The 72,089-nt window shown below is 37.1% G+C and overlaps 3 protein-coding genes across 3 annotated transcripts; 1 reads left to right on the forward strand and 2 right to left on the reverse strand.

Annotated features, from left to right (window-relative positions):
• Positions 1–13,036: 13,036 nt before the first annotated feature.
• Positions 13,037–17,509, reverse strand: LOC132184839 (enolase 1, chloroplastic). Its single transcript, XM_059598615.1, has 7 exons — positions 16,832–17,509; positions 15,423–15,730; positions 14,959–15,113; positions 14,532–14,849; positions 14,105–14,251; positions 13,955–14,005; positions 13,037–13,392 (listed from the first exon to the last, which is right to left on the reverse strand). The coding sequence occupies exons 1-7, from the start codon at positions 17,260–17,262 to the stop codon at positions 13,327–13,329; spliced, it is 1,476 nt and encodes a 491-aa protein (XP_059454598.1). The 5' UTR covers positions 17,263–17,509; the 3' UTR covers positions 13,037–13,326.
• A 1,835-nt stretch (positions 17,510–19,344) lies between these two features.
• LOC132185254 (tetraspanin-11-like) lies at positions 19,345–20,778 on the forward strand. The gene is made up of 2 exons (XM_059599051.1): positions 19,345–19,848; positions 20,461–20,778. Exons 1-2 carry the CDS (start codon positions 19,345–19,347, stop codon positions 20,776–20,778), a joined length of 822 nt encoding a protein of 273 aa, XP_059455034.1.
• A 2,568-nt stretch (positions 20,779–23,346) lies between these two features.
• On the reverse strand, positions 23,347–36,552 carry LOC132185775 (probable acyl-activating enzyme 17, peroxisomal). The gene is made up of 14 exons (XM_059599560.1): positions 36,224–36,552; positions 35,699–35,828; positions 35,253–35,521; positions 33,953–34,157; positions 33,567–33,607; positions 33,343–33,468; positions 32,203–32,276; positions 28,501–28,721; positions 25,942–26,036; positions 25,557–25,773; positions 25,155–25,280; positions 24,977–25,075; positions 23,746–23,958; positions 23,347–23,651 (listed from the first exon to the last, which is right to left on the reverse strand). Exons 1-14 carry the CDS (start codon positions 36,475–36,477, stop codon positions 23,541–23,543), a joined length of 2,181 nt encoding a protein of 726 aa, XP_059455543.1. The 5' UTR covers positions 36,478–36,552; the 3' UTR covers positions 23,347–23,540.
• Positions 36,553–72,089: the final 35,537 nt, after the last annotated feature.

Below are 72,089 nucleotides of genomic sequence, written 5' to 3' on the forward strand. Positions count from 1 at the left end.
TTCAACAATATATGAATAAAGAAATGTTGCCTATTTGTGCTCTGTTGGGTTGAACAAACATACGCACACAAAAATTAGTATGCTTCTGATTTATGTCACGAGCACTAGTGTCAATTGTAATTAGCACAGCGTGATCCTACAGGGGTTATTATTGTAATTTATTTGCTTCTGGCCCACAGTTGCTTCAAGTATGTTTTTAGTCCATAGTATAAGACTAAAAGTATTGGAGTGAAAAGAAAGGAAAAGAAAAAAGAAGATTAAAAAAGTTGAAAGACTTCTTCATAATGATATGTAATGAAATTGTTGTATTGCAACCTTTTTCATTTAATTTTAATATTTTGGTCTTGTGGCTTTAGTTGGTGGTAGTGTGGATAGTTTATGTGGAGTTTTTTTGAAGCGATTGTGTGTGGTTTGTTTGCTAGCTTTGTGATGAATACTGGTACGAGGTGTCTGTCTTTTATGAGCCTCTTACTTATTTTTTTTTTACATGTATATTAGATTCCCTTTTGTGTTTCTTTCTCAGCCAAAGATTTCTCTCAACTTCTGTAGAGGTTGTAGAGATGTTCCACCGTTATGTGAGTTGCTCTTCTCTTTATAAGAATTTGCAAGCATGTAAATAGCAAATACTAGAAGCATTTGAATAAAAGATAGTGTGATGCCTTTGCTTGATGAGATGAAGTCCTTTATTTTTTTTTTAGACATAGTTTGTGCTCATAGGTGAGGACTTAAATCCTTCAATATATGTAAGGTTTGTTGCACTTATGGTCCACAATTCAAGGCAAGCCTTGGATTGGGTGGGTTAGTTTGATTGACTTGGCATGAGTTTACTTTTGATTACATACCTTATTGTCCGGACATCCCCAACATGTCATTATTTTGTGTTATTGTTTCCTTCTTTCACTTTTTGTTCCATGATAAGAAGTGAATCCTTGAATCCACTTGTCCTTCCATATGCAATGCTTGCACCAACTTGTTTTAATGGTTTAGCTATCTCTAGCGATTTGACTATAAATAGGCACGATGTAGTTCCCATAACTGCTATATAACACCATCTATTATAAGCAGTTTTTTTTTTTTTTTTGGTTATAATTAAATAGCGGCAACCAAAATGTTGCTGTTACTGACCATCATTAGCGGTGACAAAAATGTTTGTCGCCGCTACTAACCATTATCAGCGGTGACACACGGCCCATTTCAACCTTTTCTGCGGCAACAAAAAAATGTCTTAGTCACCACTAATGAGGGGTCATTAGCGGCAACCCCGTAGGTCGCCGCTATTCAGGATCAATATCGGATTAGTACCGGCAACTGAGTAGCGGCCAAGGGTCGCCGCTATTGATAAATAGCGGCGACATTTTACTTGTAGTGATTTATCATAAAAATTTATTAAACTGAAATTTTTAGTTAATATTATAATAATAAAAACATATTACAAGAGAAAAATTAAAAAAATTAAAAATTAAAAATTTAATAAATAAAATTAAAAATTTGTAAGTATAATTTTTTTTTTTTTTTAAAAAAAAAAAATACCCCAAACAGTGGTGACATATTGGGTCGCTGCTATTTGAGCTCATTAGGGGCAACTGTAGTCGCCGCTATTGAGTGCGCAAAATAAATTAGCGCCATCTATTAGCGCGGTTTCTAAAATTTTTAAACCATAATTTTTGAACAAAATCCCTAATCACTAATGTCTCACTCCCTCATCACTTTCTCACTCACACACTCTCTCTTTCTCTCTCTCTCACTCACTTCGGCACATGTTTCTCTCTCTTTCTCTCTCTCTCTCCGGCAGCTCTTTTTCCGGCGCACCTCTCTCTCTTTGGTGCACTCAACTCTCTCCGGCAGCTCTCTCTCCAGCGCACCTCTTTCTCTCTCTGGTAGCTCTCTCTCCGGCGTACCTCTCTCCGGTATGAACCCTGATTTGGTTTCTTGTTAATATACTTTCTAGTAGCTAGTTAGTGTTTTTATTTTTCGAAATTTGAATGAAGAGTGTTGAATCCATAAAGCTACGTTCCTTTTGTAATTTGTGGAGATATTGAAAGAAAAGGAAAGAACATACAATTTTCTAGATGTTGAATAAATGTAGAAAAAAATAAAAGAATGGAAAGTTTTGAGTATTTGACTTTGATGCCCAAGTGCTATGTCGGATTTTGATGCCCAAGTGCTCCAGCTTTCAGGGAGAGGGGTACGGGGTTCCTAATTTGGGTTTCTATTTCATGAGTTATGATTAATTTTGTAATAGAGGCAGATCTGCAATTTTTTACTAAGTGATTCAAATTAAGGACATTTTGATCATTGAGTCAAGTCTATAACTCCTATAAAAAAAATTAATTGTCCTCAATAGCGTCCACTTTAGCTCTTGTACAAAAATAAAAAAACAAATTAAACTAAAACCTCAACAGCGTTCACTAAAAGTAGACATTGATGGTATATCATTAGTGTCCACTATGACATTGGACACTAATAATGGAGCATTAACGTCCACTCTTGTACAAAAATAAAAAAATAAACAAATTAAACTAAAAGCTCAACAGCGTCCACTAAAAGTGGACGCTAAAGTACTAGTACAAAAGTAAAAAAATAAAAAACAATTTAAACTAAAAGCTCAACAACGTCCACTGAAAGTGGATGCTGATGATATATCATTAGTGTCCACTATGACAGCGTCCACTAAAGAGGACGCTAAAGCACTAATACAAAAATTAAAAAATTAAAAACAATTTAAACTAAAAGCTGAATAGCGTTGATATATAACGGACGCTAATGATGGATCATTAGCGTCCACTTTTATTGTGGACGCTGAAGACATGTCATTAGCGTCCAATTTAGTGGACGCTAATGGTCTTCTAGAAAAATAAAAAACAAATAAAACTACAAGATTAACAACGTCCAGACATAGTGGATGCTTATGACATATCAATAGTGTCCACTCCTAAAGTGGACGCTAAAGACATATCATTAGCGTCCAATTTAGTGGACGCTAATGGTATTATTGAAGTTTTCTATTTCTTATTCTTATTTAAATGTTTGATCGAAAAACCGATCGATCTTGGTGAATTAGTTCGATTGATTGTGATAGGATCAAATGATCGATCGAACATCCGATTGATCCCACTGAATTAATTCGACTGATCATGATATGAGCAAATGATCAATCAAACATCGATCGCTCCTAATGAATTAGTTAGATTGATCGTGATAGGATCAAATGATCGATCAAACATCCGATCGATCAAGGTTAATTAGTTCGATTGATCGTGATAGGATCAAATGATTGATTAAACATCCGATCGATCCTAATGAATTAGTTCGATTGAGTGCGCAAAATAAATTAGCACCATCTATTGGCACGGTTTCTAAAATTTTCAGACCAGATGTTTTGACCAAAATCCCTAATCACCAAAATCCCACCTCCCTTATCACTCTCTCACTCTCTCAGTCTCTCTCCGGCAGCTCTCTTTCCGGCGCCGCTCTCTCTCTCTGGCGCACTCAACTCTCTCCTACAGCTCTCTCTCCGGTGCACCTCTCTCTCTCCAACGCACTCAACTCTCCTCAGCATGAACCCTGATTTGGTTTCTTGTTAATATACTTTCTAGTAGCTAGTTAGTGTTTTTATTTTTCGAAATTTGATTGGAGAGTGTTGAATCCATAAAGCTACGTTCCCTTTGTTATTTGTCGAGATATTGAAAGAAAACGAAAGAACATACAATTTTCTCGATGTCGAATATATGTAGAAAAAGTACGAAGAGAATGGAAAGTTTTTAGCATTTGATTTTGATGCCCAAGTGCTATGTTAGATTTGAAGGCCCAAGTGCTCCAGCTTTCGGGGAGAGGGGTACGGGGTTCCTAATTTGGGTTTCTATTTCATGAGTTATGATTAATTTTGTAATAGAGGCAGATCTGCAATTTTTTACTAAGCCATTCAAATTAAGGGCATTTTGATCATTGAGTCAAGTCTATAACTTCTATAGATGTCTAAGTGTCTTGGGTTTATTTTCTTTGTGTCCTTGTTAGTCTTTATTGGGATTTTATTAGGTCCTTAGTTTACCAGTCAAATTAAGAGTTTCCCCTAAACCCTTGAAAACCTTAAATGCCTCTCAATCACTCAAATAGTATCCATAAATTGTGATTTGAAGAAATTAAAAAATGCATAGATAAATGATAACATGTGCCAACCTCCCCAATGCAAAAGTTGACATTTCCCTAAGCTGTACCTTAGGAGATTGAAGCATCTCAATCAAAGGTCGGACAGCACCCCTCAGTACGATATGAACCTGTAGAATTTTCAGTTTTTCAATAAAAGAGATAAGCAAAAAGGAAACCAAATGGGCCAATAATAATTAACAACAATGGATGCATCATCAGGGAAGGTATGGAGCAAAGAAGGAAAATAATAAGCCATAATTAATCAACAAGGAAAGATTGATGCTCTGCTTATCAACTAAGAATACAGAGGAGAAGGGAACAAAAAGTTTGGAGTTATAAAACAACCATCTAAACTAGAAAAATTCAGTAGCCCATCATTTAGTTCCCCTGTCTTCTTGGCAAAAAAAAAAAAAAAAAAAAAACAAAGGAACGAACTCTAAACATGAAAATCAAGCAAAATGCAAATATAAAATCCACCTTGCAATTAGAATCAGTGGCATCGATTATGTTCGTTAGTGGAGATGTATGCTCGATTTATCCATTCCTATGTTGCTTGTAATTATTTTTTGTTCTGTGTTCTGGTTCTTTGCTAACGAATGATTTTAATTATACCAGGCATTAAGCAAGACGACTAAGGCTTCTGCTTGTATTGTCCCTCTACTAAGTGGTCTTTCAAAAGGTAATAAGATTTAAATATGTTGCCCTAAGTAATGGTGAAAGCAGCGGTATTATTAATTCATTTACATATGACTAAACTATGGGTGTGTACATGGATATGAGTTATTGCTAGAAATGTCTAATTGTTGTGTCATTGGCTTAAATTATTTGGAAAGAGCTAGTACAAATTTAGTTGGATTTTATATACTAAAGTTATAACCTATGAAACACCAATATGGATGTGAGATTTGGATTACAATATCTTTTGGACATGGTGACATGGTGATATTGTCACTTCTTTTTCTTTTTCTTATTTCTTTCCACAATTTTTTTTTTTTTTTTAAAAAAAAAATTATGCCCTTTTTACCACTAGCTTGAAGCTTCTTACGAGATGGTCTAATTTTTAGACCTGCTTGTTTATATTTCATGTGAAAAAAATCCATTCATGACTTTGAATATTTATTGATTCAGTTCAATTTAGGTGAGGAGAGGAAGATAAGTATCGAACTTGTGAGATGACCAACATGAGCTAAATGCCAACACCTTTGTCTACTCCCTAAATAGATGTACAATACCTAGAAAAAAGGGATCGGAAATTCCCTTCTAGCTTACAATTGAACTCAATGGCTAAGAGTATCCTCAATGAGCTCTCTAAAACCTACTTTTAGCCAAAATTTCAATCAAGCTCTATATTACCCTCTCTATTTTAGGGCTTGTCAAACCTCTCCCCACATTTAGAGAACAAAATCCTTTCTCTACTCTATTTTTATGTTTTTATATTTTCCCTCACACTTTCTCTCTCCCTCACCTTTATGGGTTTGTAACTTTGTGGGATGCTTTTGAAAATAAAACATGAATGAAGACTGAATAAAATTTATATTTAAATAGAATAGAGTAAAATTTAAAGAGTTTATTATTTGGTACTTTTGTTTAGCACCTAGTTAAACTAGAAAAAAAAAAATGAGTTAAAGAATAGAAAGTTCATTTTTTGGTTTTTGAGTTGTTAGCAAATTGATCATAACAATGACAACAATACGATGCAAACATGTTCCAGCAGTACAAGGCTGAGGCCAAGGTCAAGGCCGGGGCCTTATTGACAAGCATGAGAGTCCCACTCCGAATTCTGGCTTTGGTGTACGATATGGCAAATGCATCAGCCTCCCATGAGTCGCTGATGGGCATCCTTCGCACGAGTCTTAGAATCCTATTCACTCAGTGGCAGGATTAGATTCACAGGGAGTCGCCTCTACTGCATCTTGTAAGTTCATATAAATTATATGTTTATGAAATGTTATTTTTGTATTATTTTGGTTTGTTATATACATTTGACAGTATACTTTTCCAAATATAACTTATTACGTTACCATGTTTTGTGGAACAGCTAGCACATCTGTCATAAATGTAAGGGGTAAGGCCAAGTGTAAGAAGTTGAGTGACCACGTACTTAAGAATGGTCCCTTAGTGCTAAACATCCCAAATAGACACCGGGCACCTGTAGGCGAGAATGCAGCATGGTTTGCGAGCAAGATTGGGGAGATTGTTCATAACATGTGCGAACTCCATCATGGTGAATGGAAAAAGGTCCCAGCTGAGGAAAATAGCAAGCTGTTATTCCATGTTCAGGTATGAATATCAATGTAATGTTTAAGAATATGTTTCGAATGAAAAAATAATGTGACACATTTTTTACCATTGTTTTCCTATCTATTATGTATCAGTCAAACTTCACACTGAATATAGGACAATACGAGCACATCAAAGCTGTTGAAAATAAAATGGGTCGTGCATATACTAGGCTTCGTTTAAACTTATATAGGGACCACAACAAGAAATATTTTGAAGGCGTTCATGAACGCAATGCTGAGGGGATTGCTAGGGCTAAGGCTGTTGGGAGGGAAACAGTGCCAGAAGGGTATGGTCCTGAACAGTGGAAACTAATATGTGACTCATTTGATGAGGATGAATGGAAGGTAAATGTATATTATTATACTGATTAGAAAATTCAGATTGATATAATTTGCATGCACTTGAAGACATTTTATGAATAATTGTGTTTTTTTTTTTTTCTTCAAATTTCATAGAAAAAGTCTGAACGAAATACAAAAAATAGAAGCCACTTGGAAACAAATAATACATCAGGGACTTGTTCATTTGTCAATGTCATTTACAAAAAGGTAAGTATCTCGTAGCATAATTTAATGAAAGTAACATTATTTAGTGTAAACTTTAATTATATGTATTATGTGTAGGAACAAGAAACAAAAGTCAAGCCCAATCTTGTTGAACTATATGAGTGTACCCATACAAGAAAAAAAGATAGAGAGTTTGTGAACGCCAAATGTAAAAGTCTATATGTGACTAAATGTTTACGCTCTGATCATTAATTTGATTAGTGAAGAACATGAATAATAAACTTGCATGAAGTACATATTAAACTAAGGCCAAGTATGACTTGTGCAGCTTGAGATGCAAGAATTAACAAGCAATGAGGCAATAGAGGAAGGCAATGTGGAGGGAAGAAGTGTGGAGGACCGAATGGAAGAAATAGTCACAAAAGTGCTAGGGGCTGACGATCTGGGCACGATAGAGGAATAGGATGCGGTCTTATGCCTACCCCTTTAAGTACTTCATCTCAAGCGCAATCATTCACCCACTCCGACAACCATGACGAGTGTAGGAAAGACAAGAAGATACTCAAAGTGAACTTCAACAAACTAGAATCGAACTTCAACAAACAAGGGACACTTTACAAGCCACTGTTGAGTTTTTAATGTCATGTATTGGAGGGTTAGTGAAACTTTACCTATGCATTAATTTTACAAAAACACACATATTAAGTAATAGTTAAAAAGCTTAATGATCATTATATGAAATTCCATTCTTCTTAGGTCTGGAGGGAGCTTGATTGGAGGTGAATCAAGTCCAGCCAACAATTGAGGGAGCTTTGGAATAACCATCTATTTAGGATGTACTTTTTGATACCATCTCTTTGGGATATATTTTTTGATACTGTGTATTTGGATAGTTGTTGGTACTTTCTATTTGCTATTATGTATTTGAGTATTTTTTGGAACTTTCTGTTTGGTAATGTATATTTGTTGGTACTTTTTATTTGGTTTATATTATGTTAAGATATTCACAAAATTTTTGGTTCAAGAACTTTTGAGTTAGTAAATCTCCCTTGACATGTTTATCAAGGTTAAAGAACTTTGAGTAAACAATGCAATGGAGTAATAATATCTTTCTAAATTTTATTTTTAAGTGTATACAGGATGACAAGAGTATAAGAAAATTAAACCACCCAAGCAGGTTCTCACTTTAATATGTTTAATAAAGAAAAACATTTTTAGTATCTCTTTCTCTATCATGTTGGGTTTCATTCTTATTGTCTCTAATACTATATATTGGTTCATTGTGGTAGATTACTCAAATTGCTTATGAGGATGAATTGGCAAGGAAGAGGATGCAGAAAAGTACTTTATTTTGGGTTCTGGAATTTTGCTGGCCATGGATTATAAAACATATATTTAATAGTTTTCTCCCTTGGCAGGTTTGGTTCATAGGCAGTTCTCACATATTTTTGATGGTTTTGATGAGGTTAGTCATTTTGAGTTACGTTTCTTGTGGGCATTTAGATTAGTTTAAAGATTGTTGTCTAATGTGGTGAAGTAGTGTTAATGCATAGTAGTCTTCTTCAAGAGGTGTTAAACTTTTAAACTTTGCCAGTATTTATGGTTTTCGGCTTGTGTTTGCAATGATAGGTGTCATTTTGTAGTTTTAAGCCATTATTCGTAAAATGTTTGGCAAGTCTCAACATTTAATTTACTTTAAGATTTTGATATGAAGCTTTTGGGATGTGGTTGTGGGGATGGAATGGGGTTTGCATAATCTCCCATCTCTTAGAAATTTGTATGTTGATGACAAATCTGAAGATGTGGTGTCTTTTCTCTCCTTATAGAGAGAATCGTCACCAACTCTCTCTCTCTCTCTCTCTCTCTCTCTGTGGTTATCGATCTCTCCATCGATCTCTATTTTCTCCCCATTTTTCCATTGCTTCAAAGCTATGGATAAGCGTCGCAGAAAGCAAGCCAATTCTTGTAGTTGTTACTCTGAGGGTGAGTTCCGTTCAATTTCCCTTGTCATTTTCTGTACCAAGTCCTCTTCTTTTTTCCTTCCTTCAATTTTTTGTCATTTCCATTTATGTTACACAAAAATACTGTCCGACTTCTTCTCTTTTTGGTTAAATCTCTTTATGGATTTCATTCCCTTCCTTTTTTTTGCTGCATATTTCAATATGGATTCCTTCATTCTTTTCGTCTTTTTTTTTTTCCTTCATTTTATTTTCTTATATCACCATTTTTATTTCAAAGTTAAATATCTAACGCTTCTGTCTCTTTCTCTCTCTTTCTCTCTCTCGTTTTGGCAGAGGTGAGTAGCATAGAGTGGGAGTTCATTAAGATGTAGGAACAAGAAGAAGATCTCATCCATAGAATGTATTAAGCTGGTTGGCGACAGCTAAAATTCATTTTTTTATTTAAATAAAAAAAAAACATTTCATTTGTCTCCGGGAAAAAAAATAAACATTTTTTTTTTATACAAATTCTGTCCCATTCTGAATTCTGACGATGGAGACAGATATATTTCTTTTCCCATCTCTTAAAAATTGTAATATATTGATCTGATTTAGTTATTGTAGCCACATGTTTATTCTAGTATGTGCACGAACGTGTGAAATTTGTATTTAACATGTTCTTGGTACAATCTTTTTATCTTAGTGTTTTTTGGTATGTGCCTTTACTGTAGACTAACTGAATAAGCTTCCAGCTCTTAGAGCCCTTCAAACATTAAAAAGTTTGTGCATCTCATGGATAAGTATATATGGTTTTGAGGAATTGGATTATGGGCTAATAGTAACATTAAGAATATTGTTCATCCCAGGGACAGTGGAGTTTTCAATTGGATTAAGGGGGCTCATTTTAAATAAAATTAATCTTTTGATGAGACAAAGTGCTTGCTTGTTCATTCATTGAAGGTATTATTTACCTCTCCTTCTGCTCATAACATGTATTGGTGGGACTGTTACTGATATATGTTTGAAATATTGTGGTCATCTCCAACATATTATGTATGAATGTATATTGTGGTCACTCACATTTGAACCTTATTTTTATATATTCACCCATTTCCCTGCATCTCATCCATGGCATTGTATTGGCCACTTGAATAAAACATGTTTATAACTGGACTAATCATGTAGGCTAGCTTACTTTCATGAGGCACTGTAACCCAAAGTTGTTCACCATGATATAAAAATTGAGTAAAATTTCAATTGACAAACTAATTATCCTATGTAAATATTATGTGGCCATGGATTCACCATTTGGACTATTGCATTATTGTATTGCTAACTATATTTGTTCTTTTGCTTATTTCTCTTGCATTTGTTCACTTTTATATGTACTCTTACAACTTTGACATGGTTGATTTGAAAGAGTTATCCTTGATCAGTGGAAAAGCAACTTGGTAATGGCGTTATTGCGTGCATCTTCATATTTATCCTTTACAAATTAGAAAATCTTCCTTTTGGTGTTTTGAGCATGTTCTTTTGGACATTGTGAATTGTAATGTTCATATTTCTCTTATCGGCGGACTGAATTTTTGTACTTGTAATCATTTCACTTTAGATTTTTCAATTTGATAAGCAATATGCATGGCTAGAAACTTTTGGCTGCCTTTTCGGTATTCTTTTGTCATGACTTTTTTATTGTTTCTTTTCATTATGATCATTTATATATCTTTTGAATATGACCTTATCTTTTAAAATTGCTTTTAAATAATAATAATAAAACATTATTAGGGTCGAATTGACCCTAATAATGTTTTATTTTTTTTAGAATGTCAGACCCATTGTGGACGCTAATAGTGCAACCATCAGCGTCCACTTTAGTTTGGATGCTGATGGTTATTTTTTTAATTTTTTTGGATCATTATCGTCCACCTTAATGGACGCTAATAGTTCACCATCAGTGTCCACTCCAGTTTGGACGCTGATGGTTGATTTTTTTTTAATTTTTTTGGGATCATTAGCGTCCACCTTAGTGGACGCTAATGGTTCACCATCAACGTCCACTCCAGTTTGAATGTTGATGGTTGATTTTTTTTTTTTTTTTTTTTTTAATTTTTTTGAGATCATTAGCGTCCACAGTAGCTGACGCTAATAGTTCACTATCAGCGTCCACTTCAGTTTGGACGCTGATGGTTGTTTTTTTTTTTAAAAAAAAAAATTTGGGATCATTAGCGTCCACTAAAAGTGGACGCTAATAGTTCACCATCAGCGTCCACTATAGTTTGGACGCTGATAGTTGCTATATTTTTAAGTTTTTTTAGGACCATTAGCGTCCACAAAAGTGGATGCTAATAGTTACCTATGGAGTGGACGCTAATAGGTCCATGTGGATGCTAATAGTCCACCATCAGCGTCCACTTTGAGTGGACGCTCATAGTAGAGCACTAGTGTCGACTCTGCCTTCAGTTGACTCCAGCTTCAGCGACAAAAATACATGACTTTTAGCGTCAACAATGTGGACTTTAAAAGTGATCATTAGGGTCCACTTATAAGTTGACGCTAATGATCACATAGTTGATCATTATGGTCGGACGATTAGCGTCCAAAAGTCAGTGCTGATGTCAACAGCGTCCACTTTAAGATTTTTAGCGTTCAAATAATTTTGCCCATAAAGACTTAAATTCTTGTAGTGCCTTAATTGGTCTTATTCTTGATTTTACTTTATGTTGTGAGGCACAATGGAATATGCCAACCGCCAAAGACGATGAAGGGACAATTTGCTTATAAAATGAAAGAAAAAAAAAGAGAAATATTAGACACGCTCAAATCCTAAACCTCAATGCAACCAAAGCTTCACACATACAGCCATATTTCAAGCCCCCAAAAGCTTAAAATATTCTACGGACCATAAAGTCACAAACACTTTAGAAGTAATTCTTATTTATTGGCTCTTTAATTTTTTATTGGCTCTTTCATGCAAAGAGATGTCAAAGATTGATTTAATTTTCCCATCAAACTTAGGTTCCTTCGCAAAATCCTAAATAAAGAAAACACCCATACAAAAACCTATTGAAATTACTAAAAATACCTACAAATCTAAATGAAGAACCCACGCTGAAATATCTTTCACAAATTCACGAGCGTCACACATATAGCCACTATTAATTAAATGATTAAATTTAGAGTTAAATACTAAATACCCTCTGGGAATTTTGTTGCTTTATTTTTTCTCTCATAGGATTTGATTTTTATCACAGGAGGTCCATGTGGTTTTGATAATAGATCAAATTAGTTAGTCTGTCAGTTGACCGTTAGTTGACTTAATAGAAGTTTACGTAGACCAATCAAATGTTGACATGTGGTACCTACTAAAACTTTTTTTATTTTTTTAAATTAAAAAAAAAAGTATTTTTTTTTTTTAAAAAAAAAAAAATTCCCACTGGGGGTGGTTTTGGCCACCCCCTTGGGCACCAAGGGGGTGGCTCGGCCACTCCCATCCAGCCACATGGCCACCCCAAATTTTTTTTTTTTTTTTTTTAATTTTTAAAAAAATTTATGTAAGTATCACGTGTAAATATTTGATTGGTCCACGTAGACTTTCATTAAGTCAACTAACGGTCAACTGACAAAAGACTAATTTGGTCTATTATCAAAACCACAGGGACCTCCTGTGATAAAAATCAAACTCTAAGAGAAAAAAAATAAAGTAACTAAACCCCATGGAGGTATTTAGTATTTAACCTTTAAATTTATTTATTCTTTTTAGCTTACGCTTTATAAACAAATGATGATTTAACAATGAATCATAGTATAAATCTCAAGTTCGAACGGTGTCTCTTTATTATTCATCTTATATTTCAATTAATATTTTATATATTAGGTCTCACATTTTAAAGAAAAGTTTTATGGTAACAAAGTACATAATGCCACAATCCGGTTCCCACATGTGAGGGAATGAGTATTAAAAGTATTAGTCAAATAATTAAACTTATCATTTTTTATTAACTTAAACTTTTATGACAAATGATAACCGATGGCATCCATCAATTACTTAGACATTTACTAAACACTGCTTGATTAGAATGATTAAGGGAATGGGCATAAAATTCAATGCTTGCTAAGATTGTGAATTCAATTTTCCACAAGGGCAGAGTAAAATCTACAATATAGATTGCTTAAAAGCACAACTTTGTTATTCACTCACACAAAACTATAGTTTCGATTGAAAATGAGGCCACATCGTAATAATCGATCAGCAACATCTAAGCTGATAGGCTCAACCAAAAATTTGTCGAGATTGTTATACATCCACTTTGACTTGCAGCTCAGGGGGTTTGTCCCCTGATCACAACTTTAATCCAGTACCTTATTGCAGAACAAAAGGTTGACAGATTGCTCTTCCCAGATTTTTTTTTTTTTAAAAAAAAATAGTAGTTGAGAATTGCTCTTTCTTGTCCCTAAGGTGATCTGAAAGCTTCACCAGCATAGCGCACATTTCCAAGTTCCTCTTCAATGCGGAGAAGCTGCAATCAAATTGAAATCACAGAAACAAGGGGAAATTAATATGAGTAATAATCATGGTATCCGGTTAGCAATTAAAAAAAGAATGTGAGACATGCATTCTGGGAACATTTAAAGTAAAGAATTAATAAGAAAGATAGTCAGAAGACCCCACACATTTTCAGGACCCATTGGAAAAGATCCTATGGGCTCATGTTTGGAGTCTATTAGAAGTGGAAGAATGAATTATGAAGAAGTAAGCCCTCACAGTTTATAATTTCTAATACCCTAGTCTTCGCTAGTCAAATACTTCTGAAATTTGGTGATCTAATGCGATCCACTTGACTGAATAGACTATAATCTATTACATAGGCATTCAAATATATGCCAGATACTGCAATAATACAACATACAACCTAGCTTATTTAAATTGTCCACATATATACAAATCTTCTTTTGTTTTTTATTTTATTTTATTTTTATCAAATTCGAACATCTTGTCCATATCTGGAAAAGCATGTCATTAGAGCGAGGAGGCGAGAAAGAGGGATGAGAGAAGAAAACCAACTAAAGTTCCCAGTTTACCTGATTATACTTGGCCAACCGCTCACTTCGGCAAGGAGCTCCAGTTTTTATCTACATGACAGAACATGCAGTGGTCAACTTCATAGAAATGACATAAAAGGCATGAGAGATGGCAAAGTTGAAGAGTCCAAAGATTGAAAAAAAACAAACCTGCCCACTCGCCAAGCCAACAGAAAGGTCAGCAATAAAGTTATCCTCAGTTTCACCGCTCCGGTGGCTGACCATGACACCCCAACCTGCAGCTTTAGAGTCAAGTGCTGCCTGAACAGATTCAGTCACTGTACCAATCTGGTTAACCTGCAATTGAATGCATAAAAGATGAGCTAAATGCAGCATCAACACGGCCTGTCTCTCACAATGATGAATCCATGTAAATTTAGAAATGATAAACACTTGAACAATGAATGGATGACAAAAGGAAGCTGGAAGATGGTGCAGAAACAAATTACAGCTAGCTAAAAACAGAAAGGTGTTCAACCAAGAAAGGAAAGGGAAAAAAATGTAAAAATGTAAAAATGTAAAATCATAACTCCTTGCGAGTGACTCAGAAAATGAATGAGGCAGGGTAGACGCTTGCCTTTAGAAGTAAGCCATTGCAAGCCTTTTTCTGAATGGCTTCAGCTATTCTCTTTGGATTGGTGACCAACAAATCATCTCCTACGAGTTGGATGTCAACTGAAGACTGTAGTAAAGCCCATGAGCTCCAATCATCTTGATCAAAGGGATCTTCAATTGACACAATAGGAAATTCTTTAACAAACTCCTTGTAGAGCTCAGAAAGGCTCTGAGCTGAGTGCACATGAGCTCCATCATTTGGCTGTTTCTTGAAGTCTAGATCATATTTCCCATCTTTAGTGAAAAACTCAGATGCCGCAACATCCATTCCAATTTTAATCTGCATTCCAAAAAATTTACAAGAAAATTTAAGTTGCAAACAAAAATATAATTTTCTTCTTGATAAGTACGCAGCAAACAAAAATATAAGGAAAATTAGTGCCTCCTACCTTGCCAGTGTAACCAGCCTTTTCAATGGCATCCATGAGTAACACCAAGCCCTCCCTGTTATCTTGAACATTGGGAGCAAATCCCCCCTCATCTCCCACATTGCAGGCATCTTGCCCATATTTGGCCTTAATTATTCCCTTCAGTGTATGATAAACTGTTTTCTCATAAAAGATAAACTGGTTAGCTTTCTTCTTACTGATGATGGGTAATTGATGTAATTATACAAAAATCTAAGAACTATAATGTCAATGAAAAAGCAAGTCTTCAATTAGCCGTGTGACCCAAGGATTTGCATCAAAACCATAAGTGTGGAAAATCAATAGCAATATCAAATTCAAAATTGTACTCCATATTGATTCACATCCAACAATAAGGCATGTGCATGGTTCTAAAATAGAGTCAATCGCGGATACAATACCCCATAAAAAGACAACTGTAGCAAGAAACCAATTATTTCGCTTACCTTCACTACCCATGCGGAATGCCTCAGCAAATGAAGTTGCACCTACTGGTAATATCATAAATTCTTGCATGGCCAAACTGTTTCCAGCGTGGCTGCCTCCATTTATAACATTAAAAGCTGGAACTGGCATAACAAGCTCCTTCGTTCCGGATAGTTCCTGGATATGCTTATATAAGGGCACCCCCTTTGCTCCTGCACCTGCTCTGCACACGCTTAGGGATACTCCCAATATTGCATTAGCACCTAATTTTGACTTGTTTGGAGTTCCATCAATTTCCAGCATAATAGCATCCACATCAGCTTGGTTCCTTGTTAAACAGAGGCAAAAATGTCAGAGCTATATAACCTACAAACAAAAAAAATCAACCTGTAATCATTAACAGTATATGTAAATAGACATCCAGGTCCACAAGAAGCAATGAGCAAGGCCACAAAATAGAGAAAGCTCAGGTTTCAACAGGCAGTAGCAGCCTGATTGCATGGCAGTCCAGTTACAGTGACCTTCTTCACAACCAATTCTTTTTTATTTTTATTTTATTTTATTTTTTTCATTTTTAGTTTCTTAAAAAGCAATGCTTCTTCTTTCCATCGTTTCCAGACCCAACAGCAGCATAATTTTTGACTTGTAATACAAGAAGTCGCCTTTGATTCTTAGAAACCGAAGGCTATATATAGAGTTCCCTATAATATGCGCAACAGGCTACTTCATTTCTGACTCCCAATGGATCTGAGATGCACATCCTATCTCCCTCCACCGCAACAACTACAACAGAATCTCCTACTTCTGCATAACCAAACAGTAGTTACAAAAATTGGTACTCTTTGTTTAAAATGATAGACCTTCTTTAACCATTTTTACAATTGTTTCCTTTCCCATGAGATATTTTTAGTTTCCCAGCAATCCCATTTAACGGATACAAAGGATTTTAACGGATTTGATGGTTCTGACTTCTCACCTTTCAAACAACGAGCACTTCTTTTCCATAACGTCCGTACTTGTTTTTATTCCTACGTAAATAATTTTCTTACGGCCAAAAAAACAAAAAACAAAAATGTTTACATACCGTGGCTTTGACATCAAAACCTTTTCTTTGATTCTAAATTACCAACTTGCTACTACTGTAAACAAAAAGTCCACCTTTACTGAAATCCAATCTTTTCTCGGTAAATGTAAACATTTTTGTTTTCTCAAGTTCTCAACTCTAAAATAAAAATATTATCAAACAATTCAAATAAGAATACTCTTTCTTTTTTTCTTTTTTTTTTTTTAATATTTAAAAAAAAAAAAAAAAAACACGTTAACAAATAAATAAGTTTCCCGAATTCATTTTCCAGCGAAACAAACAGCAGCTGCTAGTTATAATTTGAAGAATATATCAACAAGAAAAAAAAAATTTTGAAAAAAATACCGGACATCGACGCCGACGAGCTTGGGAGCGAGGATTTCGTTAATGTTCTTGACGGCATTGAGGACGCCTTTGCCTCCAAAAACGGTCTTATCGCCGTCACGGAGCTCGAGGGCCTCGTAGATCCCCGTGGAGGCCCCACTGGGAACTGCCGATCGGTAGAGAGCGTCGGTGATCAGATCGACCTCGACGGTCGGATTGCCTCGGCTATCTACGATCTGGCGCGCCTTCACCGACCTTACTGCGTGCTCTCTCGACGCCGTCACGGCAGACGGAGCAACCACAACGGAGCATCGGACGGTGGTGGAGTGCCGAGCCTTGTGGGGTGTGAAGGGAGGGATAGGAATGGAATTTTGAGGCTTTGGTAGGGGCTTCGAGGGAATGAAGGAGTTTTGGAGGAGACTCGTGCTGGTAGCTTGGGAAGCTATGGCCATTTTTTTTACCTGTGTGTAATTTTTTCTTCTTCAGAGAGGCGAAGAGTTTGAAGAGAGGGAGGGAAAGTAGGGTTAGGTGGGGGGGTTTATAGGGAAAAGCGTGGGAAAGTCCGCCGAGGGGCGATGAAAGCAGTGTCTGTTATTTGCAAAAAAACAAAAAAAGGAAAAAAGAAAAAAGAAAAATGGAATTGGAGGGTTGGTGGTTGGAAGAAGGTGGCACTGGTAGAGTATGCCGTCTGAGGTAGGTGTGTGCAACAGTGCATGGGTGTCCACGTTTTGTATGATGTATGATGTATGATGTATGGGGGATGTATGGCGTCCATCACCACATTTTAAGAGATGGCCAGGTCCGTTGTGCCTTGTCAATTCGTCAAACCTTTCTGCTCACTGGGCGCATCTGAGTTCCGAACCATGAGTCAAATCTAAGCCGCCTCTATTATTTATTTATTTTTTTAAAAAAAAATTATTTGAAAAAAATGTTTGAGCGGAGAACTCCACTTATTTAGGCGTAAAATAGATTATAAAAAATATTTTTCATATTTTTTTGTATTTAAAAATAATAGTCAATAAAGAATATTTTTGGTTTAATCGAAAATGTTTCTTTAATTTTCAAAAAATTGTTTCAATTTTTGAAAAACGTAAACTATTTTTTGAGTTTAAGCATCTCATTACCAAATTGATAGATCCAGTTAGGATGTATTTGGAACTTGACTGGACCGCTCTGAGATCCGATCGAGACTTAATCGGGATCCGGTTGAAACTTGACCAAGACCTGACCAAAACTTAACTATGACCTGGTCTGGACACTGTCAGGACTCAGTTAGGACACAACCGTGACCTAATTGAGATATTTCCTTAACTTAAAGTTTAATATGATTAAATAAAAACAAATTGTGATTTTCCTTCGTGGGCCTTTGTAAAGGGCCACTCTAGTAGTTTGCCATTTCCTTGGGCCACTACTATGGGAATTAAGCCCGGTAGGCAATTTCAAAGGGCCCATACCATTACTTTTGCACAATTATTTCAAATTACTAATATACCCTAAATAAAAAGATTAAAAAAAATTATAATTGTAAATTTTTTAAAAGAGGGATGCTCGAGCACTATTGATTGGTGAAGGGAAAATGATCATCTTTATTTCAAATCCCCTTCATTTCCTCTAGTTAGTGCATTTAGAAGGATAGTATAGTATTATTGCTTCAAACAAAATAAAAAGGAAAAAAAAAAATTATGAAGAAATAACATCATATATGGTCCTTTTTTTATTTGAATTTTTTTTTTTTAAAAAAAAACAAATTAAAAAAGGACCATATATGATGTTATTTCTTCAAAATATATATATATATATATATATATATATAATAAATAAAAAATAAGAGAAAAGTTGAGCAAAAGTTGTGCATTTATCATTTTTCTTAATTTTTAAGAAACCCAAATATATTGAATGACAGTTATCACTAATTAAAGAAACTTATTTGAAATTAGTAAAAAGCTTAATGACATAATTGTAGAAATAAAAATCCTAATAAATGAAAATTACATTAAAACAAAAATACTAAATTGAATTTATCCCTAAATTCTTACCAAAAAACACATGAAATCCGTTTGCTTGTAATAAATGACAGCAATTTTCAAACTTAAATGTGATCTCTTGAGAAGAATTGGCTGTAAGGCCCTTGGCGACAAAAATGCACGCAGACGTTGGCGACAAAACCGTTCCACAAAACACAAGGCGTAGCCTTAAGCCCACTAGACTACTACGTGTGGGTGTGGCACATCTCACTCCCTTCTCGCCAACTGTCTATTGGATTAGCCTTCGCAAACAAACTGTCAGCCCCGTAATAAAGCTGTAAAGCAGGGGCATTTCGGACCCACTCCATTCAAAATCCCACTCTATACTATTCACACCGTTACACGTCCTCTTACGGTCTTACTATAAAAGAAACAGTTAGAATACAACACAACACAACCATATATATAAGTAACCGACCGAGCGTGTTCTTCGTTGCCCATATCTATCTCTCTCTTGAAAATTTCCCAGCGAAATTCCACATTGAATCCGAAATCCGGTTCCTCGCTCCGATGTTTCGCATAAGCAACACCGTGGTGGGAATCCTCAACTGCTGCACTCTAGTGGTGGGCCTGGTGGCCATCTCCGCCTCCGTCTTCTTCCACCTGTACGGCGGCGCCACCGGCTGCCAGAGAGTGCTCCAGACGCCTCTCCTGGTGCTGGGCCTGGCCTTCTTGGTGCTATCCCTCCTGGGCCTGGTGGGCGGTTGCTGCAGGCTCAACTCGGTCCTCTACGTCTACTTGGCCCTCGTCTTCCTCATCATCCTGGGTCTCATCGCTTTCACCATCTTCGCGCTTTTGGTGACAAACAAAGGGGTGGGACAGTTGGTGTCCGGACGAGGCTACAAGGAGTACCGCCTCACGGACTTCTCCCATTGGCTGCAGCGCTACGTCCTGAATGCCCACAACTGGGATCGCATTCGAACTTGTTTGATTGACGCCCACGTTTGCAATAATGACACCCACCATAACCCCTCATTCCGCCACTTTTACATCAACAATTTCCATCTTATTCAGGTTATTTCTTTTTTCTTGCATATCAGAATTTGAATTCTTGATGTGAAAATTAACGTATAACATTCCAAATTTTTATTCAAAAAGTTGTTTCTTAAACGATGTGTTATCATCCTAATTATAAGTTGGTAACACATTTCTCAAAATAATAAATTTTATAGATAGTAACCCATCATTTAAATTTGAGAACAACTTTTTTTTTTAAAAAAAAATTGGGGTAATAGCACTCTTCTTAAAGCCTATCTTAGTGGGTTTTCATTGAATATGTGTAATTAATTAATTTGGTAGAGTTCCTTATCATGATCAGGATTAAATATAGAAATTTGAAATATACAAACAGATGAGGTTCTGGATATAGTTTATCCTTTGAGAAGTGTTAGGGAGTCAAACAAATAAACAAAAAAAAATTTTAAAACTAATGTGACAGATCGTAAGTGACAAACAAGAGAGATAGAATTTTATTTTATTTTTTAATTTAAAAACCCTTACTGGGTTTATTTGTTTTAAATAGAAAGAAGTTGTTTTATATATTTCTTTTAGATTATATATATATGGCAATAATTAAATTGACAAATATATAATATTAAAACAAAATTATATATGAAATTATTGTAGTCGGGTTGCTGCAAGCCGCCATCCTACTGCGGATTCATATACAAGAACGGGAGCGTGTGGGAAGTACCGAAATCGGGGCCGGCGGTGGGAGACAGCGACTGCACAACGTGGAGCAACGAGGAGGAGAAGCTTTGCTTGGAGTGCAAGTCATGTAAGGTGGGAGTGCTGGGGAACATGAGGAAGGAGTGGAGGCATTTGGCAATATTCAACACCTCTCTTCTCGTCCTCCTCATCTTCGTCTACTCCGTTGGCTGCTGCGCCACCAGGAACAACCGCTCCGATTTCAAGTACCCAATACATAATAGAGGAAGCCCTTGAGTTATTAATTTATATATGTACATTATTCTTTAGAATACAGCTGGCACTGGCAGGCAGAAATATATATATATGTTGATTTATCCATCCTAGTTGTTTTTTGTTTATTTAACATGATTAATTTGAGAGTTGTTTTGTTTCTAGAAATGAATGTTATGCCAAACACAGATAATAGTGTTGATGTTTGCTAGTTTTCTAAAACGCAAATGTTTTTATTTTTATTTTAAATGAATTATTTATGTTTCCAACCAGCCGATAGATAGCCGACAAGAAGGTAGCTAGCTAGGGTTCCCTACCTATGGGAACAAGGCTAATTAAGTGTGATTTTTTCGAGTAACTCTTATAAGTCTTTCTGGAGTCATCCCAAATGTAAAGTGACTTTTAAAATCACCAATAGATCAAAAGTCAATACATCACATCTCAAATTCAACAATAATTTTAAAAGCCACATCACATTTGAGAGGACCCTAAAATGACTTTAGGAGGACTTATAACATTACTTGATTTTTTCATCTTTTTGTTTTTTACTTTATTTTATTGTAATTAATGTAATAAATCACTGACATGGAATGAAATTCAGGTAGAAATGAGCAATCTTTACTCCCCAAATTGTCGTTTGTAGTGCTTTTTCTTATCCATATTATTCTACCATGCATTGAACTTTGGGTGCCAGGTTTTTTTTTTTTAATTTCAGCATAATAAAATAATAGTGAGATAAATATGTAGTAGATAGAAATTATTTTTTAAATACGAAAATGAGGGCAGGCTTTTATAATTATTGATGGATATAATAAGGTTTGTTAGATTTGAGATTTCCTTGGGGTAATTGAAAAAAAGATAAACACTTGAGATTTTATTTTAGAGAACTAAAATTATCAAGTGTTCAATTGAAGTTCTTAATATATACTTTTATTCTTTATTTTGTTGTGAAAATGAGAATAAGCTCGGCGTTTATATTATATTATGATAGAAACAACTAACAAATTACAAGCTAAACTACATATATATATAACATAAAAGGCCTCTAAAAAACTCACAAATTAATTAAAAATTACTAAATACTAGTAAAAATGCCCCCTAATATAGTCTCTTTGTGGAGCTTCATCTAAATCTCAAGAACTAAAGGGCAGCATGTGAAGTGACGACCATTAAAACTCCAACCATATGTTAATTTTCTATATATATATATATTTTACGAAAAATATACTTAAAACGGACAAACTAACTAGTTTATGGTGTGATACGTTAGTAACTCAAAAAATTTTAAAACAAAAAGAAACAACAATAATTAAAAAAAAAAAAGCTTACAATATAAATAATAGAAGAACCTATTCATAAAAAAAAATAAATAAATAAAGACTACAATTTAGAAGTCACGGGTGCAATTTAGAACATAAAACTATTTTTTTAAAAAAAACAAATATTTACCTTTAGAAGAGAATTCTGCGTGGCAAACAAAAAGAAAAAAAATCCATGAGAGAAAACTATAAAAAAAGAAAAAGAAAAAAAAAGGATGCAATTTTACGTGGCTAAAAGTAAACCCAATAAGAAACCATGTGCAGGGGCCGTCGATTCTTTACTTTACAAATTCTCTGACAAAATAAATTTTTTTAAAACCAATTGCAATTGCAGGGCCATGACCATTGGTGACCTAAACGTGGCTCCATCACTGCCATGAGTAATTCTAGAAGTCATCATTGGCTCTACCATACAATATCAACTTGACCTTTCTACCTCATTTCATTATTTCCCAAACTTCTGGAAACCTTAGAGAGGGAGAGAGATAAAGAGAGAGGAGGAATGAGAGAGAAAGTGGATCTTACTCGCAAACGTGTCATGCACACGCCTGCGAGAGGACTGCTCTCCTCTTTTGTGGCTTATCCGGTGCTCCCCACTGCCACCTCCCTCTGCTGCTACTGGTGTTTTGTGATTTTTTATTTTTCTGCTTTGTATTTCTTGTGTTGTTTTTGCTTTATTTTTCTTTGTATTTCTGTGGGTTATTTGAGCTTTTGTCTCCCTTATCCGTTGTTGTGTTTTATTTTGGAGACTTTTGTGCCAAAATTTAGGGGTGTTCTCTCATCTCCAACAGCTCCTGATGAAAATGCAGTGCCTCTTCAAGCTAGTCAGCTTCTTGGCCAGCTTCTACAAACATCCTTTGTTATGCCCTTTCTTGGTTTTTCAACCAAGATCCAAAGGACCGGGCCATTTTTTGGCCCATTTCCTATTATTTGCTTGTTTTTGCTTGTATCTACTTTCATTTTAGGACTATTGTTGGAGAGTCCACCCTTATTTTGATTTTAGGATTGTCCACTCTTTCTTCTTTTCGGATCAATAGTGGAAAAGATCCTCCCATGTAATCCCTTTCTTAATTGATTAAAGAAAAAAAAAAAGTCACATTGTGATAATCAGGCATCAAAACGAGCTTCCACAATGTCAAATTACCAAATAAATTTCAATCAATCGCACTCACTCAGGGAAAATAAACATCTACTTATCTATCATGCCAGCAAATTCCTTAAAACATTTATTCTGTAGCGAAGTGGCCTGCTCCCCGTACAAGGAAACAAAATATATGAAACTTCGTTTAGATTTCCACTTTTGGACATTATATAGGAATCTTTTCACCCGGAATATCATTCAGAGTAGTTCTGTTGACCTTGAACCACCAAAAATGAAGAACATAAAGTGCAGTATTTAAGCTCTCACTTAATATCACTTATTCACTATAATCTATTTTATTACAATCTGTGGGATAAAAAGAGTTCTCATAACCTAGGATTTTGGTCAAGTTGGGCTAACTTCTGCCGCAATACCCTTCTCATGACTTTATTTGTTGCTGTCCGTGGAAGAGACGCGAGAGGGACAACCCGAGAAACCTGCGCAATTGAGCATACGAGTTAGCATGTCTGTGCAAAAAGTGGCCTAGGGTTTAACGGAAAGGGTAACTGCGTGTCGAGCAAACATCAATACCCGGAATAAAGGATTAAGTTTTTTCTGCACAGCTGAATTGAAAGATATCTTCAATTGATTTAAGTCGGCCTTCATGTTATCTGAATCCTTGAATACAACAGCAACTACCAACTGCTCAGGTCCTCCTTCAGGAGGTGGCACCCCAATAGCAGCTGTCTCAAGGACACTGTTGTCGACTCCATTACAGATGCGTTCAATTTCAACAGAACTCACCTGCCCAAACAGGAGAGAATCGGTTAGAGCATGCATTAATGAAGATGCAAGTCTGAAATGCATCCAACTAGTGTCTTTCTCCATGTATATGGCAAGAGTTCCAAAAAACATGAAGTACAGTAACAAAATTTCCAATACATAGTCACTAACAAAGATGTAAATATAGGTAAAGCATCATAGTTTCTAGATAAAAAAATCTTTAATTTTTATTTTTTTGTTTTTTGAAGTATGATGTGATTGCTCCTCACTTACTAGCATACGATGGGCAGCAATGATATTAGCCATAGGAAAAACAAAAAAAAAAAACCCTTACAATCATGCGGATGGGTAAGCACCATACTTTTTTGAGAAAAACTAATTTCACTATAAAAGCAAGCCACTAGCAAGAAAAATAGTTATTTCGATTAAACAGAACCCAGAGGAAAAAAAAAAAGGAAAAGAAGCAACAGTATTTAAAAAAGAAAAGAAAAAAAACAGGCTCAGCCAAACACCACATAGATTAGACAATCAAATCATTTGAACACCATAATAAGATTGAATTTTCTTTTCAAAACAATGAACACGCTTAAAGCAAGTCTTCATATTAGATTATCCAAAACCATAATACTTGGATCATATGGAAGTGAGTCCTTGTAGTTCTGAACAAGCAACATGTGCCAAAAATATAGCACTGCAGACAAACATAACGTAAAGGTCCAGCTACACTCACTCCCTTCATATATTATATTAAGATTAACATGAATGACAGATCCACCTGAGACAAGGTATCACATATGACGTACCGGTATATCAGACTTTTCTCAACACTCATAGAGAAAACGTAGAAAAATCTTGAGAACAAAACCGTGAAGAAAGCAGTGAACTTTTAGAAGTTTCTCTAACATAGGCATAGTGCAGTTGTCCTGCACACTTCCTGAGTTAATCAATGTATATTTGTTTTCCCAAATAGTGACGAATTAGATTTGACAATGGAGTTGCAAAGGTAAGTAGATCATATTCCACTAGGCACAATGCATACCTTGATACCTCCAAGATTCATTGTATCATCTGCACGACCATGTGCGTGATAATATCCTCTAGAAGTACGCTCAAAGACATCCCCATGCCTCCGCAGAACCTGCATTAGGAAACTGAACAGCAAAATTCGAAAGGCCCAGAAACCAAACTATTATAAAGATGGATAAGAATTCACTTACCCTTCCTTCCCAAAAGGGCATTCCCTTAAAGTAGACATCAAAGTGGTCAGCATTCAGTAGTGTACTAGAAGCCCCAAACATGAGGGGATAAAGTGCCAATTCACCAATACCTGGTACATTCTGTGGCTGTAACAGAAGAAGATGAAAAGATCATTATAAGTACCTTGCATAAAATATGTTATAAAAGAGGGTCAAATTACCATAAAAGAAAGTCATGTTAATTTTGAAATGAATGATTGGCAAATTTCAATGAGAAGCCACTTCAGTAGTTGAAAGTCAATGCAAAGGCAATTTGCAAAGTAACATTAGCTTGCATATGCATAATTTATTAAAGAAATTCATCAAGACAACTATAGCCAGATAACCTTTCTTTCCCTAAAAATAAGGTTATTTGGTTCTTACAATGGGGTAACCAGCGTTATCAAGAATAAACAATTGGCAACCCATGGCTGGTGTGCTAAAAGCAGCCAATGATTGAGACTGCAACAATGAGCCAGTAATAAAACCACCGCCAATCTCTGTGCCACCACAATATTCGATGATAGGCTTGTAGTGAGCTCTCCCCATCAGCCATAGGTATTCATCAACATTTGATGCCTCACCAGTGGATCCAAAGCAACTGCCAAATTTCAGAAAAACAAATACCGCTTGAAACAGCCAAAATTGGTGAAAAATCCATAATTGACATACATCCTGCTTTCAATCAGATGAAAGACCCAACTGGACACACACACACACACATGTTACTTTAACAGGATAAAAGGTAATAAGTGTGGCATGCACCTACCGGATGGCGGACCAATCATACCCAGCTGTAAAATTTCTACTTTTCCATGCACGGACAATACTTGGGATCACACCAAGCATAGTAACTTTAGCATCCTGGACATAATGAGAGTATTCCATTGAAGAAAACATTTGAAAAAAAATAAAATCCTGAATATTCTGGAAATAAAACATGTCATAAAAATGTTAGGAATCTCCAAACATGGTGCAATAAATGCTACTTCAACATCCTACTTGTAACTCAAATTTCCTTTCAAAATCCTCATGCAATTAGTTTTTGTTTCTTGGGTAAGTTAAAAGAAGCAGCTTTAATGTACGAAAGTAAGGAAAATTGAAGGTATATACAATATACATGGTCAAGATTAAGGAGTGGTAAAAGTTGTCTCTCTTACACCCATTTAATAGCTTGGTGCAGCATTCGCATTATGCTAACCGTGCCCTGGATCAAGTCCCATCCATGCACATCATGCTTGCCATTTATGTTAATGCTTTCCCATTTATGGAAATAAAATTGAAGCAATAAGTACTCACTTGGGACAAAAGGAAAGGTAAGTACTAGAAGATTAATAATAAAGCTCAACTGATTCATTCAATGGAGCTTTATTTGTTTGATCTAGTATGGAGGGCATTAATTACATACAAAATTTTTCTTCTATCTATTAGTTAATGTATTTATATATTTCAAAGTTATGATCAGAGGCATTCTTGTGATGTTAGCTGCACATTTCTAGACAATTGTTTTATTACAAGTTGAATGACGTATTATAACAGTTGACATATATAGATTACATTTGGTATGCGGAGTGGCTATTCCATAGAAAAAATGAATAGCTTTTATTATTAGTATTGGAAGAAGGTTGAATAGAATAGCCTTGGAATAGGTCATTCCCTCATAGGCCATGAGAATGACTATTCCAAGGCTATTCTATTCCACTTTCTTCCATTCCTAATAAAAGTTATTCTTTTTTTCCAATGGAATAGTCATTCCGTGTGCCAAACATAACCATAATGTTTTTGGTGACATAGTCAGAACTAATAGAAGAACGAAATCCACTGTTAGAAGAGTTAGGGTTTGAGTCATTAGGGTTTTGGGGGTATTTTAGTCTTTATGGTATTTCTCTAATCCTATATAATAGGATGCTTGTATTAGGTTAACATAAGTTGAATAATATAATAGCCTCCGCCTTTTGTGTCTAAACCGTTCATACAAACTATAACATGGTATCAAAGCTTGTTTAGATCCTTGGTTCTTTTGTTTGTAGTTTTTTTCTTCTACTCTTTTTGTTTTGGTTGAATCTCTCGTTCTGTTGTTGGTGAGTGTTCTTCTGGTGGCAGCACCGCCCATGTGGGCGTAGTGCCCACACGGGCAGTGCCTGAAAGAAGCTGTCCATGGTCGTTTGTAGAAAAAAAAAAAAAAAAAAGTTGCCGTGAAAGCTGTGCTTTGTACTAGTTTTATAAGTTTTGTATTTTCTGTGTCTCTCGGTGGTTTTCCAGTAAGATCTGGAAATTTTCGGCAATTTCCAAGTCTCCGGCAGCCGTTTGTGGCGTTTTCCGGCGCTGTCCGATCGTTTCCAGCTTGTTTCTGGTGTATTTGTGGCGTTTAATTGTGTTTTTTGAGTTCTTCGACAATCTCTATGGTGTTTTGAGGTGTTTCCGCCAGTTGTGGTGATCTCCGGCGATACTCTGGCGAGTCTCCGGCGATACTCCGGCAAGTCTCCGGCGAAGGTCCGGCGAGCCTCCGGTGACTGTTTCTGTTCTGTTTTTCAGTGTTTTTCTTGTGTTTTTAGGTACTGCCGGCCAGTTCTGTGTGTTTCTGGCCAGTTTTGAAGCCCCGACGAAGTTCTGGCATATTTCCAGCAAAGCTCCGGCAAAGTTTTTTGTTTTTCCGGTATCTGTTTTCCGGCTAATCTTGTTGGTTAATCATGTGAAAATTTGTTGTTTGTTTGTTGTTTGTGATTGATGTATCCGACCGGCCTTGGATTCTCCGGCGAGAACCGATCAAGTGATCGTTGCATCCGACCGGCCTTGGTGTTTTTCGGCGAGAACCAATCCCAAGATCGATGTATCCGACCAGCCTTGGATTCTCCGGCGAGAACCGATCAAGTGATCGTTGCATCCGACCGGCCTTGGTGTTTTTTGGCGAGAACCGATCAAATGGTTGTTCAAGTTACCAACGAGTTTTCAACCGGCGTTGAAGTTTTATTTAATTAACTTGTGTGGTCCAAGCAGTTCCAGCTTGAGGGGGAGTGTTAGAATATGTTTTCTAGTTGTTTTTCGTTTGCTTGTATATTCCAAGCTGGATTCATATGATGTATATGCTCCAGCTTGAGGGGGAGTGTTAGAAGAGTTAGGGTTTGAGTCATTAGGGTTTTGGGGGTATTTTAGTCTTTATGGTATTTCTCTAATCCTATATAATAGGATGCTTGTATTAGGTTAACATAAGTTGAATAATATAATAGCCTCCGCCTTTTGTGTCTAAACCGTTCATACAAACTATAACACAAAAAAGAAAAAAGGACATGAAATAGCCTATTAACTACAAAGAATTCAGAATGTTCACCTGAACAAACCTGGCAAATCCAGAACCAAGGGGAGATCCATTATACAAAGCAACTGAAGCCCCATTTAACAATGAAGCATATACTAGCCAAGGACCCATCATCCACCCAAGATTAGTGGGCCAAGCGACAATATCACCTTTATGGATATCCATATGGCACCATGCATCTGCAGCCGCTTTGAAAGGAGTTGCATTGGTCCATGGAATTGCCTTGGGCTCACCTACACCAGGAAAGAAGTTCAGTTAAGCATTTCAGCCAACATTATCTGACTTGTTGCCAGTTCTGAAGCAGAGAAAATGTAGTATGGGTTGGGGGGGCACCTCCCCTTTGAATATCCTATTTCGCTCCCCCTTGCCCGAACGAAGAGGGTTGGGGGGGCACCACACTTTTCATCCATTTTAGATTTATTACTAGGCATATAGGATATTCAAAGGGGAGGTGCAATTGAAATTTCAATTGTAAAAGATTCATTGTCAATAGTTCTTTGGACTAGAAGCATATTCCCATGCATCTTAATTTTTCCAATTGGAATTATGGATGGCAAGCACAAGTTCTTCAGGCCATAATGCTGTATTGGTATGCTTACATCCATTCCATAACGTAAGTGTAAAGTTTAAAGATAAACTCATCTACTAACTAGATAAAGATAAACTACTCCATAAGCTAGAATCTTCTAACAGAAGGAATGCGAATGAACATGTTCAAACTGAAATGCCCCCTCCCGATTATGGAAATGTGAGACTCCTATAACTAACCTTTTTTTGTAAAATTCCTCATTCTTTACCCCAATTCAGTTTATGGGGAGTTTGGATGGGGAGTAATCTTTTTGGATTCCTCAAAATCCTAAAAGATTAACTTGTTTGGTTGCACTTAAGTGGAGGGAATCTAGATACCCAAAGGAATGTGTATTTCCTCCCAAGTGTCTTTTGTAAGAAATGTGGATTCCCTTCAAGTGAGGTGAGAATCCACATTCCCTTGCCCTTCAGAAAGTTTGCTTTCTTTTAATTGACAAAAATGCCCACATTCCTTTTAACACAAAAAAGAATCAATAAAAGGTGGGGTTGTGGAAGAATATCAGAAAAGGGTGGGGTAATTTTTTCATCTTTACCAGATTTGAGATGAGAGATGGCACCAAGATCAGCTTTTGGCATGACCAGTGGTATGGGGAAGTGGCTCTTAAGATAGATTTCCCAGTTTTATTTGGTCTCGCTTGCGCTAAGGACGCCTCTATAGCGGCTAATTTGGAGGTAGTTCCTACCAATGGAATGTGAGCTTTGCTAGAGCAGTGCATGATTGGGAGGTGGATGTCTTTACTTCTTTTTATCAGGTGTTGCATTCAGTTAGAGTGAGAAGAGGACGTGAAGTCCAAAAAAGTTTTGTTCGAGGTCAAATCCTACTTTTGCTCACTTTTCTCTTGTAGGGAGCCGCTTACCCTAGAAGAGTGTTTGGCGAACACAGGCTACTTCGAGGGCGGCAGTCTTTGTATGGTCGGCGGCTCTAGGCAAGATCCTCCGATTGAATAATCTTAGGAAGCATGTGCAAGAGAGACGGGGAATTGGTGGATCACCTTATTCTCCATTGTGATGTGGCTTTCGCCATTTGGAGTGTCTTGTTTAATCGTTTTGGGTTATGCCTAGAAGTGTTGTTGATCTACTTAATTGTTTGTGGTCCTTTGGCAAGCTTAGGAGCGCTACGGTGTGGAAAATAGTGCCTACGTGCCTCTTCTAATGTGTATGGAAGGAAATTAATGATAGGTGCTTTGAGGATAGAGAGAGGACATTAGGAGAAATTTTATCTTTGTTCTATGAAACTTTTTATTTATGGACAACACCGTATATGTCTCCTCTGTTGATTTGTTTTAGTGATTTCCTTGTTCGGTTTGCTCCTACTAGTTAGGTGGCTCTGTATACTCCTAGTGTGTGCTTAGGGGCCTTACACTTTTTACGAGATTGCTTCATTACTTATATATATATAAAAAAAAAAAAAAAAAAAAAAAGAATCAATAAAACTTAATCCATTAAAAAAAAAAATGGTAGTTCTTATTACTCTTTGAATATCATGTTGTTTGTAATTAATTATGTTTGCTGGATAATATATGCTTCGAGGATTATTTGGAAAAAGAAATTGATGAAATAATAAAAGAATTAGAGAATATATATATATATATATATATAAAAGGCTTTCATGAGCTGTCAATTGTACCTTTTGAAGGGGAAATAAAACCATGGAGCTCAATTACATGTCATTACAATAAAAATAAATAAAATTGTATCACTATTCCTGGTTCCACGTTCCAAACTTTAGGTCATACACTTGCATTGTTGATCTTAGAAAAGCAGGATAAAAAAAATCATCATGGCCAATGTCACACTCATTGTCAACCCATGAAATTTCAGCATGTTTATTGTAACAGAAACTTACGGATATTTTAGGAGAGAAAATAATTCCTATAGGATGCCTATGAGTAAACCAACACGGGAATTGCAAATTCCTAAGAATCCTACCAGATTCCTAGTCATTCCCAAACATGGGTTTAGTCACATTCCTTGGAATCTAGATTCCCAGACATCACATTCTTAAAAATGTGGATGCCGGGGGGAATGTTAGATTCCGCGAACCAAATGCCACGTTAGAGTTTTCCCTTCCAGTTCATAATCGTCTTGATTAACTTTAAAAGAAAAGCTACAAAACCTTCAATCTAGACCATTGAGGTCAGTTTTAAAGTCGGTAAAATCACCTTATAGCTTTAATAATGTAACAAACTCATTAACACCCAATTTTACCAATAAATAGTTTAAACTTGTGATTACTCAGTACACATTTTCTCATTCCTATACCACTCTTTGGTTACTGCAACCTTAAAAGTGTTCCAATACCATTTACAGATAGGACTATCCCTTCGTTCTCTTTCTCTGTTTGCTTTCCCCTTTTTTATGTTTTTTATTTTTTACTTCCCCCTTGGAACAAATAGGACTCTCAGCTGGCCTTGGCTTCATTGAGAACCTTCAGTAGGGAAAAAGGCAAGAATGAATTGTGCTAAGAATATCAAATACAACAAGTCAAAGGCAGGCAGCAAAACGAAGGAGCTGTAATTTGCCAAGCCCCACTTGACAAGAAACAGACTTACACCAGCAAAACTACCATCTCCATCAGATTAGAAACAACTGGTGGAAATCTCCACAACTTCAAATGCATTTGCAACAACTTCGAAAGACTTTCATATTAAAAATGACTATTATCAAACTCCCTTCCCATACTTTCTCTACCAAATCTTTTATCCTTGCTATCCATTCCATCTGGATGTATGCCTAACCTAAAAAATAATTAATCAAGATCACTTCCAATCAAAATTCCTGAATAACTCAGAGATAATACTACTATATATCTATGATACTCTACTAATCGAAAAATAGCGTCAGGTGCTTGCTAGGAGGTGAGTGACATCCAGCATCTAAAAATGCCTCAGTTCTGAGCCACCAAGAAAATTTCGATAGTGTCAATGTTAATATGATTTTCAAGTTATGGTACCAATTTTGACTTTATTTTTAGCAGGATGAAGATTGGCACTCAAATTAAATTTGAAACCTTAGAATTTTCAAAAGTAAACAATTGGTCCTTCCACAAAGTCCATTTTGCAATGTCAAAAATGAAATGAAAAGATAAAGAAAGCTTTGTGAGGATTAGCTTGAATTTTAAGTTACCTGTAGTTCCAGATGAGAAAAGGATGTTTGTAAATGCATCTACTGATTGTTCTACCGCAGCAAATTCATGTTCCCTGAATATTTTGATGTGAAACATGGGAAAATAATTAATATCAAAAAAATTTCATGTTCCCTGCATATTTCCAGTACATTAATATCAAAAAATTAAACTGATTGATTAAACAATTAATGGGGAGCGGAAAAAGAAATTACAGCCACCAACTCTTCTACATATTAAATAAACTTATAATATCTTATAATTATATGCCCAGAGTTTGTGTTAATACTGAGTCATGTAGTTTCAAGAAAGCTATTGGAAAGTGCAACTGTTCAAGTTTGCTTTTAGTATCTCAATGTACAGGATGAGTTCTCCATTGTTTGCCTTCTGTAGTAAGAAGGAAGTGACAAGAATCCATAATTCAAAATTTTCATGTCTATAGAAAGCTCAGCATCACTTCAATAACCATCACTTGTCATCCTATGTGAGAATATTATATTGAACATGCTAGCTTGGACCATTGGATTCAGCACAGCAATATTCCACAAATGAAAAGCATTTTTGTTTCATTCAATCTCTAGATTTTAGGCCCAGCCAAAAGGGGAAAAAAAAATGCACAAAACCCAAATTCATGAAAGTGTTCTGTGTTGTCCTTCAAGTGTTCAAATATTATGCCATTGTTTCTTGAACAATGCATACATATAAAATTTTCTTGATCCAAATATTAAGGTAAGGAATTACACAATACTTCAAGACAAAAGAACTTATGCATAAATACAAGCTATTATACTTGAAAAAAGTTAGGGGATGAAAGTTAGGGGATCATGGATATTGTTAAATCACAACTGATCCCAAAAGTTCAAACTCATAAGAAATAGTGAATTTCTTAATTTAATTAATATCATAACATTCCCCTCACGTAGACTCAAATTCACCTTCAATAAGTGAGGCTTAATATGTTGAATATTAAATTGAAATAGGAAGTAAACTATAGAGTCTATTGTCGAACTCAGGCCCACAACTCTAATGCTATGTTGAATCGATAGTTATTCCAAAAATTGAAGCTGATAGGAATTAGTAAATTTAATCATTTAATTGATTTCATAACAAATATATAATTATAGGTTAAAAAGATAACATACTTGAAATCTTTTACTCTTTCTAGAAAATCATGCCAAGAAATGTCACTATCCCGCAAGTTCATGCTAAAGCTAGAACCTCTTGTGGGGATAACAATTGCCATAGGTGACTGAGCCTCCACAATTCTACTGCAGGACTGAAAATACAATGTTAGGTAGATTGTCATAGGAAGCAAATAGAAAAATCTGGTAGTTCACCCATAGATTAAGGATAAAAAAAACTTCACCTGTACAATGGTAGACTTTTGTCACCACGACTAATCAAATCCTGACAAAATGAAAAATAGTTTGAAGAAAGAAGATGACTAAGCAATTAAAATGCATTTAATGAGGGCAGGATACAATAACTTAAATTCTGTTGTCATAAAACTAATTTTGACAAGTTGAACTTAGAGCAAGCTTGAAGAAGCAATAAATCTTACAGATTAATTTTTACAAGAGGCTCATTCTTTATCATGTAGGGATTGATGAATGGAATAACCCTAAACATATCATCTTACTGAAATCTGCCATATCTTTATGCAAAACTGATAAAGAGCGTCTTGAGTTGCAAAAAGTTTTTTTTAAAATGTTTAATGTCCCTCACAAAAGGAAAAGAAAAAAGGATAATAACCTGAGTAAATATGGCTTTTGCTTCTGATATTTTCAGTCTTGTTGATATTTCAATTGGAGCAAAACTATCAGCTATGGACACAACTACGTAGCCTGCTAGAACAATAGCCAGGTAGATAACCACAGAATTGACATTCATCGGCATATCAATTGCAACTGCAGACCCTTTGTCCAAGCCCAGTGTTTTGATTGCATGGGCAACTAACCTAGAAATTATAGAGCCAACAGAACACTTGACTTACAAATATTCAAGGATAGAAAGGCCGAAGGTAAATAACATTATATATATATTTTTTGATAAGTAAATAACATTATATATATATATATATATATATAACTTGACAAACAATTATTCACTCATTAACTAGAGGAACACATATATACACATTTTACAAACTTCATAACTATGAGATGAAAATAAGCTTTCAATATCACCTACTTAAAGCATACTTAAAGCTATCATGCCACAAGAAGATCGAGTTGTGTGTTTGGTGATGTTGAAATATCATCCAATTTCCCACAAAAGCAACATGGTATTATTTGATAGAACACCTACTGATGAAATTAAATTAACCTACACATACTTTTCAACACTAAAGTTTTTAACAGAACCCCGATAGCATCATGAGTATTATTATCAAGCAGGGCTTCTAGGAACTTAAATTTTTTAAATTTCCCCATGCAGATTAAAACATAAACCGTGATTGAACATTGCATAAGAGGACTTGAATGAATAAATCAGAACATATAAGCCATACGTGATCCGTACTGCAACACTTAGAGAAGATAACTTCCGACTCCGATGGTGTTAACACCAAACTTTTCAATATTCTTTTGTTAAAAACTTCCAAGCAAATTTCATCACAAAACCAAGTTTGACAATAATATACTGGTATTATGACAACTTCACATCTAACTAACTACAAAAGGAACCAAATAAAAGTAACATAAAAAATATGCTGTAGAAAATTACATGTGACACCTTAGAAATAAAACACCAAAACCACCTGCATACACAAATTGCATGCCACCAGTCTGCAAGCAGAGGCTATTACGATGAAATCCAACGATGACATACAATATAGAGTAAGTTTATCTAAACAAATTTGAAATCATATTTTTATGCACTGCAAAATAGTATCAAGAAGCTATTTGGATCACATATTCATAAATTTATGTCTATATCCGCGATTATGTGATGTTACATGTTCCAGAGAATCTAATTAGCATTGTACAACTAATTATAACATATTACAAGTGACTTCAACAAGACAAATTGAATTGGATGAAAAGCAACATACCAAACCTCTGCACGAAATTCCCAGAGTGTCATCCTTTGTACAGGAAGATCATCGTTCCCTTCATCACGCCATATTACCACTACATCGTCCAAACTTCTCTTGCAATTTAAACTCAAGCAATTCTTAGCCGGATTCACAAATGCTCCAGGAAGCCACTGACCACCTGGGTATGACGAATGGCTTTCCTCAAATGTACTCTCACGTAAGATACATTGGGGAGGCACAGAAAAAGATACGCCCAATTCATCCAATACAGTTTTCCAATAAACCTAGCAAACAAAGGACAGGAAGCCAGAAATATGAAAAAGCTCACCATCCAAATTCATGCAAAATTCAAAATTAATATAGAAAGACAACCTTACTGGGTTTTGCTTTTAATGAAATTTCGATTACTTATTTAAAAAAAAAAAAAAAAAATAACAACATTGATGTGATATTAGTACTACCTCAGGGTTTGAGATTGAAAATTCCTGGAAGTCAGAGAAGCTTGATATTGGATCTTTGTATTTTGGACCCAAAAACTCTTTTCCCCTCCTCTCTAATAGCTGGCCAACATTTGTTGAGATTGCATTTTCCCTAGTTCCATAACATTTGTTTTTCACTAGGAATATCAGTAGCAATTGTACTTCTTACACACACACACACGCATGTACAACTACATTTTAAACACATTAGATACGAAGATGTGCATATTCATACATAAACACATATTGCAGGAGCATATTGCTTGGATGATAAATTTTATCTTCAAGATATGTGAATTATACAATTTAATTGGTTGCCAATCCATGAAATTTATTCATAAACATAACTTACTGTCCTAAATTCCCTAAATCATCACTACATACGATATGAGCATCAGCATGCAAAAAAAGCAAAGGTATATAAACATTTCAAAAAGAACAGTTCAATTTTCGTTGGAAACAAATAGAGCTTAAAGAATAGTGAGTAAGGCTATTATGGGAGCATACGGGTCGGGTATCCAAGCGGGCGGGTCGGGGCCGTAGTCCCTGTAGCAACCGTAGTACATCATCTGGTGAAAGGAGAAGGGTAGGTCCGGGCTGAGCACGCGCTTGGAGATATTCCGCCACTTGTCAGGAGTGGCAGGTCCGTAAATTCGGATGATCTCTGTGAGCCTTTCATGGAGTCCCTCTGCGAGCTCCGGTGAAATCCCCAGCGCTTCGATGTCCGACCTCGTGATGCAGTCTAGGGCCTTGAAAGCCATTGCTCTCTCTCTCTCTCTGCTTTCAGAGGATCAGAGGATGTGTGAGAGTTTAAATTGTAGCGTGAGGGTGGAGCTTAGCAGGGCACCTATCATTGTCTTACGTCTTTTAATGGATTACTTAGATGAGTCTATTTTTGCTAACACGATTGATAATAATTAAAATAGTAAATATGAGAGAAGATTTATAAGGTTTATAGCTGTCGGAATAGATCTCGAACAACTCGTCTACTTTCTTGGATAGATAATTTTAGAACAGAGTTTTTTACTTGCAATTTAAACAGTAAAATTGCTGTGAATTTGGATCCAATTAGAGCATCAAAAAGAAACAACAAATTAAGGAATGGATCACAAAGCTGTTCCAACTCTTGCATATTCATAGAAAGTATTATTTCTAAATCAAAAGGTGTCGGTGCTCTTGACAAAAAAAGAACCTTCTTGATTATCTCCATGGACCAAAATTAAGGGAGAGGGAATGTTTATAACCTTCTCACTTATTAGTTTTTATCAGTTTAAAGAAAAGGTTGTTCAAATAAAGTATATTATTCGATTATGATTGCAAGACCATTATTAATTGATCATTATTATTATTTTTTTAAAACAATTCAATCTCATCCATTAATAAACGAACATAAAGCTCAAATAATACAGAGCAAAGTTCTGAAGCAACCATAGCTGAAATTACGAGATTACAAGCGTCAAAGATAACATATTATATTCTAAACTCAAACAAAATTCGCTAATCTATGGTTAATTTTCAAATTAAACAGCAGATCTGCGCCAAACAGGCTCAAACCAATGCATAGGTAGTTCTTATTTCTTAGCATTGAGGGTAGAGAACCCCAAATCAAAACTCATCTTCCTCAACCCGAAAGCCAGGATAACATTCATATCCACAACCCAAAGGTCTGAATCAAATCAACTATCCCGAAGGGCATCAAGTGGGCAGATCGAGAGAGAGGACCGAGCATTATTACAAGCAAAAACAAAACTGATACAGTGAAATAAAACAAGACAGAAAGAACAATAAAAGGACAGCCAAACAAAATTACAAGGAAATAACCAACAGAAAAAAGCACACTAAGAGGATGATAGTAGATGGAAAAGAAGAGTCGATCGCGCGCTCCCCGGAAACCGAAAACGGAAGGGGGCATTGGAAGCTCATTGCGGTGGGGGCGTGAGAAATAGGCCCAGTAGAGGACTGTGGGTGGCGGAGCAGGCGCAAAGGAAATTAGCGTCGCACTTAAACGGAGGGGGATGTTTGAGTGAAACCCCATGAGCATCACCCACAAAGAGTACCTAAACAAGCAGAAACAACAAAAGCAAAATCAGAAAGAAACAAACACAAACTCTAGCAAAAAACAAGAAAATAAAACAAAGAAACAAGAAACCCAAAACAGAAACCACGCCAGGGAGGAAGGTTGACAGGGGAAATGGCCAGAATGCGAAGAACCTGGACGGAGCTGAAGAGGACAGGCAGAGGGGCAAGCGACGATGTGAGTTTGGCAAGGATAGTAGATCGGGCAAAGAATGGCCGATCCAAAAGCCTAGAGCTAAAAAAGGGGACCAAAGGAGGGGGAAGAGGCGAAGAGGAAGGGAAAGGAAAAATCGCCCAAAGAGCTAGGGGAATCAGGTAATTAAATAAGCTAGCTCGCTAAGAGAAAGAGGACAATGGGATGGGATGGGAGTGGGGAAGCAGAAGAGGGAGAGGGGAGGAGGGCGTTCTCCCCCTCCGACAGCGCTCTCTGCTAGAGATGAAACCCTAGCAAAGAGGGGAGGGGGAAAGGCCAATTGATCATTATTAGATTAGAAGTAGTTGAGAAGCTTAGTAAATAAAGGGACATCAAATTATGAATAAAGAAGTATGTTTTCAACTAAATTCAATTCTTCATATCATATCATTGCATTGCATCAACTTTGAAGGCATCTTTCATGGTTAATAATCGAGTTAGAAAGACTTTTCAATCCTACTTTATTCTACAATCACTTTCCAAGTGCTAGAATTTTCATTTTGACCAAAAGCGCTTCCATAATGGCAGGACAACAAAGGTACAAGGAAATTTCTACCTTTTGTTTTGGGCCTAGGTAAATTGACATGTAAATTGAAATTGGAAAATAAAGAAAACCCTCCAATACTCTGTAATTGATCATCTCCATTAAGCTAGTCAATTGTTTAAATACTATTTACAATTATTCATGAATCTTTTGAGTAAATTTGATGATTTTGAACCACCAAAAACTGAAGAAAATAAAATGTAGTATACAAAGTTGTCATTTAACATCACCCACTCGAGTTTATTTTACCACAGTTTGTGGGATAAAGAATAACATATGTCTTTCAAATTGAATATTGAGTGAAGTGCATTCATCAAGAATAACATATGTCTCTCAAATCTGAATATTGGGAAGATGAGAAGAAGCCCACATAGAGTAGGTAGTTTATAAAGATAGTCATGGGTGTTAAGTCTCACATTGCCTAGTTACTAGGTGAAACTGAGTTTTATAATTAATTATAAGGAAGCTCCAAATTGACTAGTCCTTTTGGGGTGATAGCGTAAATGTGGCTAGTGCTTTTCCCTAGGTCGTTGCAAGTAGTATCAGAGCCACCTAGTAACGCCAAGTCATATGGTACTGGAGCACTGCATGATGTGGCCCTGATGAGGACGTCTGGAATTTAAAATGGGGAGTTTGTAATACCCCGGTCCCATATTGGGAAGATGAGAAGAAGCCCACATAGAGTGGGTGGTTTATAAAAATAGTAATGGGTGCTAAGTCCTACATTGCCTAGTTATTAGGTGAAATGAGACTTTATAATGAATTTTATAGAAGCTCAAAATTTACTAGTCCTTTTGGAGTGATAGCGTAGATGTGGCTAGCACTTTTCCCTAGGTCGTTACACTGGGGTTTCTTTGAAAATGACATTCTTTGCTTGGTCGGCAGCCCTAGGAAAGATCCTTACTATGGACAATCTAAGAAAGCGATATGTTATTGTGGTCGATAGGTTCTATATGTGCAAGGGGCATGGGGGCCCCTAGACCATATTTTCCTTAATTGTCCGGTTGCTTGCTCCTTATAGAATCCATTTTTTAGTTGTTTGGCCTCTTGGGTGATGCCTTGTAGAGTAGCTGATTTGTGTGCTTATTGGTGGACTAGTGGTAAAACTCAGAGTGCTGCTGTATGAAAATGGTGCCTTCTTGCCTCTTGTGGTGTCTTTGGAAGGAAATAAATGACACAAGTTTTGCAGACCATGAGCGGACGTTGGTGGAGCTCGAGTCCTTTTTCTTCTTTACTCTTTATACTTGGACAGCTGTGTTTGTGGCTCCCTGGGTGCTTAGTTTTCATGATTTTCTCCTTATAGCTAGGTGTTTTTCCTCTGTACCTAAGTAGCACTTTTCACATTTTAATAATATTTCAATTACTTATAAAAAGATTCATTAGATTGCTTATCGTGAAGTCTGAATTTACATCTTCATCATTACACTTGTTAGTGATTGTAATAGGGATATAGCCAACGGATTTTTATTATTAGACAGTGTAGTGTCAAGAAATATAGTTTTGTGCTGGCTTGTTGCTTTAGTCCTAAACTCGATCCATATCATTGCCTGCAATCACTATCGATGTGTCTTTCAAGGTTATGATAGGACTATAGATGGATATGTGAGTTGAAAGAAAGACTTTTTAGAGTTTCTTTATTTTGCATTCACCATTGATGAGCTAAAAGTTTCATTATAAGCAAAACGTGCTTCCACAATGTCAGTTCACCAAATAAATGTTAATTAGTCACACTTAAGGGTGGAAATAAGCCATCCATCTATCTATCATGGCAACACACTCTTTAACCATGTATTCTGCAGCAAAGTGGCATGCTCCATGTATGTAGTGACCCAAATAATTAACTAGGCTTAAGACAACTTGGTTAGAGGGTTAATTGGAATTTGGGCCACTAGGGATAGCTCGTGGGGGCATTTTTGAAATTTTTGGACTTTTTGGCCGAACGCTAGCATGGGGGACCACACGAGCGCTCGCTTGTCAACAGTAAACGAGCACTCATGTAGGGACTAGTCAAGCGCTCGTTGACTTTTTGTTGACCACTGATTTTTGCCCGAGCGTACGATCTACAACCTAAAAACCACTGGATAAACAGTACACGAACGCTTGGCGCTATAGCACAGAGCGCTCATCCCTTTTTTAGGACTGCTCTTGCAGAGTTCATAGCTTTTTCTACCCTATAAATAACCCCCTCCCACGCCCTTTGCAACCCATTTTGCCTTCTAAGTCCTAGAGAAACCGTGCTTGTTTGATTCTTGAGAGTTTGTGAGATTTTGTGAATGCTCTTGGAGAAGAAGGAGGTCTTCTTAAAGAACTTGCTGTGTTGAGGTAACCACTGCCTTTCCTTGGTGATTTTACTAGGTTGTTATGCTAGCTTATTACTTTACAGTAGCATAGTTGTTAGAGTCTAAAAGTATGGGTCTTAATCTTGTTATAAGCTTTTCCTTTTGATTAGACTTAATCTTGTTGTTTGGAGACGTTGTTTTGGCTAGGAAATGTTAGAAACCCATTTTGTGGCCTAAGGACCAGTTGAGGAGGCTTCAGAGGACATTGGACCAAATGAGGTTCTACCTGAACCTCTCTGGCCGAAAGCTCACCCTAGGGCCGAGCGCTCGCCCAGAGACTTACCAAGGAGCGTTGTCTTGGCCTGACGTTCAATAGTCCATGTTTTCATGTCTTAGGTTCGTTATAGTTTGGACTTAGGACTAATGTTAAGTTTTCCACATATTTGGAGAAGCCGGACTCCTTGGAGGACTTTTTAGAGGATTTTTATGACCAAGGTGAGTACTAACTTACATAATGCTCGCCATTTCTTTTCCCACATTGCACGACTATTTTGTGTACAAAACCTGTATATTTACATCTCTCATGAAATACATTTTTATTACATCATGATCTCTATCTTTCGTGAAAATGTGCTACTTAACAAGATAATGACGATGAGACTTGTAAAAGCATACATGTAAAACACGAACAAGACTAATTGCATTGTATGACATGGTGCACCGATACGTGCGGGATAAGGGCCATGGGCTTACTATACATTAACTTTATGGTCAAATGTGTGTGTGATATATGGGTCTTTGATCCAATGGTTATTAGTGACTGGCGCAGTCATGCCTAATGGTTGGTCACTATAGGACGTCCATCAATAGTAGCGTGGGCCACCCGGGCTCGAATTCAGTCTGGATGCTAATGTTATGGACGATAGCGTACAAGATCTGGATCACCAGTATTGTATTACAGGTCCCTCGGGACAGCGCTTACCCCGCTGAGAAGGGTAATATCTCGGATAGACCATGCTGTTGAACTATCACTAATTCTCATAATTATAGCATGTACTATATCTATACTGCATTCATGGATAACTGCCATACCTAAAATGTTGCATACTTTACTAAACAGAGTTCATCACTAAATGACATGAGTATTGTGTGTATTATTACTCACTAAGTCTTTGGACTTACCCCTTTTATTTTCCCCTCTCCATTATGTATAAATTGCACGGTTTAACTAGTGTAAAGGAAGATGCCTTCAAACAAAATAATGGTGGTAGCCTAGGACTTGATCCGGGTCATTTTTTAGGACATGGACCCAGTATGGTTGAAGTCCATGTGGGACGATGGAGGAAGCATACGGGCGGAGATGATCGAGATCGTCATTATTGTTGTGAGTTTTAAAGTACTCGCAAGCGCACAAGTCGTTTGCAATATAGTGTGTGCAAGTACGAGGTCGAATCCATAGGGAATTGCGTTGTGAAAATCAATTTCTATTTAGACTAATTATATTTTAATCTAGTTCCGAATTTTGTGATTTTGTCGTGCAAAAAGGTAAACTAAATGAAATTTATTAAAAACAAATTATAAAATCACTAAGGTTTTCAGAATCCACCTTACCAAATCAAAGCATACACTCTCATGTGTTCATTCATACAACCGCCAAACAATTAAACCCTATACATGTTCTATGTTTTTTATTTATTTATTTTTAAATTAATCTATTGAAACGTTCAATGAATCCATCCTAATTACGAAAAACAATGCACATCCAACTTAAATCAAAATCATCCGATGTATTCGTTTGATTAACGAAAAACAATGGATATCTAATTTAAATCAAAAGAGACAATGTATCCGTTGGATGAAACACAATGAATATCCAATGTTTACTCAAACAAATTATTAAAGCAATTAGTTAAAAGGGTTTAATCTTATAACTGAATTGAGATAGAACATATAAAGAAAAGTCAGAATTGTACAAACATGAGAAATGTAAAACTGATCAATGGTGAGGCTTCATCTTCAACCTTAGTTGAAGGATTTAGCCTCTCATGATTACACAAAACGTAATAAGATGTATTGATAACATGTAAACTAAAAACTTATAGAGGGAAATCAAGGTTAGAGCTTAAAAACGACGAAAGTTTGAAGTTCACGACTAAACGGCCCCCCCCTTGGTGCATTTACCATAAAACAGATGGTATTTATAATAAAAAATTAGGGTTTCAACGCTGGCAGGTCGGACTAGTGCACTCGATCGCACTCGAGCATATATCAGTTCTTTTGCGGCGCAGCGCTTGGGCGATGTTGGCTTGATGGTGACCATGAGTGCGCTCGATCGCAGGACGAGTGCGCTCGTCCATGAGGTCTTTTTAAGTTGCACTCGATTGTGTTTCCTTCAAAAATTATCTTTCTTCAATATCTTTACAACTTTCACACTCAGATCGCAATTTTACTTTAACAACCTACAACACATTAAAACACCAAAACTAACACAAACATCAAAAAACAACAAAGCTAAAGGCTTAGCAAATGCGAATTAAAGGGACCAAATATGCAATATTTGGCACTCATCAAATACCTCTAAACTTACATTTTGCTAGTCCCTTAGCAAAATAATGTACAAATTTAATTGTACTTGCAAGCGCACGAGTCGTGTGTAGTAAAGTGTGTGTGCAAGTGCGAGGTCGAATCCACAGGGAGTCGTGTCGTGAAAACTAATTCTTATCTAAACTAATCCTATTTTAACCTAGTTTTGATTTTTGTAATTGTGTCGTGCAAAATCATAAACTAAACTAAACAATTTAAAAATAAGTAATGCCAAATTACTAAGGTTTCCAAATCCCCCTCATCAAATCAAACAACATGTCTTGCATTTTATGCATACAATATTCAATCCAAATACATTGTTCAAAAGTTGTAAACATGCAAATGAAATCATTCGACGAATCCATCCGTTAAAAGAATCACAACGAATATTTAATTGAGATCAAATCATCCACTGTATCCGTAGATCACAATGGATATTAGTCTCAATCCAATCATTCGATGTACCCCCGAAGACGAAACACAACAAATATTAAATTAAGCATGAGTATATTACCAACATTTAATCAATTAAACTTAATTAAACTGTTGACTTGGCTTTTGAACAACACTATATTACCAACATTTAATCAATTAAACTTAATCAAATTGTTGAATTGGCTTTTGAATAACACTTTCATAAAATAGTCTCATTGTATGTACAAAACGACAAGACATGTATGTTTATCAATGACGAGGCTTCATCTTTAACCTTAGTTGAAGGTTTTAGCCTCTCATGATAACAAAAACAGTAAACAATTGAATTGACATCATGAGAAAAATAAAATTTACAATGGAATTGGAGTTCAAAGCTCAAAAAACCCAGAAAACGCGAAAAACGACCAAGAACGGTGCCCCCGGCGCATCTCCATCCATTTAAAATGAAAAAGAATGATATTTATAAGCTAATTTTAGGGTTTTAGCACTGCCAGGTCAGCCAAGTGCGCTCGATCGCACTCGCCCAACATGTGTTTTGCTGCGTAGGGCGCGAGTGCGCTCGAGTGCACTTCCAGTCGGAATTTGCCTACTCTTGTGAAATATGACTTTGTCGATCTTTGAGTTAGCTTTCCAATGACACCAAGATCATCTCAATCCGAGCTATACAACTCAAGATATGGCCTTTTTAGTGGGACTCGTCGAGTGCGAATCATGCTCGATCCCAATTTGCTACCAATGCTCTATGAAGTGTCTTAAGCCCCAGAATGAGTTGCAAATATCACCTTAAAGCCGTATTTTTCTCTTAACAGCCTACAAATCACTAAAACACCAAAACATTAGATAATAATAAAGCTAAAGGCTTAGAAAATGCAAATTAAGGGGTCCAACTATGCAATATTTGACACTCATCAAATATCCCCAAACTTACATTTTGCTAGTCCCTTAGCAAAACAAAATGAACAACAAAATGAAAGTAAGAAACATATGTCCGCTGTCGTGGGAGAGACGATTGCATTTAGCATATGCAATAAGCCTTTTAAACCCCTACGCATCCCTAGTGGACGAGTAAAGTCTCGTGAGGGTTTAACAGAAATGATACCCACAAACATTTTTAGCACTATGTCATTGACAAACACAATTTCCACACAAACACATGGTTCTCACATCATGAGCAGATTTAACAAAGTAAACACCACAATCAAATCATCAAGCCAAACCACAAATCATTCAACTCAAAGGTGGAAATTTGAAACAACACAAGCTCCAATAGGTGCAAAGTGAGACTAACACAAAGTTAAAAGGCTTCAATTTTTCTCAAAGTTTGGTGTACCTCAAAATTCATAGGAATTCACACAGATGAAAATACCAAAGGCTTAGATCAAGACATGCATTTTTTTTTTTATTTATATATTTTTTTACTTTTTTTTTATTTATTTATTATTTTTTTTGTGTAGGCTGTGCAATGTCCGGCTCCCTTAAGCTTTCTAATTGACCTATATAACGAGTGTTGGGCCAGTGACTCCCAAACCAGATGATTTTAGGGCACTAGATGTAAAATATCCCTAAGGTTTAATTACTCAAGTCAAAAAGACTTCGAAGCCAAACTAGCCATCCAGTCAACCAAGTTGAATTTCTCATCTTTTTACGCGAACACTCAATGCTTAGTGAGGTATGAGATCCGGTTACTCAATGAAAAGCTCAAACTGATGATGACACTTTTTTTTTTTTTTTTCAAGCCAAGGTTTCATCAACACTTCATCCTACAAATCGCAAGGCACACCCTAATCAATCCAAATCTCATACCTCACAAACTTTATGCTAGTGTGCTTGTGATAATCAACTCAGACATGTGAAGTCTCTCTAATCCACCAAATGAGTCAAATGACTAAGATTTCTAACGACATGCATTGTTCAATAAAGTTAAACACACCAATGACATGCAAACCACAGTTATGATGTAACTCATGCCCAATCAACAACATAGCACAATTTTTTTTAAATTTTTTTTAAAAAAACAAACAAACAAAAACAAACAAAAAGACAGAAACAAACAAAAAGATAATGTGTTTTTCCACACCCCCAAACTTAAATGACACATTGTCCCCAATGTGGCAAGAGGTACAATACCATGGGATGAGGAAACTCGAGTGTGCAAAGGTCAGGGCGTCCCCCAAACTTGAACACCAAAACACCTGTCAAAATCTAACAACAATATTTCCTTATAGAAACAAATATCAAAAGATTAATTGCTGATAGAAACAAAAAGAAAATGACACAAAATGAAATAAAAATAAGAAAGAAAGAAAATGTGCATAAATTAAAATGGGGAAGAAATTTTACAGTGCTTTCCCCAATCATTTGGATGTCCGACCAATCCCTTCCACCATTTCTTCTTAAGAATTTGATATCCCTCTGGAAGGATGTTTCGTCATCTCAGGTAGCCTAGTTGCTTGCTTTGAAGGATCTTCTTAGGAACATGGTTCCTAGATTTATGACCTTGTGTGCATAGATCCTTGAGAATTTCAGCATGAGACGGCTCTTTGAGACATTGAAGAATTGAAGCTTGGGGTTCATGAATTGTCTCAAGAGGGATTTTGATGAAGGAGTGAGCTTTAGTACTCACTCCCTTGTCACTGGACAGATTTGGCATTGACGGGGGCTCAATGTGATCAACCTACTCCTCTTTTTCTTCCTCCTCATGGTTATCCATAATGAAAGGCTTAGCTGTTGATGAAGATTTAGATGCTGATATCTCAATGGTTTCCCCATTTTCAGTTTGCATCTTAGGAGTGGAGTCCAATAAGACATCAGCTTGCTCAAATAACTTGTCAAGGTCTAGGTCACATCCAAATTGAGCAAAACACTTTCCCAATGGGTCCTCCAGACTTGGCTCATCAATAGTCTCCTCATCTTTTTCCTCACTCCCAAGTATGGTGGTGGTTTGAACACGCTCATGTGCAGACTCGCTAGCATCTTCCTCATCAATCATGTAATGGTTAATGAATGGACAATCATCTATCCGATGAGAAGGATGATAACAATATGACCATGACTTGTGAGGTGCGTGAGTGTGAGGAGGTTGGGTATGGGAATGCCTAGCTGCCATGAGTTGGTTTACTCTCTCCTCTAAGTCATCGACATGAGTAGTTGGAAAATGTTGCACTAATGACTCTTGAAGAGGGTAATTGCAAGGTGAAGGCATGGAAGAATGGTTAATGAACTACGAATATTCAGGATGGTGCAGTTCATGAGATTGGGGAGCATAATTTCCCGTGGCATGAGCTTGCCATGAGAAATTAGAATGGTTGCTCTAGTCTGGGGTGTAGCAATTGAAATTTGATTCAGACCTTAGACTGGAGAAGTTGGTGTTCATCTGCTCATGTGAAAAATTGGAAAATTGTCCCCAGGATGGACAATTACCTGAACTATGATAAGGGTTAAAGCAGTATGAACATGGTCTATGTGGGTGAAAATGGTGAGGATAGTTGGTAGGAGTGGGTATCCTACAACTAGGGATAGCATTAACATTACCTAAAGGAAAATTCATACTTATCCTCACTCTTTAAACAAAACACACTTCCACATGAAACATTAACCAAAACTTTTTTTTGTTTTTGTTTTTTTGAAAATAAAATAAACAAAAATACCAAAAATTAAAAATAAAAACTCAAAACAAACTCACAAAACGGACCAAACATAAGTTTGGTAAAATTCAAGGTGCTGGCCCGTTTTGGTGCAGTCCACAAAGGTGCGCTCGAGCGTAGGTGATGTGCGATCGAGCGTAGATGGGCGCGGGGTGTGCGCTCACGCACACCTGCGGAAGCGTCGAGCGCAGGCACACGGGATGCTTGCTACGTTAGGCTCGAATGCGCTCGAGCGCAAGTGATGTGCGATCGAGCGCTTTGGCAGGGACTAGTTCCTTCGACAGAACTGCAACAGAAACAACAAAAACAAACAACTTTTTCTTCTTCTTTTTTATTTTTTATGTTAGTAACTGTAAACAGAAACAAATAAAAATAAAAAGAAACAAATTGTAAAAATAAAATAACTAGTAGAAAAATAAAATCAATTTTCACAAACAAACAACTCCCCGGCAACAGCGCCAAAATTTGATGTACAAATTTAATTGTACTCGCAAGCGCATGAGTCGTGTGCAGTAAAGTGTGTGTGCAAGTGCGAGGTCGAATCCACAGGGAGTTGTGTCGTGAAAACTAATTCTTATTTAAACTAATCCTATTTTAACCTAGTTTCGATTTTTGTAATTGTGTCGTGCAAAATCATAAACTAAACTAAACAGTTTAAAAATAAGTAATGCCAAATTACTAAGGTTTCCAAATTCCCCTTCTCAAATCGAACAACATGTCTTGCATTTTATGCATACAATATTCAATCCAAATACATTGTTCAAAAGTTGTAAACATACAAATGAAATCATTCGATGAATCCATCCGTTAAAAGAATCACAACGAATATTTAATTGAGATCAAATTATCCACTGTATCCGTAGATCACAATGAATATTAGTCTCAATCTAATCATTCGATGTACCCCCAGACGAAACACAACGAATATTAAATTAAGCATGAGTATATTACCAACATTTAATCAATTAAACTTAATCAAACTGTTGAATTGGCTTTTGAACAACACTTTCATAAAATAGTCTCATTGTATGTACAAATCGACAAGACATGTATGTTTATCAATGATGAGGCTTCATCTTCAACCTTAGTTGAAGGTTTTAGCCTCTCATGATAACAAAAACAGTAAACAATTGATTTGACATCATAAGAAAAATAAAACTTACAATGGAATTGGAGTTCAAAGCTCCAAAAACCCAGAAAACGAGAAAAACGACCAAGAACGGTACCCCCGGCGTGTCTCTATCCGTTTATAATGAAAAACAATGATATTTAGAAGCTAGTCGGCCGAGTGCACTCGATTGCACTCGTGCAACATGTGTTTTGCTGTGCAGGGCGCGAGTGTGCTCGAGCGCACTTCCAGTCAAAATTTGCCTACTCTTGTGAAACATGACTTAGTAGATCTTTGAGTTAGCTTTCCAATGACACCAAAATCACCTCAATCCAAGCTATACAACTCAAGATATGCCCTTTTTAGTGGGACTCGTTGAGTGCAAATCATGCTCGATCCCAATTTGCTACCAATGTTCCATGAAGTGTCTTAAGCCCCAGAATGAGTTGCAAATATCACCTTAAAGCCGCATTTTTCTCTTAACAGCCTGCAAATCACTAAAACACCAAAATTAACCAAAACATCAGATAATAATAAAGCTAAAGGCTTAGTAAATGCAAATTAAAGGGGTCCAAATATGCAATATTTGGCACTCATCACAAAACAAAATGAAAAACTAAAAGAAAACAAGAAATATAAACCCGTTGTCATGGGAGAAACAATTGCATTTAGCATATGCAACAAGCATTTTAAACCCCTAGGCATCCCTAGAGAACGAGTGAAGTCTTGTGAGGGTTTAACAGTAATGATACCCACAAACATTTTTAGCATTATGTTATTGACAAACATGAATTTCCACAAAAACACACGATTTTCACGTCATGAGCATGTTTAACAAAATGAACACCACAGTTACAACATTAGGACATCCACAAAAAAATTATTCAACTCATAGATGGAAATTTGAGACAATCATATGTTCTAATAAGTGCAAAGTGAGACTAACATACAATCATGAGGCTTCAATTTTTCTCAAAGTTGTGTGTACCTCAAAAGTCATAAGAATTTACTCAAATGAAAACAATCAAGGCTTAAATCAAGATATGCAAATTTTGTGTAGCCTGTGCAATGCTCGGCTCCCTGAAGCTTTCTAATTGACCCATGTAGCGAGTGTTGGGCCAATGACTCTCAAATTGGATGGTTTTAGGGTACTAGATGTAGAAGCATCCCTAAGGGCTTAATTACTCAAGTCAAAAAGGCTACAAAGCCAAACTAGTGATACAATCAATCAAATTGAATTTCTCATATTTTTACGTGAACGCTCAATACTTAGTGAGGCAAGAGGTTCGGTTACTCAATGAGAAACTCAAACTGAGTTTTTTTTTTTTTTTTTTTTTTTTTTTTTTTTTTTTTTTTTTTTAAAACCAAGGTTTCATCAACACTTCATCCTACAAATTGCAAGATACACCCGAATCAAGTCAAATCTCATACCTCACAGACTTTATGCTAGTGCGCTTGTGATGATAAACTCAGACATGTGAAGTCTCTCTAATCCAATCAAATGAGTCAAATGACTCAGATTTCTAATGACATGCTGTGTTCAATACATTAAACAAACCAATGACATGCAAACCACAGTTATGATGTAACTCATGCTTAATCAACAACATAGCAAATATTTATTTATTTTTGATACAAAACATAATAAGAAAAAGACAGAAATGTCTACCCCACCCCCAAACTAAAATGACACATTGTCTCCAATGTGGCTAGAAATACAATACCGAATGGGCGGCGCAAGTAGGGTGTAATGTAAGACAACGCTCCCCCAAACTTGAATAGTAGACACATCCTGACAAACACAACAAAAACAAAAACAAAACAAGCAAAACCAAATCAAATGACAGCAAAAACTAAAGGTAACAAAAGGTTGCCTTCCACAAGCGCTAAGTTTACAGTCTTCAACACGACTTTCCATAGTAGGCGAATTGCATGATCCAAATGGTATGCGACAGTAGGCAAACACACCAAAAGGAGATGTGAGGATGGTGTTCTCTTACTCATCGGGATCCTAAGAAACTTGGTTGTAGCTGGAATAACCATCAAGCACACAGTAATAGGGATGTCCAGTTAACCATTTCACCAACCTATCAATGAATGGGGAAGGAAAATGATCTTTCTTTGTAATGGCCTTCATCTTGCTGTAATCAGTGCACCCTAGCCATCCCGTCTGAACACGAGTAGAGAATAACTCGTTATCCTTATTCCTCCCCACGATCACACTTGGCCATTTAGGCCACACATGAATGGGTCTAACCCATTAGCCATCAGAAATCAACTTGAGAGGTTCACTTGCTGATGAATATGGGTTGGGGAATGATATCTCAATGGTTTCCCCTTTCTCCAGTTGGATCTCAGGAATGGGATCCAAAATGGCTTTAGCTTGCTCAACTAATTCATCAAAGTCCAGATCATATCCAAGTTGAGTAAAACGTTCTAGCACTGGGTCCTCATACCCCGCTCACTCACAATCTTAGCTGGCTCAAGTACCCTGTCAAGGTCCATATCGCCTCTATATTGTGCAAAATGCTCTATCTCAGGATCCTCAATACTTGGCTCATGCAAGGTCCCAGCTTGCTCCAGTATCCTGTCAAGGTCGAGATCACCTCCAGATTGTGCAAAATGCTCTATCTCAAGATCCTCAATGCTTGGCTCACACAAAATCCCAGCTTGCCCAAGTAGCTTGTCTAAGTCCAGATCATCTTCATCTTGGGTGAAGCACTCCACCTCAGGGTCCTCCAATCTTAACTCACTCATCTTCTCATAAGCTATCTCTTCAATTAGGAACACATTGCGGACCTCACGATAGTCAAGTGGATGCTTATTGATGTCGAAGTTGTTTAGCTCCACTGTCATACTCCCAAAAGAAATTTTCATCACCCCAATCCTACAGTTGATTAGGTCGTTAGCCGTAGCTAAGAAAGGTCACCCTAGAATCACAAGGATTTGACTCCCAACATTCAAAACTGGTTCCGTGTCTATCACTATAAAGTCCACATGGAAATAAAACTTGTCCACCTTGATCAAAACATCCTCAAGCATTCCCTTTGGTCTCTTCATTGACATGTCAGCCAATTGGAGTGTCATAGATGTGGGCTTCAATTCTCCCAACCTCAATTGTAAGTAGACTAAATAGGGCAAGAAATTCACACTTGCTCTAAGATCCAATAGTTCCCTTTCAATCTGTCTGACTCCTATCATGCAAGAAATTGTAGGACACCCAGGGTCCTTATACTTGATGGGAAGCTTGCATTGAAGGATGGAGCTGACTTGCTTGATCAGAAATGCTTTCTGTGGGACATTTGTCTTTCTCTTGACAGTGACTAAATGAACTTAGCATAAGAGGGCACTTGCTGGATGGCATCCAAAAATGGGATGTTTATCTGAACTTGTTTGAATACCTCCAAAATTTCAGCATACTACGCACTCTTCTTCAGGGCTTTCAATCTTTCTAGATAAGGAGCTTTTGGGACAAAGCTCCAAGGGGGATCCTCAACAGTGGGTATGGCTCTAGAAGGCTCAGTATCTCTCCCCTCATTTTTGCCACTATCTTGCCTATGCGTCACAGTAGGGTTCTCTTCTGGCGGAACCACTTAATTGTCCACTTGTCTCTCTGACAATGGATTGCACATATTCTTGCCCATGCGCAGAATCTGAAGAACTTCCAATCGCAAATTATCCCTTAGGGTTGGGCACGGGCTAACTCGAGAGCTTTTCCTTCTCTCGTTCACCCAAGTGATTTGCTATTTGTCCTATCTAACTCTCCAACTTGGCAATAGCTTGGGTGTTTACTATGATAGCACTCCTCACTTCACTTATGGATTGGCATGTCATCTGCATGAGCTCCTTAAATGTTTGTGAGGCCTGAGATTGGAACTCCTTGAGCGTGTCATCCAAAGATGAATGTGAAGATGATGCTGGCACTTGATTTGGGCCTTGGAATGCCGGAGGTGGTGCTGGAAAAACTGAGAGACTTTGATTTTGAGCCGGTGGAAGAAATCCACGAGGATATTAACTTTGAGCATGATGAGGGGCTCCTCCCTGATTCATCGGCTGGTTCAGCTTCCATGAGAGATTAGGGTGGTTCCTCCACCCTGGATTATAGGTCTCCGAGTATGGCCCATTTGATTGCTTCCTATAATCATTGAAAGGGTTTGCTTGTTCCATCGAATACTCGGCATAGCCTGGTAGAGATGGACAATTCTGAACTAAGTGCAAAGCCCACTTCGGCAGGGATGACCACCTCGGTCCCGAAAGCAAAGGCATAAGGAGTCTCCTCGGTTGGAGTTCTTCTAGTAGTTTGTTAAGTGCCAACATATTCATATTTTAGCCCTTAAACTTGTATGTGTTAATTCCTTAAGTGTTGCTAATTTATGCTATTTTAGTTCTTTTATGTGTTTTCCATTCTTTTGTAAGCTTTTGGAAGAGATTGGAGTAAATATGGAAGATTTGGGCTCAAAGAGAGAATTTTGGAAAAGTTGGAGTTTCTGGCATTATGATCAATCGCAAGAGACTTGTGATCAATCGCACCTGCAATCGAGCGCACACAGGCTACGATCGATCGCACCCGTGTGTTGGAGAACAAAGAGTTGCAGCCAGAATGCCCTTTCCTTATATTAGGGTTTTCCAAGTCCCATTTGTAATAGGACTAAACCCTACGAATTTTCTAGGTTTACTAGTGTAACAAGGACTTCTAAAGCCCTATAAATAGATCTCTAAACCTTGAGAATAATCATTATGAAAAAGCACAAGTTTGGGGAGAGGAATTGGAGGCTACTTCTAGGAGCAGTTTTTGGTTATTTCTTTCCCTTTTCCTTTTCTTTTAATTTAATTATGTATAACTAACTATTAAGGAGGGCTAGATTGAAGCCCTAATTATGTTTATTTAATAGTTCAATATTGGTGCCTTTGTGATAATCATATTGTGTTGCTTAACTTGATTAATTCCTGTTTTCTTGAATTTCTCATATATGTGTGATTGGCCATTATATACATGTGGTATGAATTAGTTAATTAAATCAATTTGGATGACTGAGTCCTGGGTTTAATAAGAGTAACAAAAGAAATCGGCACCGGATTCTTGGGTTAATCAACTTGAAAAACCGAGAGTATACACCCATGCCCTAGGTTCCGTGTATTTATCGATTTCTATAAATTTATGTTTTCTTAAAGAACAACTTAGTATACACCCATGCTAAATCCTTTGAGAAAGAAAAGAGTTAGAGTATACACCCATGCCTAACTCGTTGCTTAGGAAAATCTATAGCTTAAGGAGTATACACTCATACCATTAGGTTGGCAAACATTAGGTATTCATAATATGATTGAATAATTGGCATACTGTTATATTATTTGAGCATAATATAACAAGCTCACCAGTGTGATCGAGCGCACCTTACGGTGCGATTGATCGCACATCCGGACAGCAGCACAATTACTATACTAATTATAGATCTGATTTGTTTTTTCTTTTCATGTAGGGTCTGTTGAGTCTGCATCTTCGTAAGTTTTAATTTTAATATTGTTTTTATTTTCCCTTTTTATTTTCACCTTTTGTTATTTTTGTTTTCACACATGTGGGGCAGCATTCCAACACCTTGTAGACCATGTTCATGTTACCATAACCCTTCTTACCATGTTAGAGAATGTCCTACAATGAGACAAACTTCTAACAAATTTTATGGGCACATGAACACATCGTTCTCTAGACTGGAGAATAACTGCTATTTTGATTCCTGCAACCCATCATGGAGCCAACAGTCCAAGAGCATGGCAAGCTCAAGCTCCCAGAATTCATGCTCCACAATCTTATGGACTACAACATCACTCATATCAGCAATTTTATGATCATGCATTTTCATCTCAATCAGATCCACAACAGCAATATCAAGCTGAACCACCTTGATGTATTTTTGTAATAAAAAATATCAATTATAAAAATAACCACTCGCAATAGGACGAATCTTTGTAGGATACGGCTATAGAGAGGGTGTCGAACCTCAAGGACTGCAGGGGTTTTGTTATCAAATTCGAAAGATTAAAATTAACTTAATTAAAAAGATATTTGATTTGATTTTCTTTAAAACTAAAGTGCATGAAAATAAAAGAGATTTAAAATAAGAGAGAGAGTGTAGGGTATTGACTTCACCTCTATCCGCACAACAATGACTAATCATAATTAATCCTAGAAATTCATTCTGTGCATGTTATAAATAAACAAGAAACTACCTTATCAAAGAATAAGCATAATCTATCTTCGGTTGGCACGGATCGTCCACCTAACCACTAAGATGCGGTACGACCCGTCTTCCCTAGGTATAAATTATCAAATTCTTTAACAGGATACATATAATCAATGAATAAGTGTAACCCATCTTCGGTTGGCACGGATTGTCTACCTAAATTACACTAAACTAGGCTGTCGTACAATCTGTCTTCCCTAGGCATGGCCTATCAAATCCTATTGATCATATGTCAATTAAACCCATTGTATAACCATCATCCTCATAATCACAGAAAACAAGAATGATTTGAGATCAATAAAAGTAAAATACTTTCTAAGACAAAAGAAGAATTTCACAAATATTGATTTTGGAATTTAAGAACAATTGCATTTAATAATTAAGAACATAATCAAAAGGTAGCAATTCTCATAGTTATACAATCAACATGCATAAATTGAAAATCTATAAATTAAATACAATCAAATCATTGTGCTTGGATAGGGTTACATTAATACCCCATGAAGGGGTTTAGCTGCTCATGATCTTCTAAGCTCCAAAGACAATTTTCTAATTTCTAGCTCTAGGAAGCGGTGTGTCTGTTTACAATGCTTAAAGTCCTATTTATAGGGCTTAGGAGAGTCCTATAAGCCATAGTAATCCTAGAAATTTCGGAGATTTAGGTCTAAGTCCAATTAGGATAAAGAAAACCTAAGTCCAAATCGGAATAGGATTCGCCCAGAATTGTGTTCCTATCTTGGGGGGCGATTTTGGCATTGTGACGCTCTGAATTAGGAAAATTATATTTCACAATGATTTGTATCAATTTGAGTTAGCTTTCCAATTCCACTTGAATCACCTCAATCGGATATTTGAGCTGAAAGTTATGGCCAAAATATTGAGACATATGTAGAATCCAAATTTGAATCCAATCTGATTTTGACTCCAATTTGAGAAATTCCGAATTAATCATTTTCTTCATTTAATTAAACTTAACCATGACATATAGGTCCTCTGTTATGATTGGCTAAGCTTAATCATCTCAAAGTGTACTTTTAAGCCCAAAATCAATGGAATTAATTGCATCTTTATTTATAACCTGAAAACACAAAAACAAAACAAAATCAAACAAATAACAATGCTAAGGAATTAACATATGTAAATTAAGGGGCTTGAATGTGCAACATTCGGCGCTTATCACACCTCCTCTTGAGTTTCCTGAAAAAACAATAAGTATGATTAGTTCAGCAATTGAGGAGATGAAGAACTCTCATTTGAAATCAGTTAAAAGGATGGAGGCCCATTGTACACAAGGAATAGATTTTCTTAAAAAGAACGAGCCACAAAGTCAATCAGTTACCACTCTTCATGGACATTATATGGAGGACGAGAGTATTTGCCAGAAAGAAGAGGAGCCATCTCTACAGTTCTATGGTCAATCATATTCATGTCTTAGTCCTAGTCTGCGGCAATCCATTTTCAAGATACTAGTTCATGAAGAGGAACCATCAACATATATGATCATTCATACCAAGAGGAACCACCTCCTCCTGAGGTTTCTAAAGAGTTGCTAGATATGATGGAGGAAAGCATAAAATCATTTGAAAGGATGGAGAATTCTCACATGCAATCATTTGAAAGGATGGAGGCTCATCTCAAGCAAATATCAGATATCCTCAAAGAAGAATAGTGTCAAAGTCAGTTGGTGGCCAATCCTAATGAGCACTACGTGGATGAAGAGTGCACCTACTATCATGAGCAAGCTGTCACATTGAGGAGTGAAGAAGTGGTGGAAAATCAAGTGGATGAGGGGAAGGAGGAGCAAACCAAAGTTTCACAAGAGCCACATAAGGAAAAAGAAGAGAGCAATGAGATTTCTTCAACATTAGCTCTTATTCCTAAAATACCAAGAAGCTAGGAGAGAAGTCTGTTAGACCTACCACATGAGCAAATTGAGGACATCAAGATAGAAAAGTTCCCTGAGTTTTCTTCTTACTTTATTCCCGTTCATGATTTCCCACCAGATGAGAAACTGTTTGAGAAAACTCAGAGTAGTCCTCCCCGATCTATAGACATTTGGAATCACCTTGCAACAGAAAAGATTAATTTCCTTTGGTTCAAGAGAAAGAAAGATTGGTGCTTCAAGTTTAAAGTGCTACAGTCTAGCCAAAGACGTTAAACTTAGCGCTCATGGGAGGCACCCCACAACATATCCTTTTTATTTCCTTGTTTATTTATTTTTATTTTTATTTATTTTTTTGTTTTCTGTTGTTATTTTAGTATTTTGTTTTGCAGGAGCAAGTGTGCTTCAGTTCAAGTTTGGGGGTGTGCTATGAGCGATGCCATTCCAAACATGTCATCCATCTCCCGGTTAAGATCTTTCTATGTTATACACACATTGGGGACAATGTGTAATTTAAGTTTGGGGGTATGGGAGACACTTTACACACACTTTGTCCCATTTTTGAAAAATAAATAAATAAAAAATAAACATATGCATGTTCATGTTGTCTTAAAATTTTGGTTGATCTTAAAAATTGTTATTTGATTCTCATTAGTGAGCTTAGAATTTTGAACACATGATCTGATGATAGGATTTTTCAGTTTGGTTACTTGCTTAAGACAATTGAGAATTCACATGTTTTATCTGATCTTCCACAAGCACATTAGCACATAATTTGTGGGGTATGACATGAAGTCTGATGTGTGTTTCTATGTCTTAGGTGAAACTGGATGATTTATTAGATGGATACTTTGACACACACACACACACACACACACACACACACACACACACATATATATATATATATATATATATGATCATTGATAAGTTTTTTACTAAGTAATTGAACCACTTGTCTCAAAGCACTGAGTGTTCACGTCAAAAAATAAAGAATTTTGATTTGGTTAATGTCATGGTTAGTTTGATTTCGTAGCCTTTTTGACTCGAGTTAGTAAGTCCTAGGAGTGTCTCTACACTTAATGCCCTAAAACCATCTGGTTTGGTAGTTATTGACTTAACACTCGTTACATGGGTCAATTAGAAAGCTTAAGGGAACCAAACATTGCACAACCTAACGAAAAAAAAAAAAAAGAAAAAGAGAAAAATATGCCATTGTTGTTCATTCTAATAGGGATTTAAGTGAACTTTGAGATATAGAGACATTGCACATTGGAAATAATTGGAAGTTTCATATTTATGTCCTAGTTCACTTTACACTGTTTCGAACTTGTGATACCTTAGCATGTCTTTTGTAAGTGATTAAATTTTAAAATTCCAATTCATTGTGAAGATGTAGTTTATCTTTTTAAGCTTGCTAATAAATGAGAATCATGGTTTTGAGTGATACATTAATTTTTGAATAACATGAACTCTTGCATAATGTTTGTGGGTAACATTTCTGAAAAACCGTTATGAGACTTCACTCGTCCTCTAGGGAATTCTTAGGGGTTTAAAAGGCTTGTTGCATATGCTAAATGCAATCGTATATCCCACGAAAGATGGATTTATCTTTCTGTTTTCTATTTTCATTTTGTTTTTAGTTTTGTATTGCTAAGGGACTAGCAATATGTAAGTTTGAGGGTGTGCTAAGTGCCAAAATATTCATATTTTAGCCCTTAAACTTATATGTGTTAATTCCTTAGGTGTTGTTAATTTATGCTATTTTAGTTCTTTTATGTGTTTTTCATGCTTATGTAGGCTTTTGGAAGAGAATGGAGTAAATCTGGAAGATTTGGGCTAAAAGAGAGAATTTGGGAAAAGTTGGAGTTTCTGGCACTGTGATCGATCGCACCTGCGATCGAGCGCACACGAGCTGCGATCGATCGCACCCGTGCACTGGAGAACAAAGAGTTGCGGCCAGAATGCCCTTTTCCTTCCATATTAGGATTTTCCAAGTCCCACTTGTAATATGACTAAACCCTTTTCTAGGTTTACTAGTGTAACAAGGACTTCTAAAGCCCTTTAAATAGACCTCTAAACCTTGAGAATAATCATTATGAAAAAACACAACTTTGGGGAGAGAAATTGGAGGCTACTTCTAGGAGCGGTTTTCGGTTCATTCATTCCCTTTTCCCTTTCTTTTATTTTAATTATGTATAACTAACTGTTAAGGAGGGTTAGATTGAAGCCCTAAATATGTTTATTAAATATTTCAATATTGACGCCTTTGTGATTATCATATTGTGTTGCTTAACTTGATTAATTCCTATTTTCTTGAATTCCTCATATGTGTGTGATTGGCCATTATATGCATGTGGTATAGATTAGTTAATTAAATCAATTTGGATGACCGAGTTCTAGGTTTAATAAGAGTAGCAAAAAAAATCCAAACCGGATTCTTGGGTTAATCAACATGGAAAACTGGGAGTATAGACCCATGCCCTAGGTTTCGTGTGTTTGTTGATTTCTATAGATTTATGCTTTTTTAAAGAACAACTTAGTATACACCCATGCTAAATCCTTTGAGAAAGAAAAGAGTTAGAGTATACACCAATGCCTAACTCATTGCTTAGGAAAATCTATAGCTTAAGGAGTATACACCCATGCCCTTAGGTTGGCAAACATTAGGTATTCATAATATGATTGGATCATTGGCATATTGTTATATTATTTGAGCATAATTAGTGGTAGATATCAAAGCCCTACCTTTACTTTATCTTTATATATTTTTATTTCTTTTTTCATAATATCAATTTAGTGACTACTTGATATTTTTAATCAATTCTATATAAAATCAACAATCCTTGTGGGATCGATCTCGTACTTGTTGCACTATACTATCATTTGATCTTGTGCACTTGCGAGTAAAACGTACTAAATATTATCTATTAGTTTAGATAGTATTTGGCACAACATAGTTCAATATGCCCACAGAACTTTCGGAAGATCTTCAGCCCAATCTCACTTTCGATCACCAAGTTTCTTCTTCAAAAGTTTGAAGATTGTATTGTTGGTGACGTCTACTTGCTTGTTAGCCTGAGGGTGCCCAAGAGATGAGAAGTAGTTTCTTATATGAAGTTTAGCACACCATTCTCTGAATGAATCGCAGTCGAATTGCTTTCCATTGTCTGTGACGAATGCGTGTGGAAAGCCATAGCGACATATGACATTCTTCCATAGAAACCTCTCTATGCTTTTAGCTGTTATATTCACTAGGGCCTCCACTTCTGCCCACTTCGTGAAATAATCCACAGCTACAATTACAAACCAAACACTCCCCTTTCCATGAGGTAATGGTCCTACTATATCTACCCACCATTGTGAGAAAGGCCATGGTGAGGAGACCAAGCTTAACTCCTTAGGGGGTCCCTTGGTAATGTTAGCGAAACGTTGGCACTTGTCGCATTTTTTGACCATCTCCACCGAGTCCCGAGTCATGTTAGGCCAATAAAAACTTGCTCGGACTACCTTATGTGCCAACATTCTTGCACATGAATGACTCCCACTGATACCTTTGTGAATCTCACGAAGGATGTAATTACCTTTTTCTTTGGAGACGTACTTCATAAGGGGTAACATGAAACCTCGTTTGTATAAGGTTCCATTTACCATGGTAAATCTAGCAGCTTTTTTTCTTAGTTGGACAGCTGACTTCTTTCCTGATGGGAGAGATCAGCTTTCCAGATATTCCACCACTTCCTTTTGCCAATCAGGCACTACCTTTGCTGCTGAGACCGAGATCACCTCGGATATTGCAGGTTGGGATAGAATTTGAACTGGTTCTTCAGATTCCCCCACTGTTGATGCTATTCGAGGGAGATGATCCGCCCTCTCATTTTCTTCCCTTGGAATTTTTGCAATGCAGAATTTTTTAAAAGACTTCTGCATATCCTGTACTTTGGCCAAGTACAGTTTCATTTTGTCTCATTTGGCTTCAAACCCCCCTTGGATATGTCCAACAATCACTTCAGAGTCGCTTCGTAATTTGATGAATTCGGCTCCCATCTCTCTAGCTAAGCCGAGTCCAGCTAGTACTGCTTCATACTCGGCTTCGTTGTTGGTAGTCTTGAATTCCAACTTTATGGAATTGTGCAACTCTTCACCTTTTGGGTTGATTAGTATCACTCCAGCCCCACCATGTTTTCTTGTGGATGACCTATCCACATAAACTACCCAAGTCTCGTCCCTCGGCCATTGTTTCGAATCTGGCAGATTAGTAAATTTTGCTAGAAAGTCCGCCAATGCCTGACCTTTGATGGAGTTTCGAGGGAGGAATTCAATGTCAAACTCTCCAAGTTCGATTGCCCAGTTAGCCAATCTGCCGAACAAGTCTATCTTGCGAAGCACCTTTTTGAATGGGTATTCAGTGAGAACCCTTATCGTGTGAGCTTGGATGTATGGCTGAAGTTTCCTTGACGCTATAGTAAAAGCGAAGGCGAGCTTTTCCATTTGGGGGTATCTCTCCTCAGCCCCTTTCAATGCTCGGCTGATGAAGTATACGGGCTTTTGCACCCCTTCCTCTTCTTGTATAAGGGCTGCACTTACAGCCATAGGAGAAACGGCTAAGTACAAATACAATGCTTCCCCAGGGACTATTTGACTCAACAGAGGTGGGTTGACCAAATATTTCTTCAACTCCTCAAAAGCTTTTTCACACTCCTCAGACCATTCAAAGGCCTTCCTCAAGATTTTGAAGAATAGCAGACACTTGTTGATTGATCGAGAGATAAACCGGTTGAGTGCTACGATCCTACTTCTTAATTGTTGGAGCTGCTTCGTATTCTTTTGGGATTGCATATCCAAGACTGCTTGGATCTTTTCTGGATTAGCCTCAATCCCTCGGTTCGATACCATATAGCCGAGGAATTTCCCAGAGGAAACTCCAAATGCACACTTTGCAGGATTCAGCTTCATTCCGTACTTCTTCAACATTTCGAGTGTTTCCTATAGGCCACCTGTATGGTTCTGTGGTAACACGCTTTTGGCTAGCATGTCATCCACGTAAACTTCCATGTTCCACCCAATCTGCTCTTGGAACATCTTGTTAACCAATCTCTGGTATGTCGCCCCCTGCATTTTTCAAACCAAAAGGCATGACCTTATAATAGTACTAGCCTCGGTCTATGATAAACGCAGTCTTCTCCCTATCTTCTGGATGCATGTAGATCTGGTTGTAACCAGAGAAAGCATCCATGAAGCTGAGCAAACCATACCCAGATGTTGAATCTACCAATGCATCAATGCGGGGCAGAGGAAAGCTATCTTTCGGATAAGCTTTGTTGAGGTCGGTGAAGTCTACACACATTCTCCATTTCCCATTGGACTTCTTGACCAGTACTACATTGGCTAGCCAATCAAAATAGTGTACTTCTTTGATGAACCGAGCTCTAAGCAACTTCTCCACCTCTTCGGCTATTGCCATATTTCACTCAGGAGCGAATTTTCTTCTATTTTGCGTCACCGGTTTCATACTTGAATCCACATTGAGTTCGTGGAGTATGTCTTTAAGGCTAATGCCTGGCATGTCTTCATATGTCCACGCAAACACTTCTAGATTCTTCTTTAGAAAGGTGATGAGGCCTTCTCAGACTTCTGAGGCGAGTTGAGATCCAATCTTCACTACTTTGCCATCTTCTATGATCACTTCTTCTAGTGGCTCAGCAGGCTCGCCTTTCGGTTCACCCTCTTTTCTGCTACCCAAGGTGCCAACCGTTAAAGGTGCGTCTTCCAAAGGCTTTTTTTTGCAGCTTTCAATTTATTCAAGGCTGGCTGACCAAAATTTTGCGTTATAAGCAGATGGTCGGTCGACCACCAAGAACTCTACCATAATAGTTGACTGCCTAGGGGTTGTTCTTGCTGTTATGGGGAGTGAGATAAGCCTGATGGGTTGGACTTGCTCTCCTGCAAATCCGACCAAGGGAGAAACCAAATGGTTTGATCCTATTACGATCAATGTCCATTTGTTTGAAAACTGGCCAATAGAGGATGTCAGCCGAGCTTCCATTGTCCACTAAGATTTGATAGAGCACATGGTTGGCCACTGTCACCGTTACCACCAATGCGTCGTCATGTGGCATCATCACTCCTATTGCATCTTCTTTAGACAACAATAAGACCGTGGAGTCTGGCTTTAGGGCCTTGGAAGGCCTTTCAAGAAAGAGAACCTCTTTGATCTGCTCCCTTCTAGTGTGGGCCTTCCTGGCCGAGTTAGACTCTCCTCCGCCAGCTATTCCCCCTGAGATAGTAAGGATTTCTCCCACTACATCTTGATTCCAAGGTGGAGGATGTGCATCCCGATCATTCCTTGGTTTGGCCTGCCGATTATGCACTGGTTCAGTATACCGATCATCTCTCAGATCGTTATCTTACGTTTGCCTCTAATCTCAGCCTCCGATAGCTTCTCGGTTTCCCTCAAGTAACAAGGGCTGTTGAGGATTCCTTCCTTTATTCCTCTCGCCTACTAGGAACCTCACCAATCTTCCGTTCTTGATGAAAGCTTCTATCTCCTGGGGCAGAGATACACACTCCTCGGTTAGGTGGCCTACTTCATTATGATACTGGCAAAACTTGGTATGGTCTCGCTTTGATAGGGGACCCTTCAGTGTTGTTGGCCATCTGAAGGTAGGATCTCTTCTGATCTCCATCAACACCTCGGTCATACTAGTGTTCAATGGAGTGAACTTGCTAAGTTTTTGTTGAGGGTCACTCCTCGGTTTGAGAGTCTTTTTGTCCTGTTGCTTCAGGTTTTTCTCCTGCTTTTTCCTGGAGCTTACTGGTGCTACCTTTGTGCTACCCCCAGCTTGCTGAGTAGCCTTTTCTTGGGACTTCATCAAGGCCCCAACAGTCTCCTCTTGATTGATGTACTCTTCTGCCTTGTTAAAAAACTAACGAAGAGTCACCAATGTAGATTTCTTTGCTAGTTCTGCCATCAGTGGCCCCTCGGCTCTTACCCCATGCATTAGAGCATCGAGTATTGTTTGTTCACTCGGGTTCACTACTGTCAACTTCTCCTTGTTGAACCTAAGCATGAAGTCCATTAGAGACTCATCCTTCCCTTGAATAAGAGAAAGCACGTAAGCTGGGTTCTTCTTCCTCTTTCAGGTGGCTAAGAATTGGATTAGAAAGAGGCACCTCAAGGATTTGAAGTTATCCACAGACTTGACAGGGAGTCTTGCAAACCATTCTTTGGCTACTCCTGCCAAAGTTAATGGAAACGCCTAGCATGAGATCTCATATGGGGTTCCGTGGAGGATGAAATGTGCTTGAAGACTCTCCATATGCTCTGTAGGGTCTCCATTGCCGTCATATTTCTCTATATGAGGCATCTAGAACTTGTCAGGCAAGGGGAAGTTCATAACCCCATCCGTGAAAGGTAAGTTGGTGTTTTCCATGTGCTCTTTCGCCATCAACTCGTTCTCCCCATTGGATCCGGCTTATATGCTGTTATTAAAATAATAGCATGTATGCTATAGTTGAATCAACGGTCAAGATTGAATTTTAAAGTTTACTTAGTTTTAAAAGCATTTGATAGGAGAGAGAAAATGAAAAGAAATTTTGAGAAATTCAATCTTGACCGTTGATTCAACTACAGCATACATTTTGTTATTAAAATAACAGCATGTAAGCCAAATCCCTCCCCATTAGCCATCTTGTCAGCTATCGCCGCATACTTTGTCTACAAATCTCCTAGCTTAACATTTACATTGGTCTCGTTATGGCGTGCATGATGACATCTCTCACGATGCGATCGATCACAGTGAGACCTTCCGCGATGAGATCTCTCATCATGAGGCCTTTCACGGTGAGGTCTCTCAGGATGAGACCTCTCGGTAGGAGATCTCTCATGATGACCTTCATTCTAGACTGTAATATGACGGCTGCCATGAACCAAACTTGCACTACCTTCCTGATCATGATTCTAGTTCTGGTTGGGATCGTAGACATGCTTGCCTTGGCGAAAGAGTTCACGCCTCTCCCTTTCATGTTGTTCTTCATGCTCATTCTCACGCCTTTCTTCCCACTCACGGTCCCTTTGGCCATTACGGCCTTCAACAACCATGAGCCTAGTGGCAAGATCTTCATTCTGCTTCTTCAGTGCATCCATGGAGGCAGTCATCTGCTTTATGAACTCGGTAAGGTTTGGAGGCATTGCAGCTGCGCTGGGCATCCCGACTTGACCTTTCGACAGAGGATGTGTTGCCTGTGTAGTCACCATTTCGGATTGATGTTAAGAACTGATGAAAATCGAGTTCCCACAGACGGTGCCAAACTGTTGAAGCACAGTTTTCCTAGGAGGAACGTGACACACTCTCCGGGTGATGTTGCAGCGTCTGAGGATGCGTTGGGCCTTCACACAAGAACAAACAATAGGATTGGAGTCTCCGGTGGTGCTCCGGTGGGGAAACTCCGATGCCTAAGTTAGTAATTTGAGAGATAGTGTATACGCAACATAAAAGCTAGAAAGCAAGAGTTACGATTACCTTAGCATTGAGAGGTGACTTGCATTTTTTAGGCATGAAATGGAGTTTGATTCCCCACATGTCTCGGATCCCTTCTCCCTCAATATTTGCTGTGCAGTTATTTGAGAAGGATAGGGTTTGTTAGCCACTCCGTGATCTTAGTAGTCTAAGACCATGGGATAAGTGATATGGCTTCCGTTTTACGTTAGATTAGGATGCTTGAGTAGTCTTCGGTTAGACGTGTACATCTTAGGTGCTGATAGCTATCATGCATGATAAGTGCCAAATATTGCATATTTGGACCTCTTTATTTACATTAGTTAATCCTTTAGTTGTGTCATTATTTAATATTTTGTGTTAGTTTTATGTTTTTAATGTTTTGTAGGTCAATAAAGAAAAACTACAACTTTAAACGGGAAAATGCAAAGTTTGAAAGAAAGCATAATTTGAGAAGACCTAGATGATGTGGTTAAGTCTAACCAAATCCAAGAAAAGGTTAAACCGGATTAAACATCAAAGTGGATTAAAGATCAGATTGGATAAGATTTCGGATTGGATTCAAATTCAGATTCTATACATGTCTCAGTATTTTGACTATAACTTTCTGTTCAAATATCGGATTAAAGTGATTCAAGTAGCATTGGAAAGCTAACTCAAAATAATACAATTTATTGTGAAATATAATTTTCCTAATTCGGACGGCTACTATGCCAAAATCACCTCGCAATTAAAGGACACAAATCTGGATGAATCCTATTCCGATTTCAAACTTCTTTTTTGACTGCGAGATAGACCTTCGAATTATCTAGGTTTAATAAGGTTTTTAGGACTTTCCTAAGCCTATAAATAGACTTCTTTATATTCAAGAAAAGATACACAATCCCAGAGAGCAAAATTCTTTTGATTAGTTTTTCTTTAGGTTTAGGTTTAGATTTTATTTTTATGTGGAGCTAAATTCCCAACTAAGGTTGGGGATGAAGCCTCACCAATGAAGAACATCAATACCTTCATGTAAGTCTTTATTTATCTAATTTTATTGGGTTCAATAAAAAAATAAAATAAAAAAAAAGAGAAGGAAAAAGAAAAGAAAGATCATGTTGAGTTTTTCATTGAGTAACCGGACCTCTTACCTCATTAAGCATTGACTATTCGCGTCAAAAGGTGTGAAGTTCAGTGTTGATTTATGATATGGCTAATTTGACTTCGTAGCCTTTTTGACTTAAGTTAATAAGCCCTTAGGGATGTTCTACATCTAGTGCCCTAAAGCCACCTGGCTTGGGAGTCATTGGCCTAACACTTGTTATAGGGGTCAATTCGAAGCAAGCAATTCTACATAAGATGGCGAAACATCCGTCTAGAGGGGTATGAAGTTTTGAAGAAGAAATGGTGGAAGGATTGGTTAGACATCCGCATGATAGGGGGAAGCACTGTAAATTTTTCTCCTCTAGTTTATTTTCTGCACTTCACTCCACAAATTCTTTCTTTCCTTTTTCATTACATGTTATTTTTATTTGTTTTTGTTTCTAACAGCAATTAATCTTTTGATTTTTGTTTCTATAAAAAAAAAAATTGCTGTTAGTTTTTGTTGACAGGTGTTTTGGTGTTTGAGTTTGGAGGATGCCCTGCCCCTTTTTCACACCTTGAGATTTCCTTACTTCCAGTAATGTATTTCTATATTACACATTGAGGGCAATGTGTAATTCAAGTTTGGGGGTATGAAAAAACACTTTGTCTGTTTATTTTGTTCTTATCTGTTTATTTTTATTTGTCATTTTGTGTTAAAAAATTAGAAAAAAAAAAAAAATTTGTGCTATGTTGTTAAGTTTGAGTTAAACTGTAACTGTGATTTATATTTCATTAGCTTGCTTAAAGGGTTGAACAAATTATTATGTCATTAGGAGTCTGAGTCCCTTGACTTATTTTTGGGTAAAAGAGATTTCACTTGTTTTGAGATAAATTTTCATGAGCACATTAGCATGTTTTCTGTGAGGTATAATGTTTGAGCTTAGGCTTGTTCTCTTTGAGATTTGTTGGATGACCTATTGATGAATAACCATTGGCTTGCAAGATATTAAAAAAAAAAAAATAAATAAATAAATAAAAAAGAGAAGGAAAAAGAAAAGAAAGATCATGTTGAGTTTTTCACTGAGTAACCGAACCTCTTGCCTCATTAAGCATTGAGTGTTTGCGTCAAAAGGTGTAAAGTTCAGTGTTGATTTATGATATGGCTAATCTGACTTTGTAGCCTTTTTGACTTAAGTTAATAAGCTCTTAGGAATGTTCTACATCTAGTGCCCTAAAGCTACGTGGCTTGGGACTAACACTTGTTATAGGGGCCAATTCAAAGCAAGCAATTCTACATAAGATGGCAAAACATCCTTCCAGAGGGGTATGAAGTTTTGAAGAAGAAATGGTGGAAGGGATTGGTTGGACATCCGCATGATAGGGGGAAGCGCTGTAAAGTTTTCTCCTCTAGTTTATTTTCTGCACTTCATTCCACAAATTCTTTCTTTCCTTTTTCATTACATGTTATTTTTATTTGTTTTTGTTTCTAACAGCAATTAATCTTTTGATTTTTGTTTCTATAAAAAAAAAATTGTTAGTTTTTGTTGACAGGTGTTTTGGTGTTTGAGTTTTGAGGATGCCCTGCCCCTTTTTCACACCTTGAGATTTCCTTACTTTTGGTCATGTATTTCTATACTACACATTGAGGGCAATGTGTAATTCAAGTTTGGAGGTATGGAAAAACACTTTGTTTGTTTATTTTTGTTTTTATTTGTTTATTTTTATTCGTCATTTTGTGTTAAAAAAATTAGAAAAATAAAAAATAAAAATTGTGATATGTTGTTGTCAAGTTTGAGTTAAACTGTAACTGTGATTTACATTTCATTAGCTTACTTAAAGGGTTGAACAAATTATTATGTCATTAGGAGTCTGAGTCCCTTGACTTATTTTTGGGTAAAAGAGATTTCACTTGTTTTGAGATAAATTTTCATGAGCACATTAGTATGTTTTCTGTGAAGTATAATGTTTGAGCTTAGGCTTGTTCTCTTTGAGATTTGTTGGATGACCTATTGATGAATAACCATTGGCTTGTAAGATATAAAAATAAATAAATAAAAAAGAGAAGGAAAAAGAAAAGAAAGATCATGTTGAGTTTTTCACTGAGTAACCGGACCTCTTGCCTTATTAAGCATTGAGGTTCACGTCAAAAGGTGTGAAGTTCAGTGTTGATTTATGATATGGCTAATCTGACTTCGTAACCTTTTTGACTTAAGTTAATAAGCCCTTAGGGAGGTTCTACATCTAGTGCCCTAAAGCTACCTGGCTTGGGAGTCATTGGCCTAACACTTGTTATAGGGGTCAATTAGAAAGCTTAAGGGAGTTAGACATTGCAGAGCCTACTTAAAAAAAAAAAAAAAAAAAGGAAAAAAATGCATATCTTGCCTTGGTTGTTTCATTTGATAGAGATTTTTACAAATTTTATGGAACTTGTCTTAAGTTTAAGCTGAAAGCTTCATGATTGTATGCTAATTACACTTTACACATTTCAGAACATATGAGGTCTCAGTTGTCCATTTATGAGTGATTTGATTTTGGATTTCGTTTTGACTATTATGATGGTGTTTGTCTTTTTAAGTTTGCTCATGAATAAGAACCATGGTTTATGTGAAACTTCTTTCTTGTTAACAACATAGTGCACAATGTTTGTGGGTATTATTCCTATTAAACCCTCACGAGACTTCACTCGTCCACTAGGGATGCCTAGGGGTTTAAAAGGCTTGTTGCATATGTTAAATGCAATCGTCTCTCCCATGAAAGAGGATTTATGTTTCTTGCTTTCAATGCATCCTGATCAGTGTAGATAACCTTTTGAATTTGAATGATGGCCTATCCCATTTGTATAGGGATTTCGGGTCTACATTTTAGATGATCTTATCAAATGTGGGATAAGATCACCTGATTTAATAGAATATAGATATATCCTTATTGTAGAATGACCGACTTGCCCTTCGGTTATTGACTATTTCGGCCCATGAGTTGAGTCTCAGACTAGGCGCACGAGACCTCATCGGGCTAAGCCATCTGAGGCCTTGTTGGTCTGCGGACTTCCAAAAATCGAGTTCGAGATCCAACACGAGGTCCCTGCCGATCAGTTGGCCGACATGGGTGGTTTGAACGTTCGAAGTCGTCAACCAAGACCGTGGTACGGAGGCACAAGGCAAATTTAACATCGAGAATGACCCTGTCAATCCTTTTACAGGGTGCAGAGTGCAGAGGAAGTTTCCTACGGCACAAGCTCAAGCTATTCCATGGGAAGCAGGCATCAAGCTCGACATTCCGGAATTCCAATGTTGCTTGAAACCCGAAGAGTGCCTTGATTGGGTGGTTATTGTTGAAGAGGTTCTTGATTTCAAAGGGGTACTCGATGAACGACGAGTCTCTTTATACCATGGGCCAAAATTCACAGAATTAGAGACAACGGTCTATAGTTGTGACAGAGAAAATAGAAAATTCCTACAAAAAGAAGGTGTCTTGGGAGGCGGTGGATGTCAAGTATCAATTAGTGCCCCGATACATTAGTGGTACATGCCGACAATTTCAGACTATATGCACCATAAGAGGCAAGGTGGCCAGGCTTGTCATTGATCCAAGGAGTTGTGTGAATGTAGTCTCGAAGGAAGCAGTTGGAAAGCTAGGGCTCGAAACCAAGATGCATCCTACTCCCTATTAGGTGGAATGGCTTACGAAAGGAAACGAGGTAACGGTTTCTCAACGTTGTCTAGTGTCCTTTTCCATTGGAGCTAAGTATAGGGATAATGTGTGGTGTGATGTGGTCGACATGGAGATGTGTCACCTATTGTTGGGAAAGCCATGGAAATTTGATAAAGCTGCTACCCATGATGAAGAAAAGAACATGTATAGCTTCATGGTTGATAAAGTCAAGTTCACATTGCTACCTAGCCAAGTGATTGGACCAAAACCTTCACAAGGGGATGGTCAATCCTTCGTAGCAAGGCAAGAGTTGACGGACAAGGAAAGCGGCCTCAGGGTTGTGGTACCAGAGCAGATAAAGAAGCTGTTTGAGGGAATTGTCAACATGTTCCGAGTAGAATTACTAAAAGAGGTGCCACCATTGCGAGATATTTGACCTCAACTTGAGTTAGTGTCGGGGTCTACACTTCCAAATCATCTGCTCCACATCAAGAGTCCTAAAAAGCATGAAGAATTGAGGCGACAAGTGGAAGAGGTAAGCCTTTCAGAGAGTATTGCAATTTTTCATGAAGAAGAGGAATCGTAGGAAGCAGTAAATCTTTCAAATAGTTTAGCATTGTTTGATGACAGTTCCACACACCATGTGCTTAATGAGAGCCCAAAAGTTGGAGTCATTGATTTTAATGTTGAGAATCTTGATTATGTTGATTTACTTGGGGTAGATACTATTCTATCAAATTCTTCTAACAATACTTGTGAAAAGCTTTATTTGGTAGAGGAGGATTTTATGCCACAACAGGATGGGGTTGTTGATCTTTCTTTGGAGATCTTCAAGGTGTGTGAGGCAAAGAAGGCAAAACATGCGAAGTTTGGTCCATCTCCGGATAGCGAGCAACACCTTCAACATGATCGTCACAACCCTATGGTGATTAGAGGAGTCTTACTTATTGTAGATTGCTACATTGGAGTGATCTTGAAAATGAGGGAATGGAGTGGGTTGATTGGGCATCCAAAGGATTGCGAGAAGGACCATCCGAATTCGATGACGAATTCTCTCCAACAAGGGGAGAGTGATGTAGGGGGAAGCAGGTGGAACTTACCCCTTACGAGCTTCAATAATGACGGTGTGAATTCAAGAACGAATTTTCTCCAACCTGGGGAGGACGATGTAGACCGAAAAGTTAAGGATTCCATAAAGAAGAGTGATGATGAAAAGGGAAACTTGCACCTGATGAGTTCTACTAAAATGAGCATATCTAGAGTTTTAGACCTTGGATTGGAGAAAACTTGGCCGCATTAGAAAGCTAATTAAATTATCCACAAAGTCATGTTTCATGAAGTTCATCTAATTCCAATGTTTACTAGGTCAAAACGGGCTATAAAGTGAAGACTAGAAAGCGAGGCAGAATTGTTCGTGTGCAATCTCGTCCGAACGAGATTGCATCCGAGGAGCCAACAGAGAAGGCTCATCTGCAACCTCGTTCGGACGAGATTGCATACAAGGGGGTCAGTGGTAGTCACCGAGTGGCTCGTCCACAAACACGTCTGGACAAGGTTGCAAACACGCTGCACAGTTTTGCGGAATCCGACTTTATTTCGTAATTATTATTAGGTTTAGGGTTTGGAGCCTATATATACATGTTTTATAGACCCTAGAACGTGGCTTTTGATATTATTTGAGTTTTGATGAATAAGAATACTCAGAGTCAAGTTTCTTTGTTTTGTTTTGTTTTGTTGGTTTTTTTTTTTTTTTTTTTCCATAAACCCTAGATAGACTCTAGTGTTCTGAGAAAAATTCTTAAATCTTTGATAGACTCAAGATCTAGAATTATCTATCCCTTCTTCTTACTATTGTTTTATCTGCATCCCACTTAGTCGTGCCGCATCAGATAATGTCAATGTTAATATGATTTTCAAGTTATGGTACCAATTTTAACTTTTATTTTTAGCAAGATGAAGATTGGCACTTGAATTAAAGTTGAAACCTTAGAATTTTCAAAAGTAAACTATTGGTCCTTCCACAAAGTCCATTTTGCAATGTCAAAAATGAAATGAAAAGATAAAGAAAGCTTTGTGAGGATTAACTTGAATTTTAAGTTACCTGTAGTTCCAGATGAGAAAAGGATGTTTGTAAATGCTTCTACAGATTGTTCTACCGCAACAAATTCAT

Source organism: Corylus avellana, chromosome ca6 (genome assembly GCF_901000735.1).
Source record: "Corylus avellana chromosome ca6, CavTom2PMs-1.0".
NCBI lineage: Eukaryota > Viridiplantae > Streptophyta > Magnoliopsida > Fagales > Betulaceae > Corylus > Corylus avellana.

What these genes read in the sequence shown, in the direction of transcription:
- LOC132184839 (XM_059598615.1), bottom strand. Translation starts at nt 17,262, where the DNA reads ATGGCCATAGCTTCCCAAGCTACCAGCACGAGTCTCCTCCAAAACTCC. An exon ending in AGGCTGGTTACACTGGCAAG is followed by an intron (nt 14,850 to 14,958) that starts GTAGGAGGCACT and finishes TTTGGAATGCAG; the next exon opens with ATTAAAATTGGAATGGATGT. An exon ending in GGTTGGCCAAGTATAATCAG is followed by an intron (nt 13,393 to 13,954) that starts GTAAACTGGGAA and finishes ATTTGATTGCAG; the next exon opens with CTTCTCCGCATTGAAGAGGA.
- LOC132185254 (XM_059599051.1), top strand. Translation starts at nt 19,345, where the DNA reads ATGTTTCGCATAAGCAACACCGTGGTGGGAATCCTCAACTGCTGCACT. An exon ending in ACAATTTCCATCTTATTCAG is followed by an intron (nt 19,849 to 20,460) that starts GTTATTTCTTTT and finishes AAATTATTGTAG; the next exon opens with TCGGGTTGCTGCAAGCCGCC.
- LOC132185775 (XM_059599560.1), bottom strand. Translation starts at nt 36,477, where the DNA reads ATGGCTTTCAAGGCCCTAGACTGCATCACGAGGTCGGACATCGAAGCG. An exon ending in GAAAGAGTAAAAGATTTCAA is followed by an intron (nt 32,277 to 33,342) that starts GTATGTTATCTT and finishes CAAAATATTCAG; the next exon opens with GGAACATGAATTTGCTGCGG. An exon ending in TGCCCTTTTGGGAAGGAAGG is followed by an intron (nt 25,076 to 25,154) that starts GTAAGTGAATTC and finishes TTCCTAATGCAG; the next exon opens with GTTCTGCGGAGGCATGGGGA.